General features: G+C 34.1%; 8 protein-coding genes and 1 long non-coding RNA gene across 15 annotated transcripts; 5 read left to right on the plus strand and 4 right to left on the minus strand.

Annotated features, from left to right (window-relative positions):
• Positions 1 to 13,301: 13,301 nt before the first annotated feature.
• Positions 13,302 to 17,242, plus strand: LOC106367016 (phospholipase D gamma 1). 2 transcript variants are annotated; one of them, XM_013806699.3, is made up of 9 exons: positions 13,309 to 14,482; positions 14,626 to 14,742; positions 14,834 to 15,028; positions 15,115 to 15,432; positions 15,525 to 15,672; positions 15,752 to 15,900; positions 15,978 to 16,172; positions 16,503 to 16,700; positions 16,769 to 17,242. In XM_013806699.3, exons 1-9 carry the CDS (start codon positions 13,517 to 13,519, stop codon positions 17,060 to 17,062), a joined length of 2,580 nt encoding a protein of 859 aa, XP_013662153.2. In that variant the 5' UTR covers positions 13,309 to 13,516; the 3' UTR covers positions 17,063 to 17,242. The 2 variants fall into 2 exon arrangements, with proteins under 2 accessions (XP_022545622.2, XP_013662153.2); XM_022689901.2 differs by lacking the exons at positions 16,503 to 16,700; positions 16,769 to 17,242 and having other exon boundaries at positions 13,302 to 14,482; positions 15,752 to 15,868; positions 15,978 to 16,039.
• Positions 17,243 to 18,703: 1,461 nt separating this feature from the next.
• Positions 18,704 to 19,704, plus strand: LOC125578338. Its single transcript, XR_007316415.1, has 2 exons — positions 18,704 to 19,252; positions 19,317 to 19,704. It is a non-coding gene; the product is annotated as an uncharacterized LOC125578338 (long non-coding RNA).
• Positions 19,705 to 23,189: 3,485 nt separating this feature from the next.
• On the plus strand, positions 23,190 to 26,401 carry LOC106367015 (hydroxymethylglutaryl-CoA synthase-like). The gene is made up of 12 exons (XM_048740820.1): positions 23,190 to 23,401; positions 23,903 to 24,009; positions 24,096 to 24,228; positions 24,307 to 24,450; positions 24,538 to 24,696; positions 24,955 to 25,028; positions 25,117 to 25,192; positions 25,275 to 25,330; positions 25,412 to 25,499; positions 25,586 to 25,726; positions 25,816 to 25,965; positions 26,045 to 26,401. Exons 1-12 carry the CDS (start codon positions 23,339 to 23,341, stop codon positions 26,237 to 26,239), a joined length of 1,386 nt encoding a protein of 461 aa, XP_048596777.1. The 5' UTR covers positions 23,190 to 23,338; the 3' UTR covers positions 26,240 to 26,401.
• A 548-nt stretch (positions 26,402 to 26,949) lies between these two features.
• LOC106364532 (SPX domain-containing membrane protein At4g11810-like) lies at positions 26,950 to 31,235 on the minus strand. Its single transcript, XM_013804083.3, has 11 exons — positions 30,313 to 31,235; positions 30,054 to 30,109; positions 29,846 to 29,966; positions 29,443 to 29,754; positions 29,253 to 29,357; positions 28,640 to 29,100; positions 28,206 to 28,507; positions 27,950 to 28,125; positions 27,667 to 27,857; positions 27,453 to 27,586; positions 26,950 to 27,375 (listed from the first exon to the last, which is right to left on the minus strand). The coding sequence occupies exons 2-11, from the start codon at positions 30,104 to 30,106 to the stop codon at positions 27,137 to 27,139; spliced, it is 2,094 nt and encodes a 697-aa protein (XP_013659537.1). The 5' UTR covers positions 30,107 to 30,109; positions 30,313 to 31,235; the 3' UTR covers positions 26,950 to 27,136.
• A 4,170-nt stretch (positions 31,236 to 35,405) lies between these two features.
• Positions 35,406 to 41,061, plus strand: LOC106367013. Of its 4 annotated transcripts, none has more exons than XM_048740822.1 (17): positions 35,406 to 35,423; positions 35,674 to 35,829; positions 36,248 to 36,619; positions 36,687 to 36,912; positions 37,014 to 37,262; positions 37,361 to 37,476; positions 37,562 to 37,660; positions 37,772 to 37,859; positions 37,962 to 38,191; positions 38,289 to 38,473; positions 38,584 to 38,783; positions 38,985 to 39,317; positions 39,406 to 39,507; positions 39,642 to 39,939; positions 40,053 to 40,201; positions 40,269 to 40,553; positions 40,717 to 41,061. In XM_048740822.1, exons 3-17 carry the CDS (start codon positions 36,327 to 36,329, stop codon positions 40,903 to 40,905), a joined length of 3,042 nt encoding a protein of 1,013 aa, XP_048596779.1. In that variant the 5' UTR covers positions 35,406 to 35,423; positions 35,674 to 35,829; positions 36,248 to 36,326; the 3' UTR covers positions 40,906 to 41,061. The 4 variants fall into 4 exon arrangements, with proteins under 4 accessions (XP_048596779.1, XP_048596781.1, XP_048596780.1 ...); XM_048740824.1 differs by having other exon boundaries at positions 35,407 to 35,423; positions 36,311 to 36,619; XM_048740823.1 differs by having other exon boundaries at positions 35,411 to 35,829; positions 36,311 to 36,619.
• LOC106367014 (nuclear pore complex protein Nup50) lies at positions 41,031 to 43,679 on the minus strand. Of its 2 annotated transcripts, none has more exons than XM_013806697.3 (9): positions 43,491 to 43,679; positions 43,105 to 43,238; positions 42,928 to 43,015; positions 42,373 to 42,796; positions 42,233 to 42,286; positions 42,022 to 42,119; positions 41,620 to 41,745; positions 41,461 to 41,550; positions 41,031 to 41,382 (listed from the first exon to the last, which is right to left on the minus strand). In XM_013806697.3, the coding sequence occupies exons 1-9, from the start codon at positions 43,536 to 43,538 to the stop codon at positions 41,272 to 41,274; spliced, it is 1,173 nt and encodes a 390-aa protein (XP_013662151.2). In that variant the 5' UTR covers positions 43,539 to 43,679; the 3' UTR covers positions 41,031 to 41,271. The 2 variants fall into 2 exon arrangements, with proteins under 2 accessions (XP_013662151.2, XP_013662152.2); XM_013806698.3 differs by having other exon boundaries at positions 42,233 to 42,277; positions 43,491 to 43,667.
• Positions 43,680 to 59,139: 15,460 nt separating this feature from the next.
• On the minus strand, positions 59,140 to 60,765 carry LOC125578102. The gene has a single exon (XM_048740388.1). The coding sequence runs from the start codon at positions 60,763 to 60,765 to the stop codon at positions 59,140 to 59,142; it is 1,626 nt and encodes a 541-aa protein (XP_048596345.1).
• A 2,552-nt stretch (positions 60,766 to 63,317) lies between these two features.
• Positions 63,318 to 66,296, minus strand: LOC106364530. Of its 2 annotated transcripts, none has more exons than XM_048740826.1 (3): positions 64,953 to 66,285; positions 64,087 to 64,198; positions 63,318 to 63,986 (listed from the first exon to the last, which is right to left on the minus strand). In XM_048740826.1, the coding sequence occupies exons 1-3, from the start codon at positions 65,769 to 65,771 to the stop codon at positions 63,487 to 63,489; spliced, it is 1,431 nt and encodes a 476-aa protein (XP_048596783.1). In that variant the 5' UTR covers positions 65,772 to 66,285; the 3' UTR covers positions 63,318 to 63,486. The 2 variants fall into 2 exon arrangements, with proteins under 2 accessions (XP_048596783.1, XP_048596782.1); XM_048740825.1 differs by having other exon boundaries at positions 63,413 to 63,989; positions 64,953 to 66,296.
• A 1,134-nt stretch (positions 66,297 to 67,430) lies between these two features.
• Positions 67,431 to 68,288, plus strand: LOC125578103 (glutathione S-transferase T2-like). The gene has a single exon (XM_048740389.1). The coding sequence runs from the start codon at positions 67,431 to 67,433 to the stop codon at positions 68,286 to 68,288; it is 858 nt and encodes a 285-aa protein (XP_048596346.1).
• The last annotated feature ends 1,085 nt before the right edge of the window (positions 68,289 to 69,373 follow it).

Below are 69,373 nucleotides of genomic sequence, written 5' to 3' on the forward strand. Positions count from 1 at the left end.
ATTAAGTATATAACTATTCTTTTGAATATTGTTTATGTAAATATTTTTTGTGATGTTTGAATTTGTGATGTTCGTATACTTAACCTAGATGATATTGATGTTTAACAATTTATTGTTTTCTGGAAATAGAAAATAATGATATATCAAAACGTATCTAATACTTGTTAAATGATAGTATAATGTAAATTACATCCATTATTTGAAAATAACCATTTGTTGTTTTTATTTTTTTTTTAAATCAGAAATTATTTTTATTTAAAAACATTATTCATATATAATATAATAGTTTAAGTTTGGAAGATTAATCTATATATATAAATTATGTATATTTTTTAAAAAATAATTTAAGATATTATATATTGAGTAACTAAATAAAAGCTGAATTTCTTATCTTGAAAATCAAATATTTATATTTTTGTCTTCACGTTAGACTCACCAATCCATCATAGTGTGAGGTTGATGTTGATGTTATAATGAGTTTTATAGGGACTTTCTTGATGTAAAACTATACATTTTTATTTTTTTTGTTTAATATGGTATTTCCATTTTAATATAATTTACTACCATTTTAAGATAGATGTACATTTTAAGATAGATGCTTAAATCTTAATGTTCTTTTTCTATTTTTTAAAATGTTTATTTCCATTTCTTATATTTTTTTACGTAATATCTATATTTTATATTTTAAAATAGATATTTAAATCTTAATGTACTTTTTCCATTTTTTCAAATTGTGTATTTACTTATATTATATATTTTACATTTTAAGATAGATGTTTAATGCTTAATGAACTTTTTCCATTTTTTAAAAAAAGTTGTGTATTTACTTAGTATTATATAGATAATTCATATATTATATATTTATATTATTTACTTATTATTTATTGATAATTCATATATTATATATTTAATGCTTAATGTTTATTTCCACTTCATGACTTTTTATTTACTTAATATCTCTATTTTACATTTTAAGATAGATGTTTAAATCTTAATGTACGTTTTCCTTTTTTTTTTAAATTGTATATTTCCATTTGTTATGCTTTCTATTTACGTAATATCTATATTTTAAATTTTAAGATATATTTTTAAATCTTAATGTAATTTTCCATTTTTTAAATTGGGTATTTACTTATATTATATATTTACTTATGATTTATTTTTCTTTATATTGTGTATTTCTATTTCTTATACTTTCTATTTAATAATAATTTTATATTTTAAGATAGATTTACATTTTAAGATAGATATTTAAATACTAATATACTTCTTCCATTTTTTTAAATTGTGTATTTCCTTTTCTTATACTTTCTATTTGGGTAATATCTATATTTTACATTTTAAGATAGATGTTTAAATCTTAATATACTTTTTCCATTGTTTTTAAGTTGTGTATTTCTTTTTCTTATAGTTTATATTTACTTAATATCCATATTTTACATTTTAAGATAGATGTTTAATATTAAATGTACTCTTTCCATTTTTTAAAAATTATGCATTTACTTATTATTGTATATATTATTCGTATATTTATATATTTATAATATTTACTTATTATTTATTTTTCTATATATTGAGTATTTCTCTTTCTTATACTTTATATTTAGTTAATATCGATATTTTATATTTTAAGATAGATGTTTAAATCTTAATGTATTTTTCCATTTTTAATGTAAAACGGCAATGTTTAATACAAGAACTTGGACAAATAGTCAAATAGTTATATTTATGTTTTTTTTTCTTTTTTATATAAAATGGTAATGTTACATTATGAAGATAAACCATTTTTTTTAGTGAAAATGGTAATCTTACATATGTTTAATGTAGTTTTTCTATTTTTTTTATGTTGTATGTTTACATATTATTGTTATTTTTAAATGTAAAATGGTAATCTTACATATGCTTAATGTATTATTTCCATTTTTTATGTTGTATGTTTACATATTATTTATTATTTTCTAAATTATATATGGAGATAAACCGTCTTTTTTTTAGTGAAAAATGGCAATTTTACATATGTTTAATGTAGTTTTTCCATTTTTATGTTGTATGTTTACGTTTTATTTTTTTTAAATAAAAATGTAAAATGATAATCTTACATATGTTTAATGTAGTATTTCCATTTTTTATGTTGTATTTTTACATATATTTATTATTTTCAAAATTATATAGAATGTTTTTTGTTTTTTTTTATAAAACGGTAATGTTACATTATGAAGATAAACCGTCTTTTTTTTTAAGTGAAAAATGATAATCTTACATATTTTTAATGTAGTTTTTCCATTTTTTGTGTTGTATGTTTACATATTATTTATAATTTTCGAAAATTAGTAAAATTAAAATGTAAAACTATATTTTATGCAACTTGTCATCTTTCGGGAGAAGTTTTTTTTGCTGATGTGGATACTCTATGGAGCCGTCTTTTTTTTTAAGTGAAAAATGATAATCTTACTTATTTTTAATGTAGTTTTTCCATTTTTTGTGCTGTATGTTTACATATTATTTATAATTTTCGAAAATTAGTAAAATTAAAATGTAAAACTATATTTTATGAAGATAAGCCGTCTTTTTTTTTTAAGTGAAAAATGATAATCTTACATATTTTTAATGTACTTTTTCCATTTTTTGTGCTGTATGTTTACATATTATTTATAATTTTCAAAAATTAGTAAAATTAAAATGTAAAACTATATTTTATGCAACTTGTCATCTTTCGGGAGAAGTTTTTTTTGCTGATGTGGACGCTCTATGGAGTCTTAAAAGGTCAATTTTATTAGTATCTTTTTTATAAAACGGTAATGTTACATTATGGAGATAAACCGTCTTTTTTTTAAGTGAAAAATGGTAACCTTACATATCTTTAATGTAGTTTTACAATTTTCGAAAATAAGTAATATTAAAATGTAAAACTATATTTTATGCCACGTGTCATCTTTCGGGAGAAATTTTTTCCGCTGATGTGGACGCCCTATGGAGCCTCAAAAGTTCCCTTTTATTAGTAGAGATGCAATAGATTAAATGCAATTGATTGAGAGGAAAATCTAACGATTTCCTTAGTGGCAATTTTGACTCCAATAATTTCCAATAATTTCAGTTGTGCTAAATACGATCCAAACAATTGATCAGTGTCAAATACGACTTCAATTCAATTATAATTCAAAAAAATTATTTGAACTTTTTAAAACGTACATAAATCTACATTGACTCTAACAGAAGTTAGTCAATCGTTAACAAAATAAAACGGCGTCGTTTTGATAAACGAAGAAAAGTGTCAATTTTGAACCCAACACTCTCAGTCATGCCAAATGGGACCCGAACATATGATCAGTGCCAAAAACGACTAAACTCAATTTTAAAGAAAAATTGCCCAAATTTTTTAAAATGTGCCTAAATCTACATTGACTCTAACAGAAGTTAGTCAACCGTTAACAAGATAAGACAACATCGTTTCGATGTATATAACTTTTAAAAAATATTTCATTTCGGGACTCAAACCCGTGCCGGAATATCCTTTTAAAGGGCACACTAACAACTAGACTAAAGTAATTTTTTGAAATATTATTATAAATTAAAATTCTCCATTATATAAACTACTATTCTTCTTCATCTTATCCAATTTAAAACTTTGGTGATTGCTTTATATATTTTAGTTATTGTTTAATATATCTAATATTTTGTACAACATATCTTAGTGAAAGAAAGGTAAAAGGCCTCTTAACATTTTTGAACGAAATATCAAAATATATAATATTAACTTTGAAAAATAAAAAAAATTCAACTTAAGTTTAAAAATTAAAAATAATTTCTATAAGAAAATTTTATAAATAAATTCAAAGTTTTAAGTATATTTAAGATCGTATAATAATAAATATTTTATTTATATTTTAGTAAGATATAAGTTTATTAAAGATATGATAAATAAAAAAACATGTTAATGTATTTATATAAATCAGAAAAAATTGTATCACAACACAGTTTGAGTTCTAGAATGAACATATTTAAAAAATATATATATATATATATATATATATTTATATTTATATCAAAACGATGTCGTCTTATCTTGTTAACGGTTGACTAACTTCTGTTAGAGTCAATGTAGATTATGCACGTTTTAAAAAGTTCAGGTAGTTTTTCTTAAATTATAATTAAGTTGAGGTCGGTTTTGGCAGTGACCATTTGTTTGAATCTTATTTGGCACGACTGAGAGTGTTGGGGTCGAAATTGACATCATTCCTCGTATATCAAAACGACGTCGTTTTATCTTGTTAACGATTGACTAACATATTTTAGAGTCAATGTAGATTTCAGCATATTTTAAGAAGTTTGGGTAGTTTTTTCGAATTATAATTGAGTTGAGGTCGTATTTGGCACTGATCAATTGTTCGGGTTGTATTTAGCACGACCTATATTGTTGGGATCGAAATTGACACTTTTTTTCCGAAAATACAAGATAAGCGATTAAATATCGTCAGTTAGCTCGTCTGTGTGGATGATGTCGGTGTGAGTCGTGTGACACACCATTTAGAGTGTACATTCAAAGTGACGTGGAAGTTAGTTGCAACTTGCAAGCGATTGTAATTGGGCCATAGTATAAATAAGAGAAATGACTATAAAGAAGATTAGGAAAATTGTAATTGCTGGTTTACTCTACTGAGAAAAACAGTTAGGGATTTTGGAAGCTGAGACGCTTGGAGCTTTGTAATTCCTTCGATACTGAATAATACGGAGTGTTATTCTTATCAAATTGGTGCGGTAAGGTGCTGAGATCGAACAATCATAAACTCGAGAGACAAAAATGGCGAGCCAAAAACAAGCGACGATCGCGGACGTTGGATTCATTGTCGAAAACATTGATGACAACGATTACAGCTCAAGTTGAGATGGATAAGCGAACGCAGGCGAGATTCAAGATGATGAAGACAAAAATTGATCACAATTAGCGACGATGATCAGAAAAGGCTTCGCGAAGCAAATCGGTGATTATGAGAACTTAAACCCGAATATTCATGTACGCATTTCTGATCTGGAACCTGGCCGTAGTATTAGGGGGTGGTGAAATGGTGAATCGTAGCTCGATAGCTGGTAGTAGAGATCTCACTTGTTGAAACAAATTGAATTACAGGTGTTTGACGTAACAAATACGTTTGGTTGGATAGTGTTGGGAGAGATATTGAACATGGTGAGTGTTATATATAGAGAGGTGATCTAGGCTGTTGATCAAGAGAATCAATAGTTAAGGTTTTGGTTCTTAAGAAAAACTTGTGATTTCTATTTTTGTTCTTGTAAGGTTACTCATTGATAGTGAATAAAAAGAAAGAGTTTTCATACTAATTTCAATTAAGCACTAAGAAAAGGTTTTAAAACTTAACAATGATGTATCTTGTCCATCTTTTTATGTAAATTATTTTAGCATAATTATCTAGCGTTTAAAAAAAAAAATTTGGTAATGCTTGCAAAATAAACGACATCAGTTGGCTGAAAAGAAGAACCTCGTAATGTCTTTGTGATGAGATTAAGAGACTTGATTATAAACACTTATATTTTTCAATAGAGATGGTTTTGGAACACAAACATCTCATACGTAGATTTTCTTTAGCGTAAAACGATCTCAAGTTCACTACATTCATTAGATAGGAGAACTTTTCTGAGTTGATATGCATTTGGTGTTAATTAAAGATTCACGAAGGCTCTTTCACTTTTACGAGCGAACCAATTTCCAGCTAGTCTATCCATAAACAAACAACAAATTCCAAAGCATTTTTTATTACAAAATAAGACCATCTTGAATGGTTTATTCTATTTTTACTCTAAAATAGAGTAATTCTAAAATATAATTTGAGTTTGTTCTAATGGTATTCCATTTTAGAGTAGAAAATATAGTGATAAAAAAATTATTTTAAATATTTGGAGTAAATCTATTTTTTACTCTATTATAGAGTGAGAAATATAGTACCATTGGAACATTTTTTACTCTAAACTCTATTTTAGAGTGAAAAATAGAGTGGGGTTAGAGATCCCTAAGCATTAAAATCACATTAGCTAAAATGTTAATCGAACAGAGAGAAAATATGATGATAAAAATTCTAATACAAAGATTTAGGCTACCAGGAACGATAGCAAAAAAAAAACTATAAGAGTGACAATAGTGGTGGTAACCAAAATGCTCGGGTTCATCAAATCCATTCACCTAAAGAGATAGTCATAACCACTCCAAAGAAAAGTGTATTCTTAGTTTGTGTTTTTGACAAATTCTCTTTGTTTTGAAGAGACTTTAATTGGTACTAAATCATCTGTTTCTAGATCAACAATAGATGATCCTATAACTGAGACCTATGAATTGCTATTAGAGCATGTTTTGTTTTTGATCCGAACTACTTTGTTGTAACAAAAACTTTATATTTTTCACCTTGTTATCGGCATTCTTCATGAATAACGATTATTAAAAATCTTCGACAGACGGTTATTCTTCCGAATCAAGGATCATCGAGATCTATCCAGCATTTTTTTTCTCTCTCAGTTATTTTTTGTTTAAAAACATAAAGATAACTCAAATTTTATTTCGTACCATCTGCCATTCCTCCATCGTTTTAAACCAAAAAAAAAACAAATTGTTATTTTATGTGTTTTCTTCTTAGTTTCGCGATAGCTCAAAAAGAACAAAAAAGGATATGTCATTTCATATATGTTTTCATTCATCGCAAACGCATCCTTATTTTTTGTATTTTCTTTGCTTGTTACTTAAAAAAAAAAGAAGAAGAAGAAGAAGAAGGCCAATAAGGGTTAAGCTTCAAAGTCTGACATTTAGCTTCGTCAAAAGTGCATGAAACACTGATTTCTCGTGACAATCTCTCCGTGGTCTTACAGCTATCATGAAACAATGCTAGACACGCCAACCATCTTACTTCCTAAAACAGCAACGTTTTGCGACTAAAACCGGAGTGTGCGATTCGTTCTTAAATAAGAGTTTTCATGTCTTGAACCCCTCTTCTAGTTATGTCTTCTTTCTGCTCCTCGCGTTTTGTTGGGCTTTTTACCGTTTTTACTCTCTCTAGCCGACACTAGATGGCCAACACTAAATAAGACTCTCTGTCTTGATATTTTGATATTCAACCGCCAACAAATTGCGCCCGATGATGGTGGTTTATAAGTATTGTTGTTTAACTATTGTTTTGTTTTAAGATGATTTTGTGTTTTTTCAACGGATGATGAAAATTTTAGATTATTTATCTATCGAATAGCATATCAATAATGTAACGGTGCAACATTTATCACTAAACACCGAAGTTTTTCAGTTTATTTATGTATATTTAATAATAGTTTTGTGTTTAAGATATTCCATGGCTGGGTGGAATCCAGAAGAATGAAGAATAAAGTCCATTCCTTACTAGATGGAGCAGGTGTTAACGTTTTGATGAAGAAGAGATGAGAGCAGTGGCGGTCGCTTATTTTAATGATCTCTATCAGTCGTCTGGGAGTGTAGATGTGACAGAACTTCTGCAAGGTATGGCTCCAAGAAAAACTGATCGTATGAATAGAGATCTTAGCAGACCGATCTCGGATACTGAAATTACAAAAGCAGTCAAAGCGTTGAAGAGTGATAGTACCCCTGGAGTGGATGGCATGAGTGGTTATTTCTTTAAGAATTTCTGGAGCATTGTGAGGACTAGAGTCATCCAGGAGGTTCGAGGGTTTTTTGAGTCAGGTCAACTCCCTGTGGACTGGAACTTTACAGAGCTGTGTCTACTACCTAAAGTCCCGAACCCAAACCAGATGAAGGACTTAAGGCCCACCAGTCTGTGCTCAGTGGTTTACAAAATTGTTTCCAAGATTCTTTGTGATCGGCTGAAGGTGGTTTTACCGTGTATTGTCTCACCTACGCAAGGGGCGTTTGTAGAGGGTAGGCTCATCTCAGATAACCTTCTGATTGCCCATGAAATGGTCCATGGATTGAAAACAAATCCTACCTGTAAATCAGAGTTCATTGCCATCAAAACTGACATATCTAAGGCGTATGACAGAGTTGAATGGGACTTCTTGGAAGCTCTTTTTCACAAGATGAGCTTTCACTCGCAATGGATTGTTTGGATTATGGGTTGTGTTAGATCAGTATCATATTCTGTGTTACTCAATGGGCAGTCTTATGGTCACATTACTCCAAGAAGAGGCATTAGACAAGGTGATCCACTTTCGCATTTTCTCTTCATCATGTGTGCAGAAGCGTTAGTTCACAAAATGAACCAAGCAGAGCTAAGCAAGCTCTACTCGCCAAACAAGCTTGGAGATTACTGAATGAACCCACAAGTCTGCTGGCCAGAATATATAAAGGGAGATATTTTGCAAAGTCAGACATATTAGAATGTGGCAAAGGGTACAGACCATCGTATGCTTGGCGTAGCATCATCTTTGGGAGGGACTTGTTGAAACAGGGTTTAATCAAGTCTATTGGAAACGGCAAAACAACATTTGTCTAGTCACAGAACTGGATGATGGAGGACGCACAGCGCAGGCCTATCAACAAACAGCAAGATATTGCAGTCAACCTCAAAGTCTCAGCTCTAATGGATGGGTATGGTCACTAGGATCGCAACATTTTGAGCCATCTATTCCCTGAGAACGAAATGCAGGGCATTCTAAAGATGCAAGTAGGTAATGCTGTTGATCGTGAGATTTGGGCTTTTTCAAAAAAATGGAGCTTATACTGTGAAGAGTGGATATGAGCTCGCTTCTAAAGTGAGGGAAACGATGGCATTACAAGATGCATCAACGCAGCCTGAAGCTCTAGAACTGAAACGAAGCATTTGGAAAGTCCCAACAGTTCCAAAAATATGTAACTTCTTGTGGCGAGCGACCTCGGGAGCCTTAGCAGTTGCAGAAAGATTGCACACTAGAGGTATGCATTTGGATTCTCGGTGTAAGTGTGTTTGAAAGATGGTGAATCCATTGAACACGTCTTGTTCAAGTGTGATGTGGCACAGGAAGCTTGGGCTATAGCTGGTTTCCAACCTCTATCTAACTTCAATTCTATGTCTTTGGTAGAGCTTATGTCTGTGTATTTGCGCATGATGTCTTCTGACTCTATTCCTGAAAGACATAGAAGATCTATCCCATGGATTCTTTGGGCTATATGGAAGAACAGAAATATGTTTCTGAATGCTGATATACAAGAATCACTAATCTTCCACATTCAACAAGCTATTGAAGAAGCCCGTCTTTGGAATGAGGTAAACTTGAGACAGGAACCTGTAGACAATCTTGGTCTGAATGGAGAGAAGAAGAGATGGGAAGCGCCCTTAATTGGTGTGGTCAAGTGTAATTTACACTCGAATTGGCGTAATGATAAGCTTCATTGTGGTGTGGCTTATATTATCAGAGATCACCAAGGTAACGTTCTTCATCATGCTAGAGACGCCATCACCTCTTCACCTAATAAGCTCACGTTGGAGCTCAGATGTCTGATCTGGACACTACGTAGTATGAAAGACTTGGGGTATACAGAAATAGTGAGTGGTTCAGATTTTAAAGATGTTGGTGAGGCTGTTAAGCGACCGAATGATTGGCCTCGGTTTCACATTTTTCTTCGAGAGATACAAGAGTTATGCTTGATGTTTCAATCAGTGGTTTTTGAAACAGAATCTATCTTATCGAATCAGATAGGAAGGGAGATTGCTAGGAGTGTCCTTCGTGATGGCCGGTTCAATTCGTATCTGGCTTTAGGAGGTCCAGCCTGACTACATCAGAGAATCTTGAGAGAAGCCTCTTCAAACTGCTCGTAGACCTTGTATAGGTTGAGTATTTGGACTGTGTTGTTTCTTTTTAGCTTGAGCTATATCTTTTGTATGGACTATTGTTTCATTTTCATTCCAATGAAGTTGTTAAAAAATTTAGTTTTGTGTTTACATACTGCTGGCTATGTACTTTTTCAACACGGTATTTGATATTTTCCAAACCTCTATTCAATTTCAAAGTACATCCGTTTTGATGTAACTTTTAGTTCTTAATAAAGTCATATTTCTTTTATTTCCGTATGATATTTGCTCGGACCACAAGTGATTTAAATTGAATTCATTACTAGATTTTGACTCGCGCTTTCAAAACGCGGGTTTATTATTTTTTTTTTCAATTGACAAATATTTAGTAAATGTCATATTTTCATATATTTGTGTTTTATTTTATAAAAGACTTAAACTTTTTATCTTTATTTATCGTATTTCATTTTAAATGACTATTTATGTTTAAAAATTAAACTTTATTTCTTTAATGAATTAAGTTGGTATAACTTTGATAAATTAATTTTATTATGTGGTTAATATTTTGTAAAAAAAATTAAATACTTTTAATAAAGATTTATACTTTTCAATGAAAAATTCAATTTTTTTATGCTTAAATTATATTAAGAAAATAAAAAAATAATAATTAAGAATAGTTGAAAAAAAAAATATTTGAACTTGGACTCAATGGCCCAAAGGAAAAAAATGTGAGAATTGGATCTGATTTCTTAATCGGCTCAAATGGCCCAAGAGAGATTTGATGTGGGCTGGATCCGAAAAAATGATTCAATATAGATGTGTTATTAATATTACTGGATTGCCTTTAATAATACATGCAATGTTAATAAAGATAAGGACAAGCCAAGGTAAAAAAGACAATAAAATCATGATTTAATAGTATAAATATATACCATCTGTAGAGCTGTTTGAAAACTATGGTTCTTAATTAAATAAAATTATCAACGATGAAACTTTCTTTCCCACTAATAGAAAACCTCAAAATTTGTAATCACTCTCCTTATATGATTGTAACTTAGATAATGGTGTAGTAATTAAAAGACAACTATCATCATAAGCAGCCGAACCAAAGTTGAAGTCTTCTTCGTCGTCACTCACTCGTCAATTAATTAAGTTAAATTATTATTTTTTTAATTAAGAGTAGTGTGAAGTAGTCTTTAATGGCTAACTAGATTTTAACTAAATTATTACAAATGTTTTAAATATATAATTTCTATTTTGGTGTTATATATTGTGTAATTCTATAATATTATTGTTTATATTTTTTATTCGGCATTATTAATATATAGTGATTTGTTTGATACATTTTGCTTTGTTATTAATTTTTATTACTTACTAATATATTTTCGAGTTAGGTACAATAAAATAACAATATGAAATAATTAAATAGAGAACCTCTTTCAAAATATGTTTTTTTAATTTATACATTTTGCATATACTATATTTTTAAATTTTATTTATTTATATTATAGAAAAGAAATATGCTTAAGATAAGAGGGGTAGCACCATCTTATTCTCTTCGCGAGAACTTCCGGATCGAAGAAGCATTCGGAACGGGCTACACGTTCATTTCGTTGGTGGAAACGATCTAATCCATTCAGGTCTTCGGTTAAAAACGAATTGATAATCTATATTTCGTGTTTAAGAAATATACTTTAACATATAGCCATTTTATTATTTTACAGAATTTATAAGTAAAAACATTGTTTTGATAGCCTTATTGTTTTAATAAATTTTATATATAGTCGTATCTATCATATTATTTTACTAAAATTTATTGATATAGTATATTTGGGATGTTATGATATTAAGTTTTATTATTTTTAAATTAAGACTTCAAAATATCAGATTGCTTTAATTTTTACAATATATAGTTAATTTGTTTCGTAGTTCATTTCAAAAAGTTATTTTTTTTAATTATCTATAGTTTTATCTTTTGTAAAATTTGAAATATTATCATTTTGACTTTGAATATGTATTTTCAAAATTTTATAATTTGTCAGAAAACTTTGGAAAATTACAAAATTATTTTTGAGTTTGGAACATTAAATAAATTTTGAATTTTTTTTGGTTACTACATTTATATCTTATTTTTAAAAAATTATTAAAACTTTTGGCAATATTTTAAAACAATTCCCAACATATTTTGTTATTATTAAAATAAAAATAAATTTATAATTAAAATTTGATTTGTCATTAATATTTTAACTGAATTACTAAAATTTCATAGTTTTCTAATATGTTATTTTTTAAATAGTATATGAACTAAAAGTTATTATATACTATTATATTTGGTATAAAAACATATTGTACACCATATATTGTTGAGAGTTACAAAATAAAAAAAAGAAAATATATAATTGTAGATATAAAAGATTTTTTTTGTCAACAGATATAAAAGATTAACCTATGTTAATTCATTTATTTTTAATATTATATAGTTTAATTTTAATCCAGTTTAATGATGAGTGATAATTTATTTAAATAAAAAACATATATAAAATTTTTTAGTTTACCTATTTTAGTATATTTTCATATTTAATTCATATAGTGCTGCTATTTTTTTATATAATACATAATTTAATTACAGAATTTATAAAAATAGTATAAAATTTGTATTTTCTTGTTTTATAATAAAATTTTAGTTAACATTGATTTATATAATAAATTTTTATAAAAACATTTTTATTTTTATGATAAAATTTTGTAAGATTCTTTCTCAACATATTTTGTTATAATTATAATAAAATTCAAATTTATAGTTGGTTTATTATTAGGAAAATTTGGAGAAATACATTTATATGAGATTTAAATTTGAAAACTACACCATTACTTAATTGTTTTTGGTAAAATACAGTTTTGTATATGTAAATTTAGTAAATGATCCTATCTGAATAATTAATATTGTTGTCAAATTTTTTTTATCACCTATAATTTATGTAGTATTTAAATTAACAGGTTCAACAAGAATATTATCTAAAGAATATCTTTAAAAAATATATTTTAAATTTTTATCGAAGAAAAAGAAAAGTGTAGTGTGTACTCTTATCCGTGATTTTTTATTCTTTAGTTTTATAAAGCATTTTCTCTTTTTTTTTAGGCTAGATTTTCCTCTTCCTCTCATTCATCACAGATTTGTCAACTGTTCATTAATGTTCTTAAGTATAATTTGATTTTTTTAACTCATCATAACAAATCTGAGTAGTCATTTAAAACTTAATTGATAGAGACCTGTAGCAAGAATGAATATGTTTGTATAAGATATTCATTGATATATTTATACAGAGACGAATCCAGAATTTTTTTTAGTGGGTGTACAGTGATTAATATCAAAAAAAAAAGTGTAGATATCAAATTGTGAACTATTAATAGAATATTTTTCAAATTATTTTTTATTATTAATGTAAATAATCAAATATGTTATATTAACTATTTTTTTAAGTATGTCTTGTAACGACTTGTTAATAGTAAATACAAATAGAAGCCTAAATTAATAAATTAGAAGCAAAGAACGGGTCATCAACGGCAGCCAAAGAAAGATCTTAAGATTCACAGCTCACTTTTTCCGATTCTTCCGTTTCTAGTCAACGCTCCCCTTCCTTTCCTCTCTCCTTCTTCTCTCCAAAGTTCACAACGTTTTAGATCTCAATCTTGATTACCCGCCAAGTGTTTGATCTTTTTGTGTTCTGGGTTTTCGATCTTACTACTGAAAGTCTCAACCTTTAGTGATGGCGCATCATCCAATTTACACAGAGACTCTCTCAATGGGAGGAGGGTCAAGCCACGGTTTCGGGCAGCAACCCGTGCCCTTTGCCACCAGCAGCGGATCTTTGCGTGTAGAGCTGCTGCACGGTAACTTAGACATTTGGGTTAAAGAAGCCAAACACCTTCCCAACATGGACGGCTTCCACAACCGTCTCGGTGGGATGCTGTCCGGTCTAACCAGGAGGAACACTAGCAAAGATGAGAAGCCCTCCAAGATCACGAGCGACCCTTACGTGACCGTCTCCATCTCAGGCGCTGTCATCGGCAGAACCTTCGTGATCAGCAACAGCGAGAACCCTGTGTGGATGCAGCACTTCGACGTCCCCGTGGCTCACAGCGCTGCTGAAGTTCACTTTGTGGTGAAAGACAGCGACATCATCGGGTCACAGATCATGGGAGCTGTCGGAATCCCAACGGAGCAGCTGTCTTCAGGGAACAGAATCGAAGGGTTTTTTCCGATACTGAACAGTAGTGGGAAGCCTTGCAAACAGGGAGCCGTGTTGAGTTTGTCAGTTCAATACACTCCGATTGAAAGGATGAGGCTTTACCAGATGGGTGTTGGTTTTGGTAACGAGTGTGTTGGAGTTCCCGGTACTTACTTCCCTTTGAGGAAAGGCGGTAGGGTTACTCTGTACCAGGATGCTCATGTTGATGACGGTACGCTTCCGAGTGTGTATCTTGACGGTGGTGTGCAGTATAGACATGGGAAGTGCTGGGAGGATATGGCTGATGCGATTAGGCAGGCGAGGAGGTTGGTTTATATTACTGGTTGGTCGGTTTACCATCCGGTTAGGCTGGTTCGTCGGAATAATGATCCCACTGATGGTACATTAGGGGATTTGCTGAAAGCCAAGTCTCAAGAAGGTGTTAGAGTGTTGGTTTTGGTGTGGGATGATCCTACTTCAAGGAGCCTTCTTGGGTTCAAAACTGTAAGAATCTCCCTGACAACAAGAACATGTTATAGTAACTATATGTTATAGTAACTATAGCATTGTTGACATGTTTTTAGTACTAACTGAAGCAACAATTCATTTATTTATTTAATGAAAGATGGTGTTTTGTTGCTATGTAGCAAGGAGTTATGAACACAAGCGATGAAGAGACTCGCCGGTTCTTCAAGCATTCTTCAGTGCAAGTTCTTCTTTGTCCAAGATCTGGAGGGAAAGGTCACAGCTTCGTAAAGAAATCTGTAAGATTCTCAATAGTTACTGCATACTGCTTAATCTCCCTTTATGTATAAGCTTCATCAGCTGAATCTTGAGTGTTATTTTGATGAACAGGAAGTTGGAACTATCTACACACATCATCAGAAAACTGTGATTGTAGATGCTGATGCAGGTCAGAACCGAAGAAAGATCGTAGCTTTTGTTGGAGGTCTAGACGTGTGCAATGGACGTTTTGATACTCCCAAGCATCCTCTCTTCAGGACACTGAAGACACTCCATAAAGATGACTTCCATAACCCGAACTTTTTGGTAACCATTTCAAGAAACAACATGTTTGGTTGCAATCTTTCTTTTAGATTCAATGTGAACAACTTTGTTTTTTTTTTTGGTAATAGACTACTGCGGATGATGGACCAAGAGAGCCGTGGCATGATCTGCACAGCAAGATCGATGGTCCAGCTGCATATGATGTGCTTGCTAATTTTGAAGAACGCTGGAGAAAGGCTTCAAAATCTCGCGGATTGGGGAAGTTAAGATCGGCTTCTGATGATTCGTTGCTTTCCATAGAGAGGATTCAAGACATCGTAGGACTATCAGAAGCTTCTTCTGTTAATGAGAATGATCCAGAGACTTGGCATGCTCAGGTTTTCCGTTCAATTGATTCAAGTTCAGTCAAAGGGTTTCCAAAGGACCCAAAGGAAGCTACTGGAAGAGTAAGCACAACTCTGAACATTTTGTAACTTGAGTCTTCTTAATCACCAACATGTTTCTACTCTCTACTGATTATATATACTTGTGGTCACAGAATCTACTGTGTGGGAAGAACATACTCATTGACATGAGCATACACGCGGCTTATGTTAAGGCCATAAGATCTGCTCAGCACTTCATCTACATTGAGAACCAATATTTTCTTGGATCATCATTCAACTGGGATTCTAACAAGGACTTGGGTAAGTAACTGTGAGCTTTTAAAGGCAAGTTCAGTTACTCAATAGTTGCTGTAATAACAAAGGAGTTTTGGTATTGCAGGTGCTAACAATCTGATCCCTATTGAAATCGCGCTAAAGATTGCTAACAAAATTAGAGCAAGGGAGAAGTTTGCTGCTTACATTGTCATTCCAATGTGGCCAGAAGGTGCTCCAACGAGTAACCCTATTCAGAGGATTCTATACTGGCAGGTAAAAATACTCTGCCCATTATCTGCTAAATGATCTAATCTCGATTAGTACTGACATCTTTTCATCATATTTTGCAGCACAAAACCATGCAAATGATGTATCAAACCATCCACAAGGCACTTGTGGAAGTTGGTCTTGATGGTCAGTATGAGCCACAAGACTTTCTCAACTTCTTCTGTCTTGGAACCAGAGAGGTTGCTGATGGAACAGTTAGTGTATATAATAGTCCTCGCACTCCACCTAAATCAAACGCAAATGCAAATGCTATACAGGTATGTCTATACTCCCTCCGTTCCAAATTAATTGTCATTCTAGAGTTTAAATTTTGTTTCATTTTAAGTGTCGTTTTATGTTTTTTTATTGCATTTATTTGCTAGCTTTTCTAATTTTATCCATATTCTTTTAGCTCATCAGTTAACATAGACAAATAAACAATGTATTAATTAGTGGTAAAATATGAAATCTAATGATTTTCCTAATATGTGAGAAAAAATCTAAAACGGCAATTAATCTGAAACTGAAGTGAGTATTATTTTAAATGGATGACTCATGTTGAGATATTTGTTCTCGGTTTAATGGACTCCTTTTGTCATTAAATCCAGGTGCAAGCTTTGAAGAGTAGGAGATTTATGATATATGTTCATTCCAAAGGTATGGTAGTGGATGATGAGTTTGTCTTGATCGGTTCCGCGAATATCAACCAGAGATCCTTGGAAGGAACTAGAGACACTGAAATCGCCATGGGAGGTTATCAACCACACCATTCATGGGCTAAGAAAGGTTCTCGTCCTCGTGGTCAGGTAAAAGACCAAACTCAAAAGCTATGTATGTCCTTGAAACGTGTCTTAACCATTTGGTTTTCTTGCAGATCTTTGGATATAGAATGTCGTTGTGGGCAGAACACCTAGGGTTTCTAGAGCAAGGTTTCGAGGAACCGGAGAACATGGAATGCGTGAGACGAGTTAGGCAATTAAGTGAGCTGAATTGGAGACAGTACGCAGCAGAAGAGGTCACGGAGATGCAAGGTCATCTTCTTAAGTATCCAGTTCAAGTGGATAGAACAGGGAAAGTAAGTTCTCTCCCTGGATGTGAGACGTTCCCTGATCTCGGTGGCAAGATCATAGGCTCGTTCCTTGCTCTCCAAGAAAACCTCACTATATGAAAACTGAAGCTTGCCTTGTAGTATCAACATTTGTTTCTTTTTATTTCTTCCACTTCAAGAAACCTCTCTGAGTGGGATCTGAATGAAAGTGTGACTTTAGGGTTTAATTGTGCTTTTAAAAAAAATTACGAGATGTAAAATTCTTCATTACAGTTGATCGTAGTGTGCGTTTTGGATTTCTGTGCTAGTCCATCTAATCTCGTTAGCTTGTTTAACATTTTGGATATACATTTTCGTATTCTCCCTAATAATTTTTAAACTAAACTATTATATTCATTTCATTTTATATGATGTGTTAGTTAAACATGTGGATATACACTAATAATTCAAAAGATCATTAAAATATCATATAAGAACAGGAGGATAAACAATTTGATTCAAATTGTTTATATCTATTTAGTATTATTCATTACTGCTTCAAAAATTAAAATTTTAATTTGTGCAAAATTTTCTAAAACTATATTGAATGGGTAGTGTTTGTATCCCCCCATCTTCTGTAAATATCATCAAGTTCTTTATACAAAAACTACAGATTGTGATGACGTACACAGTATCGAACCTACCTACTTTCATCACGTGTATAAACCACAAGTCTTGTGTACTATCGATCGTTTTATTTAAGTTGGGTCCCACAAAATCGAAATGTAATCCGACGGTCTCTAATTGGTAGATAGTACATTCTTAATAATGTTACAGCAATTTCTGGTAACTAAATCTGACGATAGAGGTATGACAAATCGTAATCGGACGGTGACGGAGATTCCAATGTCAAGGGAGATCGTTACCTTTCAGAAAAGGACATTGTTTCACTTACTTCAAGAAGTCATTGGAATCCCACCATGCTCTGTCTGATCTGGTAAAACACCTAATTATCAATTAAAAAAAACAAACTTGTCTGTTTCTTTTTAAAATTTAAGTAGTATTGTTAATGGTATATCATTCTCCATGAAAAGCTACGGTGTTCACGCATGTGGAAATCTGGTGTGATGCAGATTCGAATTCGGATCTTTTAGAGATTCACGGAACATCTTGACCATCCGACCACAGACGCATGGTTAACTTTAAGTTTAAAGTAATGTTTTTTATTGAAACAAATTAAGTATTGTTGTTAAAGTTGACAAAAATATAAAATTGTTAAAAAATAGAAATTTATACCTAAACACATTTTATCATGTCAATTACACTAACAAAGTGTATTCAAGTCAAAATTTAAGATGATTTGCTGTTATTCCAATATGAACTTTAAAATACCATTTAACTTCAGTGTTGATTGAACATACTAGAAATGATGTTTTTCATTGAGGTTGAACCAACTCTCACGCGGACTGCTCTACATTCAGGCAAGCCACAAAGTATTTGTAAATCCAATATTATTGATTTTTTTTAATTGTAGATTTTCAAGTGTTTTTGGTGTTTCTAGAATGTTTTGGTGGATATTCATTGCTAAAAATAATCAAATCATATAATTTCATATGAGATTCCAAAGCATTTTTAAACTCATACTAAAATTTCAATTTTATCTAAAATCATCTTAAAACTCATTAAAAATCAATCACTTTGAATTCTTCAAATTCAAATTCATCTTAAAACCCATTAAAATACAAATTATACTTGTAAGATACTTTTTAAGATTGATTAGCCTATATTCCTTCTAACTAAGTGACAAAATATTACAAAGTAAATAAATAATAAATAATAACATGTGCTATAAATAGTTACCACTTATTCCATTTTTTTGCTTCACTGATAAAGATGAATTACATCTCTCGTAGAAGGCCTATCGAGTAAATAGAACTCGGCCTAATTGATTTGAAGAGGGCATATGTATAGGTCGACTTGGGAAAAAAAAAAGCAAGAAGGAGGAGACCTTAGACCAAGAAAAGACATTCACAAACACTGCTTTCCGGCGCAAGAACTAGATTTTCACCTTTTCTTGTTCTTGTCGAATTCATTAAGTTTTTTATGATTCCAATGTCTTTTCTTGTAATTGATTTATTGTATTTTTACCTTTTTTAACAATCATTTTCATTATATTTGTGTTCATTTAGATTGTATTTAAGAGTCTATATTGCATTTTCATATGAATTTATGTTATTTCAGGTTTTTGAGAGACCATATGCAGTTTGAAGCGGTTCTGTCGATTTTGGAGAGGATTAAGCCATAAAAGTTCAACAAACAGCTTGGCTGAAGGTCTTAAAGATATATTTCGAAGCTTATATTTAGCCACAATATATAAAATTGACTCATCTTTCAGATGGAAGTGGTCTCAATCAATTGAAGCTATATTCTAAGAGATGTGGCCAAATTACTGAATTTATGCTGCAAAGAATGAATGACCGCAGACAGAAATCACAGACCGAACCCATCCATGAAATCAAGGCAGGACGACTTTTGGAGAAGTATCTCACCGCAGACGAAGCCCGTTTGTGGTCTACATCAATAGTAGTTTTTTTATCTATTTTCTTTTGGGTTGACTCAAGCTTGTTGGGTTGACCGGATTCATTTTAAGGCCTATAGAAGAGCATTTTAGGGGGAAATAAACCCTAAGTTACCTGAGCATAGTTGCTCCTTAGTTTTGTCTTAATATTAAACCTTAGACTTGTGAATCTTGCTTTTGTTTAAGAATTTATTTTGTTTATCTTGTTTACATCTCTCTGAACTCTTTATTATGCATTTATTTATCATGAGTTTGTGTGATTTAATGAATGTTAGTGAGTATAATTTTTAGAGTTTTTGAGTTTGGTATATTATAGTGAAAGATGGATGATTTGAGATGCCTAGATCTAGATTAAGATTGTTTGTTGCTTGTTACATGTTCTTAATGCTAGATCAACCTTAGTTGATTTAGAGCTTAAATAATTTCATGCTAGAAAAGTGTTTGATGAATATTTGAAGTAACTTAGATGTTTACTCAATGGTAATTGATGCTTAGTGTTAGTAGATTTGTGATTTTATTCATTCTTGAATGTATTAGGCTAACAAAAGTTGATGTTTGATGCATGACTAACATATGAATTATTGTCACAAAAGTGAATTAGTCTATTTGAATGTGATATATACCTATAAAACTTGCTAGTTGATTATGTCTGGCATCCTAAGTCTTAAATTTATCATCTCTAGTCAATTTCAATTACTTACCAAAACCTTGCATTTCTTGTATTTTTATAAGTTTGACTTTTGATTGACTTTTTATTTTGGTAATGTCGATCAAAACTTTTTTCTATTTTGCTTAGATTAGTTTGTGTATTATTAATGTCAATAGGTCTTTATTTTTCTGTGGATTCGATCTTATAGTACCATTATAAGTTTATAACATACAATTTGATTGTGGTATTGCTTGCATAACATGTTAATTAGTACGTGTGTAAACGCTTAATCAGTTTGTTTAAGTTCTTTGTAACATACATTTTTTTCCGGGAAGTGTAACAAAAAAATTACATTTAACTCTTCATTTTGTTTAAGTTCTGTGTCGGTAAAAGAATAAAATAAATCTATCTATCTCTTTCAATGTTTAATTTGAAGTTTATTATGAGAAAATCATACGCAAATATATGGAATTGGTTGGAATCTCTATATCTTTATATTCTTACAAATTTTAAATTTATTGTTTCCTCTTCTGCAAGCAAATCAATTACCGAAGTAATAGATCAATTAGTTGTAATCAAATCTATTCTTATAATTAGTGTAATTATGATTACAATTTATATATTTAATAGGTACATTAAAGATACGACATTGTAGATATTATGTTTTGATTAATAGAAAATATTGGATTTTGAGTTTGTATTTATTGATTTGTTTTTTTATAAATCTTAGGCAATCAATGGGATGATTGGTTGGTTGATACATCCTATAAGGAAAACGAAAACTATAGGTGGTTTGAATATTGTACATTGATCGATGCATGATGTAAGTTGACTATATAAAACTTGAGCATGATCATTTCAAACTAAAGTATAGGAATGTTATATGCATTTGTTATATTGTAGTTAATATATTTTAAATATTACATATATCAAGTGATTCACGTTTTCGTAAAAATAAAATTCAAGTTTATTATTGAGCTGTATTCGTCCGTAATAAGCTACGTTAAATATGATATATTTTTAGGTTCATTTAATGACATCAAATTTAAATTTGATTAAGGAAAATTTATTAATTTAACTGAAAAGGACAAGCATTAAAATATGTAGGCTCATTTAATGACATTAAGTTTAAATTTGATTAAGGGTAACTTATTAATTTAACTGAAAAATACAAACATTAAAATAGGTAGTTTAATTTAATTTTCAGTGACATGGAAGTATAAATAAATTAAAAAACTTAGGGGTATTTTTTAATGGGTATTTTTCTTTTAATAATATAGATATCTTATGTGCTTCAAGGCTGATCCAGTTACGTTGAACTTGGTCAAACATCCCCTTCAATCCACGTCTATTATATGAATTGAGCGAACCGGTCCTTCATCATAGCAAAATAAAACATTCATCTATTTATAACTTTTTTTATATGACTATTTATAACTTCTAGACATTAATGGTTAATATGTATGTAACAATATATCATTCGATTTCAAATGATTCACAAATATATTTAGTAATTGTATTAAATTTCAGGACATACCCTGATTGGGCTGCACAAATCAAATCAGTTCAACAATACCGTATAAGAATCTCTCGGAAAACCGTAACGCTATTCTATCATACGAAGCAGGCGTACAAAATTGAATTGATCCTACTTTTTCTCCAATATTTACATCCTTATCATTAAAATATTAAATAACCATAACTTAAGTAATCATTGTTTTTCTTAATTTATTAAATTATTTTCTAAATCATATTTAGCTAAATTTTTGTATTAAAGATATTTCATAAAATGATTTAGCTAAATTGTAAGAAAATTCAAGTTTGGAAAAGATTTTTAATCATATTATCTAATATTTTTCAAGTATCATATAGTCTCCACACATTTAGCTTATAAGGCCTAAAATATATGCATTTTGAACATTCCAAAAATATATGTTTAACTATTATGGTTAACATTAATTATTTTTCACCAATAAAAAATATCTATGCTAAGATTAAATATTTTTGCACTATTTGTAAAATAATATGGATTGTTTATAACCAAATATTCAATTTTTAATCTCTCTAAATCTCGCTTAATATATATATCAAATATTTCTAAAATATATTTTTAAACTTTTCAGTTACTATTAATTATTTTCAACAATAATATATATCATTGAATTACTTGTAAAATAATATTTAATGTTACTAACAATATCAATATCAGCTACTATTTTTTTTAATGATGACAAAAAAACAATATTAATTTTTTAATGTATCTAAATCTCGCCATACAACTTATATTTAATCAAAATATTTAAAATATTATTTATTGGAAAAAATATTGTGTTAAAAAAAGAATTATTTAAACATATTAATGGGTCAATATTTGTCGAAAATTTAGTATAACGCACGAGTCAATATTTTTTACAGTATATGTAATATATTTAATTACTATGTTTATAAATATTTTAAAATATAAAGTAAATATTTAAATAATATTAATGTATATAAAAATGGAAATAAGTATCCGCACTGGTGTAACTTTGGCATTGCTATAACTATAAATTAAGGAAAATGGAAAGGGATAAATAATGAAATAAAAAAGAGAAGCACGAGGGAGGGAGGGAGCTAAGTCACGAGGTCTGCGTTGTCCAGATTCCGGAGGAAACACTTCCTGCCCCCAACCTCCATCTCTCAGGCACACATACAAACACACTTTATCTTATTTTCCATTTATTTTTCGACACATAAATCTTTATTTTTTTTATATTTACAGATAAATCTTTATTGTATATTTCAGATATCTATGCTATTATTTATGAAGTGTAATTGTGCCACACGGAGGAAAAATTGTTTTGAATCAATTAATATATAAGGACATATTAGTAATTAATTATCCAGAATTTTAATTTTTGAACACACAAAAAAAAAGACTTTAAAACACAAGTGTACAAGAGTATTGTGTTTGACCGAAACAAAACATACAACTAATTATTAAATATTTTAGGAAAATAAAAAGAGAGAAAATCCACCTAATATATCTCCTGGATTTGTTATTAAAAACAAATTGAGTTTTGTTTCTGTTTTCAACCGATTCATATATTTCTTTTATAGAGCTTCAGAGCTCTCTCTCTCTCTCTCTCTCTCTTCTGCAAGATCGAACCTTTAGAAGAAGAAGAAGAAGTCCTTTCGTTTCCATTCAACAATGGCGAAGAACGTAGGGATATTGGCTATGGACATCTATTTTCCTCCCACATGTGTTCAACAGGTATATTCCCCTCCAAGCTTTTTTTTAATGGACAAGAGCTATTGCATTGATACTCTGTTTCTGTCTGAAAATCTGTTTTTAGCGTCTCGGATAGAGTTGAAGATTTAAGCCGAGTTTGTTCTCTGTCTCTGGGTTTTGTAATGTGGCTGAGTTTGGTATTTAGATGAAGTTTTTTTTTTTTAATTATTTTTCTTTTTTCTTTTTTATTAAAATAGGAGAATTCTGATTAAAAAGTCTCAGACTTGAGATCTCTGCTTCTTGGTCTGAGATTTGGTGATGATACTTGAGATTTATTTTATTAAAAAAGTGTTTAGTTGATTGAAGTTACCCTTTGATCCTGAGATTTTCTAATTTAAGTCTCAGTTGAAAAACTTTTAAAATCGATTTTTACAACTCTGGTTCTGTTCAATCTCTCTCTTTTTTTTGCAATTCTTGAGTTCATGTCTGAAACTATGGTGTTTATGATTGATGAATTAGATCAATGTTTTGTTGTTACATTAGGAAGCTTTGGAAGCTCATGATGGAGCTAGCAAAGGCAAATACACCATTGGACTTGGCCAAGATTGTTTAGCCTTCTGCACTGAGCTTGAAGATGTCATCTCAATGAGGTCGTTATTAATTATTTTTTTGTTTTGTTTGCATTAAGTATATTCTCATGCAATTCTATATGTTGATCTGTGTTCTTGTTTCTTAGTTTCAATGCGGTGACATCTCTTCTAGACAAGTATAAAATTGACCCCAAGCAAATTGGGCGTCTTGAAGTAGGAAGTGAGACTGTCATTGACAAAAGCAAGTCCATCAAAACCTTCTTGATGCAACTCTTTGAGGTATTATCCTTTGCTCAAGCTTCTTTGTGTAAAAAGACAATTAAAATTTTGTTTTGTTTTGTATTTGTGAATGATCAGAAATGTGGAAACACTGATGTGGAAGGTGTTGACTCGACCAATGCTTGTTATGGTGGAACTGCTGCTTTGCTAAACTGTGTCAATTGGGTTGAGAGTAACTCCTGGGATGGTCGCTATGGACTTGTCATCTGCACTGACAGTGCGGTATAACATCTGACACTTAGAAAATATAATCTTTCATGGCTAAGAGTCTTTTGCACAAAGCTTTATACATTTTTTGGATGACTTCAGGTTTATGCAGAAGGACCTGCAAGGCCCACAGGAGGAGCAGCAGCCATTGCTATGTTGATAGGACCTAATGCTCCCATTGTTTTCGAAAGCAAACTGAGAGGAAGCCACATGGCTCATGTCTATGACTTTTACAAGCCAAATCTTGCTAGCGAGTACCCGGTAAATCTTCAGTGCATAACCTCAACTGGTTCAAATTCTTGTTTGCGTGGCCGTGGCCGGCCCTCAGATTTTGGAGGGGGTTGTAGGCGATTTACTAAATATTTCAATAGTAAAATAGTTTTTTTTTACAAATTTGGGGGGTCTATGTCTATGTAACTTTTTCCAAAAAAATTTGGGGACCAGAGGTCAATGTTTCATTCGGCTTTGCCCAGGACCGGTCCTAATTGTTTGGTTAATCGTTTTCTCGTGTTCTTGTAGGTTGTTGATGGTAAGCTTTCACAGACTTGCTACCTTATGGCACTTGACTCCTGCTATAAACATATGTGCAACAAGTAAGTACACTGTGCTTATGAATTGAAATCTCTGTACCTTTCTTTCTTCCTCTTCTGATGTTCTGTGTTGGCTCATTACACTTACTAGGTTTGAGAAACTGGAGGGGAAAGAGTTCTCCATCAATGATGCAGACTACTTTGTATTCCATTCTCCATACAACAAAGTAATCTCTTAACCCTCCGAACAACAGTTTTGTTCTTTGCCTGAACCGTCTCTGACCAGTCATCTCTTCTTTGCTGTTGCAGCTTGTACAGAAAAGCTTTGCTCGTCTCTTGTACAACGACTTCTTGAGAAACGCAAGGTTCTTGCTCTGGATTGAAAGTTTCTTAAACTTGTTTATATTTATTTATTGAGTTAAACATATCTGTTTCCTCTATTTCAGCTCCATTGATGAGGCTGCCAAAGAGAAGTTCACTCCTTATTCGTCTTTGTCACTCGACGAGAGTTACCAAAGCCGTGATCTTGAAAAGGTTTTTCATTTTCATCTTTTGTTTTTTTTTTTTGATACTTGGAAAAAGCAAAACCAGAGTTATTATAGCTTTGTTGTCTTTTGCAGGTGTCACAACAAGTTGCGAAAACGTTTTATGATACTAAAGTGCAACCAACGACTTTAGTACCAAAAGAAGTCGGTAACATGTACACTGCTTCTCTCTACGCAGCTTTTGCTTCTCTCATCCACAACAAACACAGCGATTTGGTAAACTATAAAAATAACAAACAAACTTTTTGTTCTGACCTTCTTGAATACATTATTTACATTTTGGTTTCATTTGTGTTTTTGTATAGGCGGGGAAAAGGGTGGTTATGTTCTCATATGGAAGTGGTTCAACCGCAACAATGTTTTCGTTGCGTCTCTGCGAAAACCAGTCTCCTTTTAGCCTCTCAAACATTGCATCAGTGATGGACATCGGCGGTAAACTGAAGGCTAGACATGAGGTTGAACATCCCTAAGTGAAACCATGTTTCTACTTAATATCATTGTTCTCATCTTGGCTTGGCTTTGTGTTGTTTGCAGTATGCACCTGAGAAGTTTGTGGAGACAATGAAGCTGATGGAACATAGGTACGGAGCAAAGGAGTTTGTGACGAGCAAAGAAGGTATCATAGACCTTTTGGCTCCGGGGACTTATTATCTGAAAGAGGTTGATTCACTGTACCGGAGATTCTATGGCAAGAAAGGAGACGATGGATCCATAGCCAATGGACACTGAAAGGCAAAGAAGCTTAAACTACTCTAGAAGATGGTCTCTACTCATCACTTTTATGTTACTTCCTATATTTAAAACGTTTTTTTATAAAGTTTGTTTTTACTTTGATCTAGGGACAAAGTTTGTATGCTCTGTTTCTTATTTATTTACTATTGATTTGCTCTAGAACGTTTTTATAACACACCACCTAAATGCACTTAAATATTTAAAGCTAAAATAGAGTTTAGATAATTTCACAAATGTAAAAACTTGGCACACGGTTCGGTTAGTTCGGGTAGTTCAGAACTTGGTTAGCTCTGTAACTTCTGTTCGGTCAAAATCTTGCAAAATTGAACAAAAAAAGTTCAGCTTGGTTTTTGGATAGTTAGGTTTCAAAAGTTTCTACCAAAGTTAACTAAAGTTTTCAAATTCGGTTAAATTATAGTTTTATTGGTTAAAAATTCAAAAAAAATCGGACAAGTTTGGTTATTTTAGTTCAGAATTTTGGTATAGTTTGGTTAATTGTTTTTTTTTAGAAAACCTCCTAACCCGTCTACCGATTTTTTTTTTCAAATTGCCGAATGGAACTGAACCTCTTAGTTCTCGGCAGGTGCGGTTGGGTTAATAACCGCAGGCCTACTAACAGCCATATCACATCACAAGTCTAAAAGGACTTACCCACATAAAAGCATAATAGTCAAAAGAAGCAGTATAGAATTGAAGTCACAAACAAATAGTAGACAAAGAAATGTTACTAGATAAGTAAATATGAAACGGTCTGAAGTACAATCTATATGACCAAACACTAAAGTACACAAAGATAAGCATGTCCATAACCACAATACTACAAACCGTGCTTGCAATGCTGCTACAAAGCTCTGAAATCTGGACTTCTATGCAGAAAAAGTTGTGAAAGAAACACTAATACAGGGAGTTGAAAGTAAAACAAGTAGCTACAATAGACCCAACACATATAATAAGAGAAGGAAGCAGAGTAACATTCAAAAGCATACTCTGCCCCAAGAACCCAGCAACGGTGATAGTTGCATCAGCAATCACACGTGCGATGGTGCCTGCCTCCGTCGACAATAAACCTCCATTGTACGTCCCACGTGACAGCCTCGATGACATTACTCTCGATAGTAACGATAAGTTCACACCTACGGACAAAAAAAAAACATTTCAAGAAAGCTGACAGATTCAGTGAAAATATTGAGATCTTGAATCAATCTTTTACCTTCAAGAACTTCAGCAGAAACAAACATGATGAATCCAGAGATAACGTATTGAGGCACGGTGTAAGGGACTACTACATGGAAGCTGAGAAGTATTCCAACACAGACCATAATCTCTGATGCAAGAAGAATTTGCCTGTAATAAGAAAATTCACATTTTTCAAATAAACCAAAAAGAAAAAAGAACAAGAAAATAACGTATGCATGGATCTTTACCGATCTTCAAACATGTTGCTGATATAGCTTCCAACAACGAGGTTAACCGGTAAAACAGTTAGACCAAGACAGAACAAGAAGATTGAAACAGAACTCATGGACCAACCAAAGTAGTATGTGGTAACCACACTTGATTCTGATAAAAGAATCTCCATTGCATACTTGAGCATGAAGTATATCAACAACTGAACCTAAAGGAAATCAAAAAAAAGAAAATTGTCATGTTTCACCACTCTTGTGAAAAAAATATGACAATCTTGAAAAGTTATAGATGTTTCTTTACCTTCACTGAAGGAGTGAGTAGTTTGTATGCAGCTACAAAGGAGTTAGCAGGTTTACGTGAATCTTCAGCAGACTCTTCACTTCCATCGCAGTCATCTTCATCATCATGTTCTGTTTCTTCTTGTGCAAGTAATAGCTGTTTTGTAATCCCCTTCTCCATGTTTCCATCTTGATCAGCTTCATCGAACATTAAAGATTCTTAAAATTAGATAAGAATATGCAAAATATAACAAACCTAATTCTCTTTAGTTCCATACCGGAGTTAGATTCTTGTGAAGTATGAACCTCTTCAGGGTCACGTGCTGGTTCCACGAAAGAAATAGCTAACCAGACCAAGTACATAAGCCAAGCAACAGCCATAACCCAACCGGGTAGTGTATCCTGGTTAAAGGTAAGATTGTAGATCTTGAAATTGGTTTGCAGTAAACCGGCAAGAGCAGGACCACAAGCCATTCCTAAAGCACTTGCACTAACAAAACCGGCTGAAGCCTGCATCCGGATCTTCAAAGGCACACAATCGCTTATGTATCTCCGGTTCACTGCTCTTGCTGAACCAAATCTACAAATGAATATACATAACAATCAAGTTTAGTCTTGTAATAACATAATTATCCAGCGTTTTAAAAAAAAAAACAAGTAAGGTCTCATGAAACCTAATGTATATATAACACAAAGCTAAAAGGGGACTTACCCACAGAATAGCCGGCCAATCAATAGAAGAGCTAATGAATTGAAGTCATAAGCCAAAGCATAAACTAGGTTCCCAACAAAAAGAACAATACTGCTGAAAATAAGTGGTTTGAAGTATGATTTGTTGGACCAGGCGCTGAAGTAAACCGAAGAGAAGAGCTGAGCCACAGCCATTGCACCAATCACAACTCCACAAACCGTTGCGGCAGCTCCAAGGCTCATGGAGTAATCATCTGCTGTAGGAACAATGATATATGTATTGACCATATAGAGAAACGTGTTTGCCAAGTTTAACAAGAGCGACATGAAGTGATATCTCCCTTCTTCTTGATCCGCTTGATCTTCATGAATCAGTAAATCTTCGTCTTGCATGATTAGAGCATGTTGAGCCATGAAATTAAGGAAGTTTGTTGAACGTGTTAGCCTGTCCACTGCATTCTTGATTGAATCCACCACAGGATCCTACAAGAAAGAAACACAAAAGATCGATGAAACATAACCATTTTTTTAAATGACTACGAGGTTCTGGACCCGAAGACTTGTACCATGTTAAATTAAAAACATAACCATTTTAGAAAAACTCGGTATGTATACATATGTCAAACAAAAAGAACCTGAAGAGGAACAACAGGCTGATCATAAATTGATAAGAAGCTTCCTTGATTGTTTTGAAGCTCGTGAAGGTTTCGAGATATGGCTCCAACAACAGCTCCAAGACCCTATAAAGCATTCAATATAGTCAAAAGCTTATATAAGCTTCTATTATAGTGAAAGATTAAGCTGCGTGAGATTGTAAGACCTTACCACATGTTTGAACACTTGCTGGAGTTGAGAGTAAGGATGATCAGCACGAGTCTTGACATAATAGTTTGTGAATCTATAGCCAAATCTTTTATCAAATTTCTTCAGTATCTTACGGATACCAATAGCATTCGTATCGATGAAAACCAGAAGCTGGAGAAGATCTTGTCCCACAGATCTATAAGCCTCTCTTAGATTAGATATCTGAGATATGTCAGGCTCATCTTGGAGTGCATCATGACATTCCCTTAGCTTCTGCAACCTACTTGAAAGCAAACCTTGTTGCTCCAGCATGAAAAGAGAGATTTTCTCTATCTGCATGCATTTTGGAAACATGTTTTTTTATTATAAAGTTTGATGCATATGATTAAACAAGTGAAAATTTGTGAAGAAACAAGAGAAAAACCTGATGATCCAACATCCTTGAGAAATCTTTAAGAACATGGCGACGATCTAGACTTCCTACTTCAATTTGTCGACCATATTGCTTCACTTTCTTCTTCATCAATTTGTAATTGATGTAATATCTATATAGAAATAGAACAAAAAAGGAAGTACATGAATCACATTGCTTTAAACATTATACCAACCAGATCTTGAATATAGAAACATACTCTTGCCATTCTTCAATGCTTCTTTCCTTGAGCTTCTTCCCGAATGCGACCATTTTCTACAACAAAATTAAGATTAATTACATTAGAATTGACTTGTTGTACAAGTATCTACAAAGCATCTTTGCTTACAAATTGTGTATCACCGAATTATGCAGATGCTAGCTAAATTTTCAATAAAAGTTATTTTAAGTTGATCTTCTTAAATTTCTTCCACTAAGCTAACAACTAAACAGTTTAAGATTTAAGATGTATGTACTACCTCTTGTCACCCTCCTCGTTCTTCTCCGTACCGTTTTGATGAATCAAGAAACACAGAGAGAGATTATTGAATTATAAGTTCTTAACTATCAAATTAGAATTTTTAGTGAATATATATATATATATATATACAGCTAACAGAAATTGAACTTTTGCAAAACGGCTATGATATAACTCCAAATATCCAACATCCGATACACGTGATGATGACACATATTTCAAAAAATTATATAACAAAATTGAATGCCCCAGCTTGAAATTTCTTTTTAACATAAGTTAAAAATAATCTCACAAAAAAAATGCAAATTAAAGAAGGCGAAACGCCTGGTTTTCTCTCGCTGTTTTGTATACCATGTCTAAATTCAGGAATTAGTATAAATTTAACAAATTCTAATTCCAAAAATCATAATATTGAAGAAAAACATTTAAACTCCTCCTCTCTCTTTTCTTTATATGAGAGAAAGAAAGATAAACAGAGACAGTAATGTACCTCAAAAGTTTTTGTTTTGAATAAATGTACCTCAAAATTTGAATATGAAAAGCTCAGATGATATAGAGACAGGAACAAAGAGAGAGAACAAATATTCCAGATTTTATATGTTGCTGAAAATCCTACGTAACGCTGAAACTTCGGGACTTTCTCTTTAACCCTATTTTCACCAAGAATCCAAATATGATTTACTGGAGAAAGAAAAAAAAACAATGAGGAAAATATAATAAATAGTGGCTCAGGTGAGCTCTGTGTTTTTATAAAATTGAGGTAGATATTTGGATATAGATTAGAGATTCATGTTTTGGTATTTTTTATTAATGTCCTCTTTGGGACTGGGAAAAAAAAAGATTTTGTTGAGTACAGTATTATTAAGTTTTACAAAGCCTGAAAAAAGTGTAACAAGATAGAGATTCATGTTTTGATTTTTCCCATACACAAGTGCTAACAATTTATGTACAGATCAGTAGATGTCATGTGAATCATGTCAGTAGTTTATTTGTAGAAGTAACACAGTGACAAAACGATACAAACTATGTGAGATGTTATAGCGTTACTATTTATTTTTCGGTTCTGCAAACATCATGTGTTATAGATGTTTGAATATTTGTAAACATCGGTTCGGTTTTGGTTTGATTTTGTTTGTTAGTTAATTTGCAAGCCTGGCTTCATATATGACTTTAAACCTCGTAAGACCTTTGTTCACTTCTTCAGAAGAACATGGATTCAACTGTTAAACATTGTTGTAACTCAAAATGCTAGCATCGTTTTGAAATAAGGTGATTTTGAATATACATATTGGTTGGTGGCTTCAAAATAAAACAAAATAAAATAAAATGAATGAAAAGAAACAAAGGTCTCTTGTGAAGTGAACAAAGGTAATGAAAAGACAATACAAAATGAGAATAACAGAACATCCAAAAGGATAGAAGAGAAAACATGTATGTGGTTGGGGTGAGCTTCAAAGACCATACATGTGGCTTTGAGTTCGTCAATTTTTTGCATTTATTGATTTTGAGTTCGTCAATTTTTTGCATTTATTGATTTTGAGTTCGTCAAATTTTTGCGTTTATTCACACCGTCACATGTTGACAAAAAAAAATTCACACCGTCACATTAAACGCTAAATTAATTTAGGATTGCGTATTCAGTTTGAGTCTTTTAGATCATTTGGATGAATTTGATTTTTAATGACTTACTAGATTTTGATCCGTGCAACCGCACGGGTGTTTGTTTTCACTTTTCTATACATAAATTATTGTTTTAGAATATAAGTGGTATATATTTTTAATGTTAATCATATACTTAAATATTTATATAACTATTTCAAATACAATAATTTTATAATTTACATGTTATAATTAATTAATTGCTTAAACCTTATGTATTTGCCACTTCTTATTATATATTTATCTTATTGTATTTGCATTTAGTTATTAAGCAAATTAATATATTCATGAGAAAAATATATTAAAAAAATATTTTATATTTAATTTATGCTAAATTCTGACCCGTATTTCAAAACTGGATTTCTTTTTACCAATATTTTTATACTTATTCATTTTAGATCATTTATTACTGTATATATAGAAGTGTAAGATATGTTAATTTTTAGACATGTATTATATAGTTTGTTAATTTTAAGTCGTTCTACGATCATATTATATTTTAAATAAATAGTTTATATTTATGAAAATAAAATTTATAAATTTATCAATTGAATATGATTTTATAATATTTATTTTAGTATAATAATTATATTTTAACATGATTATGACTATAAAAGTAAATAAAATAGGATATAATTTATTTATTTTCATTTTTAAACAATAACTTAAAATACATTAAGTTATTATTTAAATATTACACAGATTTATTAGAATTTTTAAAATATAATATATAAATATATATTATATTTAAAATGAAAATATATTATGATTAAAGTAGTTACAAAGATTTTATATTATTAACTTTAAAGAAATACATGTTAATTTTTATACATGTATTATATAGTTTGATAATGTTAACCCATGTTACCAACATATTTGATTTTATTTTTGAACATAAATATTTTATAATTACGAAAATAAAATATATAAATATATAAATTTAATACAATTTTATTATATTTAGATCAATATAATAATTTTAATTTAATATGATTGATTATGATTATATAATAACTAAAATATTATTATAGATTTTTTTATTTTTCATTTTATATAACTGAATATATTAATGTATAATAATATTTTAAACTAATTTTGAAATTAGTGAAAATATTTAAATATAATTTCAAAAATGAAGATCTTGTAAAAATCTTTTAAAACAGATTTGTTAGAATTTTAAAATAAATATATTTATATTCAAAATGAAAAGATATCAAAAGATACTATGATTAAAATATTTTAAAAATTATATTTATTATTAGTCTGAATTAAAATATAGTATGAATTTCTATGAATAGGTCCATTAGGTCCATTTTAAAAAAAATCACACATGAATCAAGGTTGTGACTTCTGTTTTAATATATAAGATTAGATGATTAAGTGATTTAGGAAATTTGCTACTATGATTATAAATAGAACATTTTATTCCTGAGATTTAGAATTTTATATTTTTTACTAAAAGGTTCCACCAAAGTATCTTCAAATCATTAGGTTTTCAAATAATTCTAAAATAACAATGTTAATAACAGTAAATCATTTTAATGTGTTTCACTTCAAATTTTAGATTGTATACTTCCCTTAGAGCATTTTCAACCCATCTATTTTAGAGCATTTCCAACTCATCTCTATAATAGAGATCTCTAAAATAGAAGAAAAAATAGAGCTAGTGTTTTTGATTCAATGTGTTCCTTTATAATAGAAGAATTCTATATTTGTCTCTATAAATAGAAGAATGCTATTTTTTTCTCTCTTTATAGAGGCAAATATAGAATTCTTCTATTATAAAGGAACACATTGGAGCAAAAACACTAGCTCTATTTTTTCCTCTATTTTAGATATCTCTATTATAAAGATGGGTTGGAGATGATCTTAGTTACTTACACACTTTTGTATAAATGGGAAAATTACATTTTTACCACTTTCATGGTATCACTTTTCATTTTTACCACCAGAAAAGACACATTTTCAAAAATATTTTCTTCATTAAATGGCAAAAGATTCTTATGTCCTTGTTATTATATATATAATAAATCATTATTTAAATAAAAAATTAAAAAGTAAAAAAATTAAACAATTAAAAAAATTAAAAAAATTTAAAAATTAAAAATTAAAAAAATAAAGAAAAAGTAAATTTTTTTATGTTTTCGAATTATACTTTTTCAAATTCGAACTTCTTTATAAATTTCATTTTTTGAAATTTTTTATTTTCGAGTTTTTTTATTATTTTTTTCCAAATTTCTTTTTGAAAAACGAAAATTATGTTTGAAACAATTTTTTAAAAAATTTTATATATTTTTAAGCATTTATTTATATATTTATTAGAATCCTAAATTTTACATTCCAAAAACCTACTCCACCTCTCAACTCTAAACCTAAGTCTAGATTAGTTAACCCTAAATGTATAATTGTCTTTTACTCTTCATTAAAAATGAGAGTAAAAGTGATTAGTATAAACATGAAAAGTGGTATTATGAATGTGCTATTTGTGGCAATTTCCCTATAAATTTTGACCTATTTTAACATTATTATTTATACATAAATTAAGTTAGCTAACCATAAATATTCAACATATCATTTTTCAAATTCCAATAAAAAATCACAATAGATAAATTTCCTTATTTAATTCGCTTATGTTTTTAGCTTTCCTTAAATTATACCCCTTCCATTTCACTTTAGTTGCTGTTTTAGGTTTATGCACACAGATTAAGAAAACATTTAATTTTGCATATTTTCAAAATAAAAACCATATTTCAACCAATAAAAAAATAAAATAGATAATATTGTTAATGAATTTTTGCATTGAAAACATAAAACGACACTTAAAATATGAAAGAAAATTTTAACTCCAAAACGACAACTAATATAAAACTGAGGGAGTATTCACCTTCCTTTAATTACTTACACACTTTTGTATAAAATTTAACCTATTTTGACATTTTTATTTATACATTATTAAGTTAGTTAACCATAAAGATTCAATAACCCCTTTTCAAATTTCAAATAACAAAAAATTAGAGAAATTTCTTTGAAGAATTACTTGTTTGTGCAACCTTCTAATATTTAAATAACAAACTGTTAGAGAAATTGCTTTGAAGATCTACATTACTTCGACTAGGGGTTATTGAAGTGAACAAAAATTTCAAAGCAATATTTGTACATGGTTAGCAAAAAGAATCAAAATATTTATCTATTTATTAAAGTGAAAAATTTCTATATAATTCGACATTGAATCCGGTTAACAAATTTGAAAGCAGTAGATGGCAAACGGTCGTCTAGAAATGACTAAAAGATTCTCTAAAACAAAATTTAAATGGAAGATTGATACAATGTTGAACAATATTAGCCACAAAATTAGAAAGAAACAAAAACACGAGAGTTATATGGAAATCTAAAGGCGGTTAAGACTAAGAAAATTTCAGAGAAAAGATTCGGAGAATGCGAAGGAAAAATAAGGTAGCAGGAAATGGAATGATTCGTTGATTCCCTCTCCAAAATCCTTTTTGTATGATTTATTTTATTTATTAAAGTGAAAAAAGCTGAGACGAAAGTGGCGATCATTGGATAACCGCCTCTTCTCTCTCTCTCTCTCTCTCTTCTGAGAAAAAGAAAAAGAAAGGGAAAACAAATTCTGCAGAGTATAAAAGCCACGTGATTCGTTCTACGTTTGACTCATCATCACAGATCATTCCTTTCTTTTAATTAGGGGTTATTTGGGGTAAGCAGCAGCTCTAAGAAGCACCACCACCACCGCATTTGATTTTGACCTGAATCTAATCTAATCGGATCATTCGCTTATTTGATTCTTTTCCCGAAACGAAACGAAACGAAACGACACCCAGATTCACCTTTTGATTCGCAGGTATGGTTGGTTTCTCTCCATTCTAGCTTTAAAGACTTTGGTGAATGGATTTTTTGAAATCTATTGCAAATGTTTCTTCTGTTGATTTATTGAATTTAAAGATCATCTAATCTAATCTAATGATGTTTGTTAATGTTATTATTTATTTATTTATGTTTTTGCCATTTTGGCCATAAGAGTCACAGGTTGCTTATTCTAGTAAGTTTGTTCTTTGGCTTACTTACTTATCATATATGTGAGTTTGCTTCATACTATTAATACGATAAAACTGAGGAAATTAAACAGCTTCAGGTTGATTACATCTCTGGCTTAACATTTATTTTTTTATTGCTTTATGATGATGTTAGCTTAGTTTGATGGGTGGATTTACAGATGCGCTTCTAGTATCAGTGAACAATTTTTTTTTTTGTTTCATTAGGCTACGCTGAACTAGATACCGGAAGCCCAAAGTTGTTTGTTCACTGTCTGTCGAAATTTGTAGGAAGGAACCATATGCTATGGGGTCTGACAAGCATTCTGCTCGTTTGTTGAACACCCTCAAAATGGAGAGGGTCAGGACGATTCTAACCCACACTTACCCTTACCCGCATGAGCATTCACGTCATGCTATCATTGCTGTCTTTCTCGGTTGTTTATTCTTTATTTCCTCGGATAACATGCACACCCTCATTGAAAAGTTTTCAGTCAAGTGGTGGTTAATGTATGCCTGCTTGCTCGGATTCTTCTACTTCTTTTCTTCTCCTTTTATTGGCAAGACTATCAGACCAAACTATTCAAACTTCAGTCGATGGTCAGCATCTCTTCTTTTCATTAATATCAGTCTTTATAAAGTTCTTCATTCTTTTTTCTTCTTTTAGGTACATTGCCTGGATTTTAGTTGCAGCTTTGTATCATCTTCCTAATTTTCAGTCAATGGGCTTGGATTTGAGGATGAATTTGTCCTTATTTTTGACGATTTATATATCATCAATAGTCTTCCTTGTTGTCTTCCACATCATTTTTCTTGCCCTCTGGTATGTTGGTCTTGTTTCTCGCGTGGCTGGTAGACGCCCAGAGATCTTAACCATTCTTCAAAACTGCACCGTAAGTAGTCCACCATGGGGGAGTCTTACACAATAAGCCCACTTATTTGCCTAGCTTAAATACATAAAAGTTTGCTATCTTCATTTCTTTCATCTGTGCAGGTTCTTAGCATGGCTTGCTGTATCTTTTACAGCCATTGTGGTAACCGAGCTATTCTTAGGGACAAATCTCCTGGAAGACAGCATTCTAGCTTGTTTTCTTTCTGGAAAAGAGAACATCGGAACAATACCTGGATTGCACAATTCATTCGTATGAATGAGCTGAAAGACCAAGTGTGCTCCTCATGGTTTGCGCCAGTTGGATCCGCTAGTGATTATCCACTGTTGTCCAAATGGTTCATTTACGGAGAGGTATCTCTTTTTGAAACTCTTCAGTGAGCTGTGATTATGTTTTATTTGTCCACCCTTTGATTTTTTTAAAAGTCTTGTTCCTACCTTGTTATTTTCAGATTGCGTGTAATGGATCATGTCCTGATTCATCTAGCGAAATTTCTCCCATATACTCGTTGTGGGCCACATTTATTGGTCTTTACATTGCCAATTATGTAGTGGAGAGATCAACAGGGTAAGTTGCATCTCTCTATATGAACAGATTTGGTCTTACATTCAAATGGCATCTTTAATCTAAAACTTTTGTCACGCTGTTTCAGGTGGGCTCTGACACACCCTCTTTCAGTCGAGAAATGTGAGAAGTTGAAGAAGGAACAAATGAAACCAAATTTCTTAGATATGGTTCCTTGGTATTCAGGGTACGTCAATGCCAAACGAGCATTTCCCTTTTCTGCTTACCATTGTTGTTATTTAAACGGTGAAAGCAAGACAATTGACCAGGTGCTGACTTCTTTAATTATATATTTCAGAACATCGGCTGATTTGTTTAAAACAGTGTTTGACCTCCTCGTATCAGTGACGGTATTTGTTGGCCGCTTTGACATGCGGATGCTGCAGGTATAGTTTTTGTTCGTTTATGATATGATCATCTTTCTGCAGCCAGACATATGGTACTTGCATTTTATGTTTTTGCTTATTTCCTTTTTGAAAAATCTTTAGGCTGCGATGACCAAATCTTGTGATGAAACCAAGAGGGAAGAACTTTTATATGACCACCTTGCTAACAAGGAAGACTTTTGGTTTGATTTCATGGCGGATACTGGTGATGGTGGGAATTCATCATATGCTGTTGCCAAACTTCTTGCTCAGCCTAACCTCGAAGTTGTAGTGGATGATGAATATCGACCTTTACCTCGGGGTAATGTACTGCTTATTGGAGGAGATCTTGCGTAAGTGCTTTACATATTATCTGTAATCTTTACATTTTCTCTAGTTCTTGTCAGTTCTGATTGTAACCGTGGATGTCTTTCAATGATATGCCCCCAGATACCCCAACCCATCAGCGTTTACATATGAGAAGCGTCTCTTTTGTCCTTTTGAGTATGCGCTCCAGCCTCCCCATTGGTATAAAAATGACTCTATTGCTGTTGACAAACCTGAATTACCTGAGGGAGTGAAAGAACTAAAGGATTATGATGGTCCTCAATGTTTTCTCATCCCTGGAAACCACGGTGAGTTCTAGGTCTCACCATCATTTTACCTTTGAAATAAGTTGTTTCACAGACTTTTGTTTCTTCTGCCACTGCCTCTGACCATAAAGTTGTTGTTTATTGTATCACAGACTGGTTTGACGGACTCAATACATTCATGAGGTATATCTGCCATAAGAGTTGGTTAGGTGGCTGGTTTATGCCCCAGAAGAAAAGTTATTTTGCCCTGCAGCTACCTGAGGGATGGTGGGTGTTTGGTTTGGATCTTGCTCTTCATGGTGATATTGATGTCGACCAGTTTAAATTTTTCTCTGAATTGGCCAAGGAGAAGGTAATTTGCATATCATATTTCCCTACGCTTTATAGATTTGTTGACACTATGTTATTATTTTCGTGCCTACTCTAGTTCTACTCTTTAGTTTCTAAAGTAATCTTTAAAAGTGGTTTATGCTTATATACTAGTGGCGTAGTGTTTTCATATTACACAATTTTCATTATGTTTCTTAAGTAGAATAAATATTTTCTCATTCAGGTTAAGGAGGATGATGCAGTGATCATTATAACGCATGAACCCAGCTGGCTTCTTGATTGGTATTGGAGCAGCGATACAGGGAAGAACGTGAGGCATCTGATCTGCGACGTTTTGAAACACAGGTGTAAACTTAGAATGGCAGGGGACTTGCATCACTATATGCGACATTCATGTGCTCAGTCAGATGGACCTGCCCACGTCCAACATCTTCTTGTAAATGGCTGTGGAGGAGCTTTTCTGCATCCCACCCATGTGTTCAGCAAATTTTCAAAGTTCTATGGGTCTTCGTATGTAAGCAAGGCTGCCTACCCTTCTTTTCATGATTCGAGCAAGGTAATCTTTTCTTTCTCCAGGCTCTTTCACTAACTTGCCTTCCCGTCTATGCATTCTGATGTTATATGGTGTTTTCTGCTGTTGGCAGATTGCTTTGGGAAATATTTTGAAGTTCCGGAAAAAGAACTGGCAGTTTGATATCATTGGTGGCATTATATACTTTATCTTGGTCTTTTCATTGTTCCCTCAGGTGCGTTTTAAGCTTTGATTGTCTTATTTAAACAGTGCACTACATCCAGTTATAGAAGCTGAGCTGGTGTTTTATATGGTATAGCTGTTTTTTATTGCTATCCTCATTTCTTCTCGTTTATCATTTTGTTTCAGTGTAAGCTAGCCCACATCTTACGAGGCGATTCGTTTTCTGGTCACCTGGAGAGTTTCTTAGGCACAGTTTGGAGCGCATTTGTATACGTGATGGAACAGTCTTACGTGTCTTTTACGGGTGTACTGGTTTTGCTGATCTCTGCAATCATATTCGTCCCTTCAAAATTATCTCGGAAGCGAAGGGTGATGATTGGAGTTCTTCATGTTGCTGCTCACCTGATGGCAGCTCTGATTCTCATGTTGATGTTGGAACTAGGCATAGAAATCTGTGTTCAGCACAACCTCCTTGCGAATTCTGGTCAGTTTCCATATAATTACAATGTCAAACGAGGCCAATGGATAATAAGTGACTCAGTGAATTTGTCTGTGATTCAGCCGTTGATTTATTTTTTGACACTTTTGTTCCCACAGGGTATCATACATTGTATCAGTGGTACAAATCAGTAGAAAGCGAGCATTTCCCGGACCCTACTGGCCTTCGAGTCCGTATCGAACAATGGACGTTTGGCCTTTATCCCGCATGCATCAAGTATCTTATGTCAGCATTTGATGTTCCTGAGGTAATTACTGTGCCGTGTTTTTGTGTCTATTTCGATAAAACGACTGACCTGAGTGGGTTAACATCAGGTGATGGCGGTTACCCGGAACAACATTTGTAAAGAAGGAATGGAATCTCTCTCTAGAAGCGGAGCTGTTATTTATTATGCTTCTGTCTTCCTTTACTTCTGGGTCTTTTCAACACCTGTGGTGTCTTTGGTGTTTGGAAGCTACTTGTATATCTGCATCAACTGGCTCCACATTCACTTCGATGAAGCTTTCTCTTCACTCCGCATTGCTAATTACAAATCTTTCACTCGTTTCCACATCAAAAAGAATAAAGATATTGAAGTATTCACTCTAGCCGTTGATAAGGTAAGAAAAGAATACTCTACAGTTGCTAGAAAACTGGTAGTGCTGATACTAAAATGTTTATCATGAACCAATCTTTATGGATCTTGTCATTGTTTGTTGTTGATTGAGCAGTAGTTAAATAAATCTTTATGGAACTTTAATTGTGTATATGATATGAGTTCAGGTGCCTAAAGACTGGAAGCTGGACAAAGATTGGGATGCAGAGCCGAAACAGAGTGGGGTGATGAGCCATAAGAGAAAGTTTCCAAGCAAATGGTGTGCATCATCGGCGCAACAAGACCCTGTTGCTGCCGTGAAAGTTGTGGATCATTTCGTTATTTATAGATCACAGAATCAAAACGGAGAGTGTTAGGTATGGATCAATACTCCACTGATCCTTGACTATTGTTTCCCTACCATTTTGTATAAATTTAGTATTGTAATGTATGTAGTAGTCGCTCTGCTTCTTGTTTGCGTTGCATAGTAAAATCAGTTGGCTAATATATAAAAAGGAATATGATTTATTGTTTTTGAGTTTTTAAGTTACAAAGACTACTGGCACAACAATCTCTATTACGCTACAGAATAAGTTTGGCACTCCTCTCTCTCAATCATACAACAATGAGTATGACTTTAATTAAGCCTTTCAAGAGCCTTCCTAATATTACAGAACAATGGAGACAAAAAAAAAGAGTGGATGGCTCAATAAGAGATAACAAGGTCCTGTGTTTGGGCATTTTTATGAAGAAGGTGCGTATTCTTGGATGGCTGTTGCTAACTTATCCCTAGCCTCTGCTGTCTTTGTCCTTATCAGAAAGGTTCTAGGTGTTACATTCTCGTTGGAATCCTCCTGTTGCAGGTAGATAAAGTCAACGAAACTACAAAACCACCATGAAAGCACTAAAGAAAAAGCTTCTAATTTGTTTACCGATGAATGGAATATTGCAACAAGTGCGTTCTTCTGTGTGCTAGTCTTGATTCCAGTGTATAGTAGAGCATTCAGAAGCAGTTTCCCAACCTGGCAAAATGAAAAGGTTTAGAATCTGTAAAGTTGTATGTGAAGTGTTTGTGTGTAACAGAATCATACATCGTTTCTGACAAGAATTGTGGGCTTAGATTCTTTTGTCCCCTTGTCGACGCCTTCTTTGCATTTTATGCAGAGATTCCCCGTTCCTTTATCTTTCCATGCACCTTTATCTGTTGGGTCATTAGACTACATAATACACAAAGTTACAACAAGTTACTACCGTCATCAGCAAGACTAGAACATCAATGTAGGTAAAATAGAAAACTACTTCACAAACACTATAACACCTAATAAGACTTCGAGTAAGAATAGTAATTAGGAAAAAAAAAAGCATTTCCATCTCTAACAACCTTAATGGTTTCATTCGTGTTGACTATATACATTTATGAACAACAGCAAAGTAGTTGGAACAGTATATTGAGAAAGGGGAAAGATAACATCCAAGTTTCAGATAACACATACCTTGACATAGAGTTTGCATTTAACTTCATGAACCACAGTAACTCCCTTCTCTTCGGTTTTTTTGACAGATGGGCTGCTCGGTTGAGGTGGTTCATCTTCTGCAGAGTCAAAAGAATCCAATCTTTACACGCCCATTACGCCTTTGGTTTTTGTAACAATAGATATTTAAATATTGGTTTTAAATCAGTATTGCAGTGGTCAAAAAACTTACCAGCCTCTGCATCATCTGGAGAATCTCGCTTTGCAGGTATGGACACTGGAGTAACTAAAGAAAGTAGAGGTTAGGTCACTGATATCAAAGTAATGACAAGTCCCCAAAAAAAATGCATTTTGGTAATGGGAAGTAGATACCTCCAGATGAAAAAGGGTTTTGGTTATTAGAAAATGAGAAAGAAGGTTGGGTATTAGAGATCCCTCCTGCTTGACTGCTGGAAAATAGGCTAGGTGGGCTGCTCTTGGCTAAACCAAACTGGCCACTGCTAAAAGATCCAGTTTGGCTATTGGATGCTAAACCAAATGGAGTGCTGGAGAATACTCCAGGCTGGGTTGAAAACGAACCAGACTGATGACTAGTGGAAAAACTGGAAGATTGATTGGTTGAGAAGAGCCCAGGTTGATTGTTTGAAGTAAACAAGCTGGTATTTGAAACTGGTTTAACGTCGCTATTCTTGACTTCAGCCATTGGTTTCTTCTCCGGTCCACGAGATTCAGGGGATGCATTCTCACCCTTTCCTTTATTTTCTTTTAGCCAGTTGACAACATCTTTGAACTTTTCCTGTAAGAGAGAGATGGGCATGGAGTAGAAACATGAAGAAGTAAATACCACAAAGAAAAAAGCAAGTAACTCAAAGAGTTAGCCAATGTATCCTAATGGACATGGAAACAGAAAGACATAGCAGAATTTACCAGAATGCTGGAAGCATGGGTAATGTAGTCATTCATCCCATCTTCCCAAAGTTCATCAGGATGATTCTTCAGCTGTATTTGCACCCAACTGTTTTCACAACGAAGCAAACAAATTAGATAAGCATGCTTCAAAAAAGTAGAGAAAGTAAAGAGTATCTCAAGCACACAACTATTCACCTTACAAATTGGTTATTAAGAGCTCTCACATGCTTCCTAGCTAACTCAGCCCTCTGTTTATCCAATGATGCAGCCGGCGATAACGAACTCTGGGTACCAAACAAGGATCCTTCCACTGGTTTTGCATTCTTAAACTGCAGATTCTCTTTCAAAATTAGCTCTCAAGTAAAGCAAAACAAAGCAGGTCTCCAGTGATGAGGGAAACTCAAAACTAAAAGTAGAATGACTCCCCCACGACTAAAAGGTGACGACTTTATTCATCATCAATCCAAAATAGAACTAATAATCAAGGAAAGTTTCGATTTTTCATATCCTAAACCCAGAAACAGGGGAATCCACTCAATACTGGAGGATCTTAACGAGATTCAATCGAGGAAAAAACTCACGGGCGATTGGTTGGTTTCGGAAACAGCGGCGCGTTTGAGTCCCCTCATGATTGATTGATTGATTGATTGATTCAGTCAGTCGCGGCGGCGAAATTAGAATCGGAGAAACCCAAAAGGAGGAGGCAGCTGCTGCTTTAAGGACGAACTTTAATTTAGGGTTTATTATTCTGCCTTTCTTCAAAAAATAGTAAACAAAACAATTGTAAAAAAAAAAACTTTATAGTAAAAGAGAATAAGAGAAAGATTCTCTTTTTATTATATGCTTCGTTTAAAAAAATAATAATTACATAGTGGGAAAATCTACCACTAAAAAACATTAAAAGGATGATTTCATGCCATATTTGCTAAGAATTTTTTACTCTCTAGGACACATTATCACTTTACAATTACACATTGAGACACTTGTTGCTGGAAGTACACTTTCTCTATGTGCATTGTCCTACATATCTTCAACTTCACTTTCTGATTCTAACTAACCGACTCTAACTTTTCTAACTCTAACATAGTCACATAACTATTTTCTAAAATAATTCAAAATCCATTTATTTTGAATTTCGAAAAGTGTGTAGATCTCTTTTACAATCAAATTGACTTTTTCATTTACTTTCCTCAATTCTTTACTTTCCCCAATGCTCTAAACCTAATTTTACCAAATTCTCTCATTCTTCATCAATTGTCGAAGACCACCATTAAGCTTTTTGCTGCTTGTCTGATTTTGTTATTTCTCTCTACTTCTTCGTCTTTCTTCAAATATCTCCATTTTCATCTGCTTTTCATCGACCCTTTTCATCTCTGTAACGAATCATGACGAAAGCAGAGTCAAGGTTTTGTACCTTGGATCTGTAAATTCCAGGTCTTCATGGGATCGATTTCAAGCAAAACCACAGAGAACGGCTGGAATCTGAGAGGTTCGTGGAGCTGATGATGTCGTCGGGTTTGATCTGCTACTACTGGTGAGCTGGGTTAAGCTCGAGAGCCAGAGCAACAATGGCAAAATTTCAGTTTTTTGCAAATGTGATCCCCACATTTTGGTTATTCATGTTTTCACCCAAATTTTTTATTTAATTTGTTTAATATATCATAAAATTTGAGTTAAAGGCGATATAAAAACAAGGGGAATGAAGAGTAATAACATAAAAAATTTAACTAAACATTTTTTTTGTTTCTTTGTCGGATCTCTACATTTTTTTACATATTCTAAACTAGTTAAATTAATAGTCAAACAAACAAACTGAACGAATTTGTATATTGGTCCCACAAACTAAACCGAAAAAGACAACTAGACAACTTTGCCCTCTGACAACAAGGGCTATTTTCGTCTGAAATAAAGACACGTAAGAACAATTGTGTCTCTCCAGCAACATGTGCCTTATGTTAAGAAAGTGTCTCATAAGGTAATGCACTCATTTGCTAAACTATATAAGGACTCTAATCCAACGAGGATTTGTCCGATCGGAAACACTTATAAAGACATGCAACATGTTAGACGGTGGAAGTGGGTGGTTCTATGCGACTTATCAATCAAATCGTGATGTGGACTTTTTTTTCTCTTTAACCTCGAAATATAGAGGACTCATGGACGAATTCAGACTCTGATCGTAACGCCCTGACTGACCACAACTAATAGGTCACCCACACCCGCTTTCTCGGCTCGTGGGTTACATCTCGTTCCAGCGGTCGGTCCGTAATTTTCTAAGGCTCTAAATCATTGTTTACTGATCTTGCAATCACCACATGACCTTTCCCCGTGCTTTGGTCTCACTCGCACGCTATCGCGAATCACTTCCCGATAGGTCACCCATCCTTCCACTACTCCAGTTCAAGCACGCTTAACTCTGAAGTTCTTTCAGGATGTGCTCTGAAAAAGGTAAGTCAACTTTGTTGACATAGGTAACCAAATCAATTCTCTTAAACCTTTTCACATATCACAACTCGGGATGTTACACTAATCTTTAAAAACAAGTGTAGTTCATGGATATACTTTTTCGGATATGCAAATACGCCACTTCGTAAGTAAACTTCTCTAACTCGAAATCCACTTGTTCATTCGAATCTGGCTTGACTGTTGATCTTAAAATGCAAAACAGGACGGGGAAGACAAAGTCCAGTACGGTAAAATCGGTCATCTGGCCAGTATGGTGAAAAAATATGAACCTCATATAAAATGTTCAGAACGTCCTGAAGTTCATGCTGGTCTGATTCTTTGGACTGGTCCGTGGACTGGGGCACATCATACTCTCCCTCTTCAAAATGATTTGTCCTCAAATCCATTGTACCTATATCAAAAGGAAAGAAATCAGATACAAAAGAATTAAAATTCAAGGGAAATTCAGTGAATAAAAAATTGGACAGAAACTTTCTTGGAGTTTTGAAGTCGTTTTCATCAAGTAATTCCAAGTCCTTTGGCGTCCATCATTGCTTGCTCTCCTTGAGAAATGATCATTGATTATCCTGTTCATTCAAAACAACTAGAGAAACCACATCAAATCTGATAAATAAATAATCAAAGGGTTTCTCTATCCTTAAGACATCAAAAACATGATCCAAACTCTTAGGATAATCATCAAGCACATGGGCAAGCATCAAGCAAGTAAACTGATCACCAAAAATTGGTTTATCAATTTTAAAATTTGGCCAAGCTGTGAAACGGTTAGGGAAAGAAAGAGACAATGCCAAATCTGAAAAAAATTCTCATCATGAACGAAATCAAATTGATTCTTTAGCCTAAGTTATTTTGGTTCATGCATTTTTCTACACCAAATCTCTTTCAAAGCACAGCTTAAGTAAAACAATTCATGAAAAGGTTTAAGCAAAATGTTTTTCAACCAAGTAAAGATGTCTTTTCTTTTGGGAATTCTCGGATTCAAAACGTTTTCATGATGAACAGAGACAATCAACCCATGATCCTTACAGTGCTTATGGTTTGTACAGGAGGTTGACTGAGGAAACACCTTTTGTTCATGGAGGATCGGTTTTGGCTCAGGCCGCTTCTTTCTTGGGCCTGAATCTCCTTTAGAAGTCTGGTACTCGCGGATAGACGGGTTGGAGAACCTTCAGTTCGAAAAATTCATAACTCCTTCCTCCATGAAGCTTTTCAAGTGATTCCAAGCCTCAGTGAATCATTTGTGAGTTGGCTTTCCAGGGAAATTGGATTCATGACAAAAGACCTTCTGAATGTTGAGATATCCGTTTTGTACTGAACCCATGTCGCTGGCATCTTCAAGGTAGCCGGTTTGGACAACAAAGCTTCTCCAAATCTCAGGCTGTTGGGCACAGTCAATGCTTTCATTTTTCAGAGGCTGAACCTGTCTTTCCTGGATACTCAAAATAAACACTAAAAGACCATGATCAAATGTGCAAGACAAATACTTGTTCAAATCAAAAATCAAGATATCTTTTACAAGAACAAGTAGCACACATTTTAACTTGTCAAGATGCACATCAAAGTAGACATTACAGACCAGAATTGTATCAAGATATGCAACAATAGTATTCATTTTCAAGTCGTGCATATCCTGCTCAACATCTGAACACACAAGCTTAAGTTCAGATTGAAAATCAACTATCAAAGACTTAAGATGCTTTTCAAAGAAAGTGTTGTAAATTCTCAAAGAGACAGATGCCATGTTTTATTAGTTTCAGAACTCAAGAGATCAGGCTGCAAAACAGAATCACAAAAATCAGTTTCAGTTTCAAGTGATTTCTGTTCTAACATCTTTTTAATCAAGAAATCGTCCAAGGCACAAGAGGATGCAATCAAATTATCAATGATCATTGCATGTTTAGAAGAACTCAGATCAAAGCCATTCTTTTTGAAAACAAACTAATCAAAAGATTTTCTAGCACAAAAATCAGTTTGTTTCAAATCAAGCTCAAGAGATTTTTCAAAACGATCAAAGCCTTTGCTATGCTTTAAGAACTGATCAAAACTCAAAATAAATTCAGACTTGATGCCATTGCCTTTTTGAAAACATTTTTGATCAAGAAGTTTCTCAGGTTTAAACAATTTAAAAGAATTAATCATGTTTTCAAAAACTGATTTTGAAACACAAAAATCTTTCATCTTGTCAAAACCAAAATAAATCAAATCATGAGAGCTGATCTTTACAAACATATTAAACAGAGAATTAATCAAATCAGATTGCTCACAGTGCTCTTGAAGATCAGGAGTCAAAGGGGCAGGAGTTGTGCCGGGATCAAAACATAGATGGCTCTCCATAACGATGGAGGTGATGCTTGTTGCTTCTTCATCAAAGACTGGGTCAGGTTCGTCCTCCTCATCAAAGATAGGACCTAGATCCTCATCCATGGGGTTTCTAGTGTCAAGACGGGTCCTTGATGTGGATAGTCCAGTGGCTCTTCCTCAAAAACCTGTTGAGACAAAACAAGACTACTCGGATGCTACGGTTGCAAAACGGTTAGTTCTACAATAGTCTGTTCATTCATAAACTCAGATTCAAAAGAAGGAAAATCACAGTTTTTCTCACAAATCATCAAGCTTTCAATTGGTTCTTCATCATATTCATCAAAGGTAGGTAAAGAATCTGAAAAAAATTTCAACTCCTCAACATGGGTTTCAGATTTACCTTTGGATTTTTTGTTGATGAAAAAGGATGGCTCAGCTACAAGTGCACTTGTAGATGTGCTCTTCTTATGGCTCTTGCTGATGTCTTTTAGGGCTTTCATCATTCTCTTCTCAAAGTTGTCACAGATTTCTTGGACATCAAACTGAAGTAATCGCCTTTTTGGATCAGCCACATCTCTGGTCGTTTTGATATGATCCTTTCACCTTATGTCTAGCCGTTCCTGCACACTAACAAACTCATCAAAATTATTTAAAGAATATTTAAATGGAAATTGAGAGACAGTTTGTTGTGGGGATTTCTCTTTGCTACTTTCCTTTGAAGACCAAACATCTTAACCTGAAAATCTCAACACTAAAGTTAGGAAATAAAACTTCACACTCTCAAGTGTTTAATCTCACCCACTCAAGTGTTTCTCTTAGATTTTATGGTAATCACACAAGCTTCTTCTCTATGTTCTAAGAAAACAGATCAAAGAATCCCAGTGGACAAATTTCAAGCAAACAAGGGAATTTTTTGTTTTTCTTTTTATAAGATACATAGAAAAGAGAGAACTTTGGTTTTGAAATCCGTTTTAACAACCTCAAAAGCTGGATTTCTCCTCAGCCAGCAGGCTTTCTCTTCCACCACCAATCCACAAATCAAACTCTTTGAAATCTCTTTTTTTTTTAAATCGTAGACTTTTTTTTTACCTTTTCTAGTGGATGGTAATGAGGGGTCCGGATTTAAGATAGAAAGAAGAAGAAGAAATGTTTATGAAATGGGAGATGAGAAGATGGATAGACAATACCAAAAGAGTGGCTCTGATACCACTTGATACGCCCTAAGGAACGAACACTCGACCGGTAAGGAAAGATATGGACTCGATCCGTGAGGAAGGAGAACTGATGGAATGAATGGTGATACAAAGGGTTGCGGATGGCCCAATGATACTACCAGGGTGCTTGATTGTCGCCTGATATGACTCACAGGTCCGACAAGGAAGCAAACTCAATCTGTTGCCGGATATGACACACCGGTCCAACACGAAAGAGACGTTTGTTTGGAGCTAGCCACACTAAAAAAACTAAGAAAAGTTCTAATCGAAGAACAAAGAGTAAAGACTCAAAAAGTTGAAAGAAAATGGAATGATTTTATTATGAGAAGTGTTTGCATATTTATACTAGAAAAAGACATAAGAAGTATTAATGATAGATCTAGATCTATATCTGAATCTGAAAATTAAAGACAATGTATTTAGATCTCAGATCTGATCAAAGAGACTCTTCGGCTAACGTCTAGGTTCAATGAATCTTCAGCATTTCCTGCGGACAGGGTCAGTACGCGGCCAATACAGTCCAAACTAGCCAGAAATGAAGTGGCACGAACTAACTCGAAATCCACTAGTTCAAATTCGAATATGGCTTGACCGTTGATCTTAAAATGCAAAACAGGATGGGAAAGACAAAGTCCAGTACGGTAAAATCGGTTATCTGGCCAGTATGGTGAAAAATATGAACCTCAGATAAAATATTCAGAACGTCCCGAACTTCATGCTTGTCTGATTCCTTGGATTGGTCCGTAGACTGGGGCACATCAGGTTGTTTCCTAGCACTGTGTGCTAAGCTATCCGCCCGTTGGTTCTCTGTTCGAGGTACATGAACGATGTCTGAGTTGAAGAAACTTCCTTTTAAAAACTTGATATCTTTCATATAACTTTCAAATGCTAGCCATTCTTCTGGTTCCAAAATCATCTTCATCAATTGAGAACATTCCGTGGCAAAACGTAACATGAAACTGTCTTAAATTCTTCATACATTCCATTGCCCAAATCAAAGCCTCCACCTCCGAATGAAGAGGTGAAAGATATGTCCTTACATTTTTTACCCCTAATAAACCATCAAAACCCTGTAGAATACTATACCAGCCTTGTCCTGAAAATAATTTCTTATCTTATGACTGGTTACTCAACATAATATGTTTTGACATACCATCTTATGTACCTATCGGTCTCCAATAAAGAGTAAGTGTTATAAAAAAGATTAAATTTATAGTTATTAATAAAAATGAAATTTCATTTATCGCTTTTATTTTCTAAAAAATGTATATATATATATATATATAATTTATTTATTTAAAGAAATAATGAACTCTTACAATTGACGGAAAATGTAGAGCAAGAATGCAATTTACTATTTTGGTCAAAGAAAAATAAAGAGGATGATTAGTTGGACTATAGCTTTAAATTTTTTTTCTGTATAAATTTGGTTATATAATTTTTGTTTTATATGTATTTGTTGTAGTTGTATATTTTTCCTACAACATATAAAATATTGCTTTAAAAATATGAGTTTTACTGCCTTTTTTATTGTATCTTTAGAAATTGATTTAAAGAATGATTGATATTTTTAGATAGATAAAAGTTAAATATAAAGTTGGTATCTACTGTCCAACCAGTCACCTCCAGTGCTTTTATTAGTTGAGAAATAATTTTGGGGAAAATAGAATATTTTTATTAAAAAATACATTTTTTTCAGAAAAGTATGAAAAATACAATTTTGATAGACATAGTAAAATAATATTTTTAGTTGAAAACAAACAGAATAATTTTTATGAGAAAAATGAGAAATGTTATTTTACAACCAAATGTAGCCTATGTTTTTAACATAAAATATTATTAGTAACTGAAAATAAAATAAAGAATATCATTTTTGGTGGGAAGGTGGATAACCATTTTATTATGAGTTTTTCTTTGGTTTATCCTAGAACATGTAGGTTCAGCAACCGATTGTATTTAGTTATTTAGATTTAATATCTTTTAAAAAAGAAAAAATAATAATAAAAATTTGTAAAGTTATACTATATTTTTAAACAGTAAAAAATAGTAGTAATTACCAAAAAAAAATTTAAATATTATGTACGCCATCATAAAATAGTAAACACTAAATCCTAAACCTTTGGAGAAACCCTGAACCCTTAATCTTAAGCCCTAAACCAAAACCTAAACCCTGGATAAATTATAAACCCTGGGATTTAGGATTTGCCAAAAGATTAAGGGTTTATCTAAGGGTTTAGTATTTATGATTTACAGTTTAGGGTTTAGTATTTTACTGACGGCGTTAACAATATTTTTTAAAAAAAAATTGATAATTACTACTATTTTTTATTTATTTTAAAAACATAATACAACTAAATATTATTGGTTGGTGAACCTATAGATTTATTTTAGGAGGTGAGCCTAAGGAAAACTCTTTTATTATATAACACATTAACACAGAATTATATTTTCGCTGGAAAATATACTTTCACGACATACAAATAAATTTTGATAGATATTTTCAATAGTGCTTTGGTAGAAAACATTAGAGAACGAGCTACATATGCACATTTGGAAAAAATATTATAGAATTATTTTTCTGACAGAAAAAAACATGTTTTGACAAGAAATTATGTAACTATATTTAATGGAAAAAAATGTTAGGAAACTGTAGAATCTTATTTTGGAAAATAGATGATGGAACCAGAAGAATACGAAAACATAGTTTATATATTTTTATATCAACAAACTTGTAATATGGTCTTTATGGATTTAATATATTTTGTCAAAGAATTTGTAAACACATCAAATTTTTGAAAGCACATCATAAATGCTTCCATATTTTAGCTGAATGGCATAATCCTATCAATCTATTCATTGTACTCAAATAAGGAGAGTGATATATGTGAGAGCTATAGACATCACTGGACTCGTCTCACAGTATACACATGTTCCGAATTTTCGCAATAAACATCATCTCCTTCAAAAACATACGTTCCCTTCATCAAGTCCCTTCTAATATCACTAAGCAGCAAGTTGAGCCTATGATCATCAAGTCGCAAACTGAACTCATGATTCTTTTTTTAACAAAACATAAAAGACAGAATGCCAGATAACAAAACCGGATGCACATAGTAACATAAACCTGAACAATGGTCAATGGGTGGTGTAAGAATACAAGTACTAAGTGCCCATTTCTTTGTCATTCCAACTTGATTATTAAACATTTTAAATATGCTTTACTCATTTTTTTGTTATCAATTGGTTTTTGAATAAAATAATGGAGTTGGGACTTTCCAGTTTTTTTTAAAAGTTAACTGCTGATCTGCACCATAAGTTGTAGAGTGAATGTATTGTTCAAACTCTTTAACTTTAAAAATGTTGTGGAATTTATTTCGACATTTGAAAAGTAAGCAGATTGAGAGATCATATTAAAAGTTAGAAAAACAAAAACAACACATGACTCTGGATTTAACACTCACTCTAGAGGCTAGAAATTAGAAAACGAACATGAACTACAAGCATTTTATACGAATCATTCTTCTTATGCCAAACTACAAATAGTTTTATTTCTAATACACTGTGAAATCTATACGCTTTTCATACGAGTCATTCCCCTTATGCCAAACTACATCCCCTATATATTAAAGGAGAAGCACTTTTAAAACTTTCCTTAAAGGTTATTGACAAGGTGTGTGACGTGGCTTCATGAGAAGCTTTTATTTTGCAAAACGCTGAGGTGTCATGCAGAGAAAGTTTCTCATGAAAATTATGAATTTAATACAAATAAATACATTCCTTATAAAGAACTCATTACATATATTTTTCTTAGTTTTCTGGACAAACACGTTTAAGTGATAAACTATCAACTTCGAATGCAACCTTCACTTCGAATGTTGGTGTTGGATATTTGATCGACCATTATGTTAGCTAATATGCTATTTATGCTCTATAGGTTTCTTCTTGGATAGGATAGTGATGACCGCACCGGCGATGTTGAACTCGGTGGTGACTGTAGAGTACGGACGGTGCTTCCGTGAGGGCTTTGAGTAGAACTGAATTGCTGATCGGAGGAGCAGCTGTGGTTTCATATCAAATGCGACGTGGGTGAGAAATCAAATCTCATTGTTCGAGAGTTCATAGATGCACAAGCAGTAAAGGGATCCACAAAGATGGGATAGAGTCCGTTTTGAGGAGGAAGACGGCTTTCTTTAGATCGTCAAAGAGTTTTTCCGCTATCGGAGCAAACTCACGACAGATAAGAGTCGGTTTATGAAGATTAGCTGAATGAACCGGTTTTGGTACAATTAAACGGTTCATTATATTATTTGAACACTCAAAAACTGCAAGCTATCTATAAAATATGAACACATTGGCGTTTTAGCTCTTTCACAGTCACTAACCGGCTTTAAAATGGTTCTTCATATAATCCTATTTATGTCAGGTGAATAAACAATGATTATATACGGGGACTTTGGGGTGGTGTAGCATACATAAAAGAAAGCCGCAACAACAGGATCAATGAACTTGCTGATGACCCACGTGCATGGAACGGGGTGCAGCCAGCTTCTTTATTACTTCACTTTATCAAGTTTCTGAATTTTGAGAGCCAAAATAGGTTTAGGCTCCTGGAAGACAGTAAAACAACAGATGATTTTAGAATCAGAAAGGAGTGAGTTACAGTGGATGGTGTTCTTTGGCATTGTATGATTATTTAGTGAGTAAAAGAATGTAATGTTTGTAGCATTCCAATGATGTGAGTCGATAACACTGTATCTTAACAAACCATAGAATCATACTTTTCACCTTTCAAGCAAGGCTTCTCAATTCCGAACTTAACTTTTTTCTCCGATTCAACAAAGTGAAGGTTACAAACAACGTAACCAAGAAGCTCCACTTTGAGGTTTTTGGAGATAATTTCTTATCTTGGTATTTAAAACGATAAAAAACACCACCTCTTGGTCCAAAGTTGAACCTGACAGTGCATGGACGTGTGTCAATAATACAATTACATACTCATAATCGAAACCACCTACCCTGACTACAAAAGGGTGTTAGAATAATTATATCTACGAGATTTTATTTTTTGGGGGTCAGCGGTCGTATATTTGGGTTATAGTTGTATAGTCAGGATACAATTTTCTTAAATCACTTATATATATTAATTGAAGAGCATTACACCCTTTTGTAGCCACGTACCTTCAGCAATATATTATACTTTTCATTAAACTAATCATAAAATTAAATAAAAATGTACGATTACTATTTTTCTTTCTTTCCTTAAATAAAAACTACAAAATTACCAAATATGACTGATATATTTTATATATGACACTTAATAATTTTAATAATAAAAATTTGATAACAATTTGTGTCTCTTTCATCATTTTTGTTTATTTTTATATTATTAAAATAAATTAAAAAATCAAATTATCTATAAAATTAAAATTTAGATTTTTTGTATATGTTATATTTAGATTTTTTTTTAAATGACTATAAATTACTTAAATTGTTTAAAAAAAAATTATGATCAATGGTTTAACATTTTTATTATAACAAGATATACATGATCTTAAAATCATATCTGTAAGAAGTCTCATTTATTAGATATTTAAAATAATATATATAACTATATACCATATAAGAATACATAAGTATTTTAATTTCAAAATTTGCAATGATTTTCAAGAACATTTATAAATTATCCCCTATATATTAATCCTAGAACATTAGTTAAATGACAACCTTGAGTAGCATGCTTACGTATCAAGCTTAGAGAGCTCTTCGCCCTTTTATTTTAATCGACCGATTTTACTAGCTAGGATAGCAAGGACGGAACATTTAATGGACGACTAAAAACTATAATATATAAAACCTTATTCCAATATGTAAATAACTAACCTTATAAATCTTTCCTTACATGTTTCACGACTTTTAATGTATTAAAAAATCATACCTGGTTGAATGAGATTACATAAATTTAAATTTATTACACTGTATTTATGACATATAATAAATACGTAAATCCTTATTAATTATCATATATTTTTTTTTTGGTAGGAATATGGGAGTTAACTCCCAAGATTTATTCAAAAAACATAAAACCAGTCTACAATAGAGCTAGTCGTGGTCGAGAAGATCCAGCGACATCCTCTTGCAAAACAGCAGCAACCTCCAACGGTGCCTCATCAAAACTATGTAAACCAAATGGAAGAGAAAATGCAAGGTTGGCTAACCCGTCAGCTAAGCGGTTTGCTTCCCTATACACATGAACAATCTGGACTAACCAGTCCTGTTTGAGAAAGCCATGGCACATTCGTACCAGGAAAGACAAAGGATGAGTGTCCCCAATCCCTGTCGTAAGAAACTCCACCACCTCCTTGGAATCAACTTCTAGTTCCAGCTTTCTGACTCCTTTCTCCCAAGCGATAACGAGCCCATAATAAACTCCCCACAATTCTGCCAATGGAGCTCCGCATCTTCCTATATTAATGGCAAAACCACCACACCACTCCCCTTCAGTATTTCGTAACACTCCACCTGCAGTTGCAGGTCCCGGGTTCCCGTGCGACGCCCCGTCGGTATTCATCTTCATCCACCCGACTTGTGGGGGCGTCCATCTCACCAATATTTCGACCTTTTGCCCCGCGTTTCTAGTTCCTCTCTCTACTTCATTCGCTAGCAGCACTTCCTTAGCCAAGTTCCTCAAGAAACCTACTCTGTCCCTCCATACTTTCTGTTTCTCACCAAATATATTACCACATCTCCACTTCCATCCCCACCACACCGCCAGAGCAAACATCGAAGACCACCTGATCCCACTCTTTATTTCATTATCACTCAGATTTTTGTATAACCACTCCAGTAGCGGCATCGAAAAGAACACAACTCTCTTCTCAGCTGGCACAAAACGCTCCCATATTCCTCTCATTGCTTGACAATCTCTAATCACATGAAGAATCGTCTCTATTCCTCCTTTACAAACTTGACACACATCAGTTCCACTGAGATGCCGTCTATAACGTTCAGCATTCGTCATAATAGCTTGATTTCCAACTAACCAGAGAAAGGTCTTCACTCTTTCAGGGGCCACCACATGCCACATTCTTCTAAATAGGTTCCCCATAAATGGTCTTGGGCTTTCATCCCTCGTGATTAGTTCATAAGCGGTCTTTACGGTAAATTTTCCATTCTTAGTCTGACCCCAAGCTAAGCGATCTTCTCCTTCACTAACCATGTCCACCACTACAGCCGCCAGCTCTAATCGACTCTCTTCTGTTACAAAGGGAGCAATTCGGGTTTGATCCCAACCACCACCTGCTATCCACATGTCTCTAGCAGTGACATTTGTACTTTCCTCTGGTAGCTCCTCGATTATAACTGATGTTAGCGATCGGTTTGAAAGCCATCTATCTGTCCAGAACCGAATCTCTCTCCCATTTCCAATAACCCAGCTATGTCCTCTAGAAACCACTTCCCTTAACCCCAGCGCCACACTCCTCCAGGTAGACGATCCATTACTCTTCACTTTCATCCAAGATAAGTCATGAATATTACCCACTGCATACTTACGTCTTAGTACCCGAACCCACAAACTCTCAGTGTCTTGCAGTAGTCGCCATCCCACTTTCGCAATTAAAGCTTTGTTCATATCTCTCGACCTTCGAATTCCAAGACCCCCTTCATCTTTTGGTTTACACAACTTATCCCATGAAACCAAGTGTTGTCCACTCCCCCACACAAAGTCTCTGGATAAGCTATCCAGTTTATCAAGAATGCACACTGGTAAGATTATTGTACTCATCGAATGCACCGGTATTGATGACAGCACCGACTTTGTCATAGTTATCCTTCCCGCAAGACTTAGTGTTTGTTTCTTCCACCCCGATAATCGTGAAGCAACTTTCTCCAGGACCTCCCCGAACGTATCCTTGTTTATCCTCTTCTGTAGTATAGGCATCCCCAAGTATTTGCCCAACTCCCTTGTTGATGCAATTCCACTCTCGCGGCTTATTCTCTCACCTCGTTCTCTAGTAACATTGCTTGAGAAGAAAATTTTAGACTTTGGGAGGCTTACTTTCTGCCCCGAAGCTTTACAAAAGGCCTCCAACACCTTCCTTATTACTCGTACTTGCGTCACTGATGCCTCGGCAAATAGAATCAAGTCATCAGCAAAACAGATGTGTGATAACTCCGGACCACCTCTCGATAGTCTAATGGGCTTCCATCTCTTCCCTTCTACTGCTTCATCAATCAAGTGACACAGCCTTTCCATGCAGAGCACAAACAGATATGGTGACAAGGGATCTCCTTGTCTGAGCCCTCTCTCTGGTTTGAACGGTTCTGTTTTCTCACCATTCCACAAAATACTCATCGAGGGACCTGAAACACAATCCATAATCCTACCAACCCAAATCTCTGATAGTCCCGCAGCTCTCAACGTATCCTCCAAGAAATCCCATCGCAACCTATCATAGGCCTTTTCCAGGTCAAGTTTCAAAAGCATCCATCCCTTTCGACCCTTCTTTCTTCTCATCGAATGAACTGCCTCCTGCACTACCACAATATTGTCTGCACTGAGTCTTCCCGGGATGAAGCTAGACTGAGCAGGACCAATTAATTTCGTCATAACCCCCTTTAATCTTCCCACCATGGCCTTTGTAATGATCTTAAACAACACCTTACAAAGACTTATCGGACGAAACTGTGTAATACTCTCTGGTTTAGTCACTTTCGGTATTAACACCACAAGAGCATCGTTTGTGTCCTCCGGTAGCTTCCCATTCTCGAAAAAATTAGTAGCAAAACTCACCACAGAACCCCCTACTGTTTCCCAACATCTCTGGTAGAAAACCGGTTGAAATCCATCAGGTCCTGGTGCTTTGAAGCTACCCATATCTCTCACTGCTTTCTCCACTTCATCTGCTGAAAAGGTCTTGTTCAGATTCTCATAGTCATGGCTTGTGAGACTCGCAAATCGCCTCACCAATAAGCCCTGAGTTTCAGTATCCACGTCCTCTAGAGAGTATAACTTTTTGAAGTAGTTCACTGCTAGTTCCTCAAGCTCCTGAGCCTCTGATACCCATTGGTTATCATTATTTCTCAGCATCTCGACTCTGTTTCGCCTTCTTCGTATAATTGTGGACATGTGAAAGAAATTTGTATTCCTATCTCCATGGACAACCCACTTCTCCCGCGATTTTTGAAACCAAAGAACTTCTTCTTGTTCAAGGACAATCTCAAATTCCTTAAGAAGCTCCCCCTCTGCTACCAGCAACGCATCAGATTGATTCTCTTCAATCTTTTTCCGTATCTCTTCTATATCCCGAACTAGTTTTTCCTTTCTCCTCTGCACATTACCAAAGACTTCCTTATTCCATCTCCGAAGAGCCACTCCCAGTCTAGCTAGAGCCTCTCTTGTATCAATGTCCCTATCCCATGAGGATGCTAATAGCTCTTTGAACTCGCTATGCTGAAGCCAGGCCGCCTCAAAGCGAAAAGGCCGGCGACAGGCATTTCCTTTCACCTCGGGCGTCAGTTGCACATATAGTGGTGCATGGTCTGACGCCAAGAAGGGGAGGTGTGAAACTCTTGCATCTTGCCACTTCAATCTCGCTTGAGCACAACATAATACTCGATCCAACCTCTTTGCTACAAAATTACTCGCCGTTTTACCTCGCTTCCATGTGAATTGATTCCCACAAAAACCCATGTCAATGAGTGACATGTTGTTAATCCATTCACCAAAAGTTAGAGAGTCTTCCGACAACCTCCCATTCCCACCACTCCTTTCATCTAATCGCACAATTGTATTAAAATCCCCACCCACGAACACCGGACCAACAGCATTGCTTATCACCTCTCCCAACGCCTCCCAAAGTCCACTTCTACGGCTAGGCGAAGGAGCCGCATATACAACAATCAAGTTGATCACTTCCTCCCCCCTTCCTATCTTTGCGTGAATAAACTGATCCGAAAACTTCACTACTTCAAGCTCTCCTAGCTCCTCCCTCCATAATAGCCACAAGCCTCCACTTTGGCCACAAGCATCCACCCTGAACGAATTACCAAAACCCAAACCTTGGCATATTCGACTTGCAGCTTCTCCACCAGCATGAGTTTCGAACACAGCAAGGATATCTGTCTTGAACTTCTTCATTAAATAACGGATCGATCTACGAAATTGAGGTTTATTTGCCCCCCGGCAATTCCATAGGATGCACTTCATCAGAACTTTGTAATCAGAGAATAAAATTACCGGGGCAAACTGTTATGCCTCCACTTCCTCCAACACTTCTCTCTCCTGCTCCCCCTGGGAGTCCATATCATTGAGTGACGGTATCTCCGTTGTCGCAGATTGAGCCTGTAGCTTCCTCTGCCCACCGCCTCGCTCCGTATCTTTCTCATCTCTAGTGAGTTCTCCAACTCCAGCGAAGACACCTCCAGGCCGACCAACACTCACGTTTTCAACCCTCAATCGCTTTCCACTCACCGATAAACCAGTCTCGCCTCTAGTTGGGCCAAAAACCAGGCCACGAGTAGGCCCAACATTCCTTGATTTTGGCTTAAGTAGACTTGGGCCACGTATCTTGCCAGATGCCTTATCTTTAACTCCACATCTAGGTAACGTCTGATTCCCGCTTACTCCTTTTGCTGCAAACGACAAATTCTTCCCAAGTACTCCACTCGATATTGCTGAGCTTAGGTTAGCAGAATTCTCATTTTCTTTATTCTCATCATCCCTTTCAACATCATCAGTTGGATTCTCCGTCACACCCTCTTCACTTAGGCCTCCAAATCTATTCAACACTGTTACTTTCTCAACCACATTCTCGTTTCTTACTTCCCTTGGTCTACTCCCCACCATTATCTTACTTCCCATCACATCTCGTTCCCCAATTCTCTGCACAGAACTTCCTACTGCAATTTGTTGCTCTGTCTTTTTTCTTGATGATCTCACTTTAGTGAATTCAGTTTCCATCCTCATATCTTCCGTAGTTTCAGGCAGTGAAGTGTCTGGGTTAGACACAGTGGCCAAGACTCTCGCTGCAGTCTTTTTTGGGCATGCGTGCGCTAAGTGTCCATACATGCCGCATGTCGAACAGATGGTCGAGATGCCTTCATACGAGACCCAATACCTCTCACCATTGATCATCACTGTCCCTTTTAACGGCTTATTCAGATTCACTTCCACATATATTCTCGCAAATCTAGCTCTCTCAAACTTCAAAGTTGTCAAGTCAACTTTTATCGGTCGCCCTAGACCTTTTGCAATCCCCATCAAAATCGCCTTGTGGTAGAAGTTAACTGGTATATGCGACAACCGAACCCACACCGGTGTCGTAACTATCTCATCTCTTAGTGGATCAAAATCTGGAGTCCATGCTTGTACCATAAGGCAACTACCAAACGCTCTCCATGGCCCCCCCGATAAAGCGTTCATGTATTCCTCATCTGATTCAAAGCGCACCATGAAAAAGTTCCTTGGTAGGTCCATGACGAACATCGACCCATTAGGTTTCCACAGTTCCTTCAACTTATGAGTCAGGCTCATCAAAGGAACATTCCTCCCCAAAACCTTCACGATCATACATCTCTTCCACAGTGTATTCATCGCCGTCAGCACCTCTTCCCCTATTGTTATCACCGGCTCCCCATCATCTCCATTCGGAAATTCCAATCTCAGTCTCGACTCCACGAACTTCTCATCCACCACATCCTCCGGCACAGGCATCCCCCCTACGTTACTCCCTACAACCTTCCTCACCCAAGAGCCTGGAGCATCAGGAGGGTCCCCCGGTGGCCTTCCTTTCTCTCCGGTATCCTCCATGGTAGTGTCTTGTTCATCCTCACCCAAAACCCTAAAATCGCCCAAAACCCTAGCCCTAGCCGTCATGTGTACCAATATTTTTTTTCTGTCAAATCAGCATCCGTATGAAATGTTATTAATTATCATATATTACTTGGGCGAGAAGTTGGTAGAGCTTAATATAGTCACATTAGATCTTATAAATTAATTATTATTTGCAATTGCGTTCCTTTAAACTAAAACCCCTACGTTTTCTAAAGATTTTTATGGTTATTTTGTACGCTGATCAATCTAACAATTTTTTAAAACTTATCTTTTTGTGGATTGATTCTTTCAGACCATCGTTTTTCTTAAATGGGCCTAGAACAATTTGTAATGATTAACTAAATATGTCACATACATAGTATAATGTGTTTCAGTTTTGAAATTGTTACATACTCAAAATTAGGAGTGTCAAAATGGGTCATGACCCATGGGTTGATCCAACCCAAATTGACCCATTAACCCAAATGAACTGTTTATTTTTGATCCAATGGGTTAATGGGTTAAAAGGTTAACGGGTTAACAAGTTAATGGATTAACAAGTTAATAGGTTAACAAGTTAATGGGTTAACAAGTTAATGGGTTTATGGGTTGGGTCAACTCTGACTCATTTTGTTTTCAATTAAAAAAAATATGAGTAAACTCAATTCTAAGGTTTGATAAAATTGAAAAATCATGAGTTTCTCTAAAGTCCAATCATTTATTCGGTGGTAAAATGCGTTTCCCGCCAAAACGTGTTTTCCCGCCAAAACTACAAAACAAGTTTTCCCGCCAAAACTGTAAAACTCGTTTTCCCGCAAAAACGCAATTTCCCGCCAAAACTGAAAAACCAATTTTCCCGCAAAAACGCGTTTTCCCACCAAAACCGCAAAAAACGTGTTTTCCCGTCAAAACCGCAAAAACACATTTCCGCCAAAACCGTAAAAACGCATTTTCCCGCCAAACCGGCAAATACACATTTTCCCGCCAAAACCGCAAAAACGCAATTTCCCGCCAAAATCGCAAAAAACGCATTTTTCCGCCAAAACCGCAAAAACGCATTTTCCCGCCAAAACCGCAAAAACGCATTTTCCCGCCAAAACCGCAAAAACGCAATTTCCCGCCAAAACCGCAAAAAACGCAATTTCTCGCCAAAACCGCAAAAATGCATTTTCCCGCCAAAACCGCAAAAACGCATTTTCCCGCCAAAACCGCAAAAACACATTTTCCCGCCAAAACCGCAAAAACGCATTTTCCCGCCAAAACCGCAAAAACGAATTTTTCCGCCAAAACCGCAAAAACGCATTTCCCGCCAAAACCGCAAAAACGCATTTTCCTGCCAAAACTGCAAAAACGCATTTTCTCGCCAAAACCGCAAAAACGTGTTTTCCCGCCAAAACCGCAAAATGCATTTTCCCGCCAAAACCGCAAAAACGCAATTTCCCGCTAAAACTGTAAAAATCAGTTTTCCCGCAAAACCGTGTTTCCCACAAAACCGTGTTTCCCGCCAAAACCGAAAAACTCGTTTTCCCGTAAAAACGCGTTTCCCGCCAAAACCGCAAAAACGCGTTTTTCCGCCATAACCACTTAACACGTTTTCACGCCAAAACTGGGAAAAATCATTTTCTCGCAAAAATGCTATTTTCCGCCTAAACCACAAAACACATTTTATCATTTTGATCAACTTGGTCTTAACTTAAAAATAATTTATTATAAAGATATTGGGTCGATGGGTCAACCATTAACCCATCTAACCTATTTAATTTAATGGGTCATGGGTCAATCCAACCTATTTAATAAATGGGTTGGGTTGACCCATGACCTATTAACAGTAAACCCATTTGGGTTTTGGGTTGGATTGACCCATTTGACCCATTTTGACACCCCTACTCAAAATCAATATGAACCACCATCACTTTCGTTAATACTTTGTTAAAAATTCGAATCCGAAAAAGTGTTACTGAACCTGAACCAAAAATTGGTTAGATATTCAAACGGATTCAAAAGTCTAATATCTAGAGAACCGAGACCAAATCCAACCCAAACCAAACATTTTCAGGTATTTGAATATATATGAATTAGGTTTATATACTTAAATCTATTAATTATTTTTATATTTAATTTTTAAAAATATCCAAAATATATTAGATATTTTTAAGCTGTTCAAAATACTTAGAAATATATACAGATGCTTAAAAATATATGTCTAAAATAGCAAAATGTTATTAAAAAATACCAAAAATACTTAAAATATCTATTGATTTTCTATCCAAATATTTAAGCTAAACCAATTTTATGTTAAGTTTAAGTAGTTTTTTCATACATTATTAAAATTTGTATGTTATATATTATTTTCTTTTCATATTATGAAAAATTTAAAGTATATAAATATTAAATTTTTAAAAATAATTAAAACTGATTATCCAAATCTGAACCGAGCTCGCAAGAATCCAAACTGAACCCAAAATGAAATTTATAAATACACGAAAACAGCTAAAATATGTATCCCCAAAAACATGAAACCAGAGTAAACTCAAACCGAACCTGAATGGTACCCGAATGCTCATCTCTAATCAAATGTAAAAAAAAATTATCGATAAAATATATGTATTATTTATAATAATAAATTATATTACATTAAAAAAAAACTCATTCCGCGCTAGAGATTATCATCTAGTATTTTTTTATTCCAAGATAACATATATCTAATACATTATGACATCTAATCTTTTAAAAAGTTAAAATCTTAATTTCCCCCCCCCCCCCAAAAAAAAACTTTAGTCATCATCACAAAACTAAGTCGAAGATGAATTCATCCACCAAGAAAGTGAAGAAACCATTAGCCAACTCTTCAACCACATTCTCTTTCTCATCTCCATTAATGCAACCCCATTTCATTTCCTTCACATAAACCTTTCTCTTCTCCCTCACTTCCCAACTCATAAACATCTCTTCTTGTCTATCCATTACCCAATCTTCTACTTTCTTCACCATTAATGTCTCTTCTTTTGCCCCAATGTTATCTTCTTGAAGATAATCTAACAATAGATTATCTGCTACATTAAAAGCTAGTATGTTGTTTGTTTCGCCGATTCTTGACTTCACAAGAGCAAACAAGCGGTTTGCTCGGTTTTCTGATTCGTCTTCTTCGGTTTCTACCACGTGATATGAATACTCTTCTTCTTCTCGCTCGACATACTTCTCTATGCGTTTCTCCAATTCTAGTGGCTCAAGCCGTACCAAACCATTTACTCTCCTGCTTTTTCTTGCATTTTTCTCATATGTATCTGCTGATGTGAGCTTGTAAAGTCAGTTACAAAATTATATTTCTCTTGTAATATATAAAGATTTGTTAAATATGGATGAATAGTCTTTTGACAACGTTACCATTTTGGTGGGAGATAAGACCAGTTATTTCATCATCTTCATCATCATCTTCAAAAGGGCATTCCAAGATTGATACTGGACTGAGTTGTTCTTTTTCTTCATTCACAAATTCCTAAAGAAATTTCAAATTTAATATACTCTGGCTCGCATGTAATCACACAACACTACAAAAATTAACTAAACAAAGTATTGTCTCAACAAAATAATAATAATAATAATAATAATAATAATAATAATAATAATAATAATAATAATAATAATAATAATAATAATAATAATAATAATAATAATAATAATGATATATGAGAGAAATCATAGTGGAAAAAAATAAGTTGACAAGAGTCAACCCATCCCATGACCACATCATGTTTCTCTCTATCTATCTGTCAATGCCCCCGATCGATAAAATTAATTATGATCGTATCCTAACTTCTTTTGATTGAGATTTTATGTTTGGTATTTAAAAATCATTTTATAAAGTATCAAATCCAATAATTAAAGATTTCATGTATTAGCTGGTAAATTTCATGAACATGGGTGATAAACTGATAATTAAAATCTTCATACTTAAATATGGCAAGTACTACAATATAAATGTATGAAGATATGCGTATCTTATGAAGTTTGTACCATGAAACAAAAAAAAAAAACTCTCGCGGGATCATGTGCCGTATAATCCGCATTAGAAGCTACGTATGAAGAATCTCAGCCCTCGACATCATCGCTAATCTAAATCCTACACCACACGTGACTCGCACGCGTTCCCCGACAAGTTTCAAATATCTGAACTATTTTATTTATTTTAAGTGCATTCACACTGTACAGTTGTACAGTGAAGAAGGAAAACGATCTTTTAACGAACTAACCTTTCTGTTGCACAGGCTGTCGCAGTTAACAGATGATCCGTCACAGTCACGTGCGTTTAAACTCTCTCCGATCTCATCACCGTCTTCTACGGCGTCGTTTTCGTTTGACGTGGAAGAGAACAACGAAGAAGATGACTGTACAATCTCCGACGACGACGAGTTCGTGAAAAACTCGCTACCGGAACTCGACGAGTCACCACCGGTGATAATGTTCACGGTGGTGGTGATCGCCGAAGCTTCAGAGACTGAGAATGTCGCTTCGTCGGCGACGGTGGAGATTTGAGAAAACAGATCGGACGGTTGTCCTAAACTCTCTTCGTCCGGGAAAAACGCGGCGGATCGCCACCATTGGATCTCTCCATCTCCGATGTCAATGACGGTAACTTCACGGCGAGATTGCCTTACCGGTTTGCTCCAGAAGCATCGTTTAGAGAAGCTTCCAGAGAAACCGCCTTGTTGTTTCTCATCTCCCTTTCCTAACGTAGCCGTTGCATGGAACGGTATAAGTTTAACGGCGTTAAGAAACGCCGTAGAAGCTTTATGGACGGCGTTACTGATTGCCGTTCCGCAAGTCGTACGGCTTCTTTTAGTGAGACGCGGCTTCTGGATCAATCCTGACCGTTTCATCTCGGCGTCAAGGAGACGACGAACGGTGGAAGATGAAGAGGAAGGAGGAGGTTGACGACGTGGGAATGATTTGAAGCCGTTGGATGAACAAGAGCTGAGATCATCGAGTAAGTAGTCTCTTAACATCAACGGCTTTAAACGTCTCTTGCTTGTTGAGAGACGTTGATCGGAGGAACAGGTGATCGACGCCATTGCTAGTCGTGAGTTTAAGTGATGAGTTTAACTAAGATTTATAAGTGAAGAATAAGAAAGAAGCTTCTATGTGAGGTGTGTAATCATCAAACCGAGGTTTTTCATTTTTTTATAATTAATATTTTGAAAATTTGAAGTTACGTTTGTTGAATTATTTATTGGTTTAGATTTGAAATCAGAATCTACTAAATAAGTAGATTAATATCTAATTGAATGATTAATAAGTAAAGTTTAGAAGTGAATAGAGAGAGAGACCAGAAGTTGACCTTGTAAGAGCAACATTATCAAGACATTTGAACACTTCTTATGGGCGATTCTTACCCAATATTGGCCCAAAAATAAATATAAAGTCCGTTTAAATGAAGGAGGCGATTTTTAGGTAAGAAGTTTTTTGACTTCGTTCTTCTGTCACGTGTCATTCTGTTATACGTGACGTGAAGCGGTAGAGGGTCGCGTCGTTTTGCTCTGGATCTATTCTCTCCGTCTCCCTCTTCTCTCTCTCTCTCTCTCTCAATCCGTAGACGGCGATTCACATCGATCGATCGTGGAATCTCGCCATCGAATCTGCAGGTTCGTATTACTCTCTCTCTTTGTCTCCCTCTTCTCTGTCTCTCTCTCTCTCGTATCGATTATGTGTTTCTAATATTTTGCATGCTTTGGGTTTGATCAAGGTCCGCGGAGTTTGGGTTTCATCGTCTCTTCCTTCGGTCGCTTTTGACGGGTACTTCCGCCGTCGTCGACTCTCTTCTTTCTCCGGTTAGAAACCATCTCCGCCGCCGTCACCAACAGGTTTGTCTTCTTTCTCCGTCCTGCGTTAGCTATATAGAGGAATCATTTAAACAAATAGATTGGTGATTCGCCTTTTGGTTGTATATGATTGTTTAGTGATCTGTTGGTTCGTGTTTCTGATGGACTTTTGTTTACCGATGAATATGATTGTATAGTGATCTGTGTTTTTGATTGTAAAGCAGAGGTTTTTTAGTGAATTTTTCGTATACTTGATTGATTAGGGAACTTTAGTTAAAAAAAAATGCTTGATTGATTAGTGAACTTTAGTTAATAAAAAATGCTTCATCGATTAGTGAACTGAATTTTGAGTTATATACTTGATTGATTAGTGAACTGAATTTTGATTGTATAGTTGATGGAGAGCCACGTTATATGTTGTGATCTATACTGAATTTTGATTCTATACTAGTTGTTTTAGATACATTGGCTTCATCATTGACATGTGTTGTTTTAGTTGGTGTGTAAATTGAAGTAAGTAGGTTTCGACATTTAATGAAAACGTTGTACTGACTTTTTTACTTAGTTTGGTTTCGAAGGAGTGTTACTTGGGAAAGTTTTGTAGTTAGTTTGCTTGGTTTTGTAGTTAGTTTCGGAGGAGTAATAAATATTGATTAGTTATGTGTAACGAGTATAAGTAACTAATGTGTATCATATTTACTTACTTGTTTGCTTTGATTCTTTATTTTCCGAGTAATAAATATTGATTAGACCCTGGTAGTTGATTGTTAGAGAAACATTTAAGCTCTCTGATGGTTGTTCTCTCAAATTTCTTTAAATAGCAGCAACAAGTTTAATTCTTGTTGTGGTTATCCCTTACTCACTTCTTTCTCTCACGTATCTTTCTTTTCTATTCCTGTCCTTCTAATCGAAATGGATCCAAGGAATCCATTGAATCCCTATAGTGAGTCCCCTAGTTATAGTTATCTTCTCCACAGCCAAAATTATCAGTATGGAAGTTATCCTTCTACTCAGTATCCATCGGAGATCCCTCCTTATAGTTCACAACAACCTGAAGGTCCACCTGAACGTGAAGACCCAGCAGTTGCCTCTAAGGAGAGAAGGCAATGGACTCCAGCTGATGACGAGGTCGTCATAAGTGCTTGGCTCAACACATCTAAGGATGCAGTGGTTGGGAATGAACAAAAATCAGGGACGTTCTGGAAACGTGTTGCTGAGTACTACGAATCTACTCCACATGCTAAAGAGAGTGGTGAACCAAGAGAGTGGCTCCATATTAAGCAGAGGTGGCAGAAGATTAATGACCTAACCAACAAATTTTGCGGTGCTTACTCGGCAGCGGAGAGACAGATAACTTCTGGTCAGAGCGAGACTGACGTCCTCAAGATGGCTTATGATATCTACTACGCTGATCACAAGAGGAAATTCAATCTTGAGTATGCGTGGTGCGTGTTGAGGTTTGAGCAGAAATGGCTCAGTCTTAACACTCCTAAACCCACTAAACCCACTGGGAGTGGAAAGCGAAAAGCTGGAGAGGAATGTTCAAGCACCACTGTTGGTGATGAAGAGGTCCGGCCTGAAGGTGTCAAAGCGGCTAAAGCAAGAAGGAAGGTGGGTCAAGGAAAGTCTCTTGCTGATGTTACTACTGTGATGGAGATGAAAGAGAGATTGTCAAAGCTTGCCATTTTAGACACACTGTTAGCCAAGACAGGACCACTAAGCGAGGCTGAAGAGATTGTCAAGAACAAGCTGCTCGCTCAGTATTTCTGACTATCTGTTGCTGAGATATCTGTTTGTATTTCCTGAACTAGTTACTATGTTTGTATTTCATGAAATGTGTTGCTGAATTCGTTGTTTCATAATTGGTACCTTAATGTATTTCTGTTTGGTAGCATTTTCCTTAATGTATGTGTTTGTGACTTCCCATGTGTAGTAAATGTATTTACCTAAATGTTTTTCTGCTTGGTAGTTCTTAAAAAAATTTATTTTCGACATTTGATATACTTGTCTATCATCTTAAGGCTACTATTGACTGACTTTCAGTTTTTTTTTTGCAGGTTTAATTCGTAAAAATGGGCCGTTATAGTTACAGCCAGCCTTCAGATTCATCACACTATGGTGGGGATCAAGCTGATAGTGGGTACAGCGAGACAGAAGAGCTTATTGGTCGTGACCAAGCTGAGTTGGAGTTGAAGTATCCTGAGCCGTCTCAGTACCCTATGCAGTATCCTCCACAACCTGAGGTGGAGTTTGGATTCCCCCAGGTTTGCTATTGTGGTGATGCACCAATTCTAGTTACATCAAAAAACGATCCGGGGAGGAGGGTATACACCTGCAAGAATGTGGATGATGGCGATTGCCATGTCTGGAAGTTTTGGGACGTCGCGGTGATGGAGGAGATGAGGGCGAGGGATAAACACATTCTGCAGTTGGAGGAAAAGGTAGATAACCTTACCTTAATGAGTAACTTTGAGTCTGAGGAAAAGGTGGTTAGGCTAGAGAACTTAGTTTCTGACTTGGCAAAGAAGTCGTTTACTTTAAAAATTGAGTTTGAAGTTTGTGTTGGTGTCATGCTCTTTGTATTAGTGGTACTTGGTCTGGTGATCGGAGGGAAGTGATGTTGGTGTCATGCTCTTTGTATTAGTGGTACTTGGTCTGGTGATCGGAGGGAAGTTTGTGTTGGTGTCATGCTGTTAACCCTTATGAGACTATGTACTAATGTGTTGTATTGTTATGAACTTTATGAATTACAAATGTGTTGTATTGTAATGAATTAAATGTAAGGGTTGGTGCACTTTTTTGTTAGTCAATTGTTTATTCCTCCATAGTTAATTGTTTATGCCTCCACTCCATGT

This window comes from Brassica napus, chromosome A9, assembly GCF_020379485.1.
Source record: "Brassica napus cultivar Da-Ae chromosome A9, Da-Ae, whole genome shotgun sequence".
Taxonomy (NCBI): Eukaryota; Viridiplantae; Streptophyta; class Magnoliopsida; order Brassicales; family Brassicaceae; genus Brassica; species Brassica napus.

Bases quoted from the DNA above. Each gene is read 5' to 3' on its own strand.
- LOC106364530 (XM_048740825.1), bottom strand. From the start codon at position 65,771: ATGGCGTCGATCACCTGTTCCTCCGATCAACGTCTCTCAACAAGCAAG. The intron at 64,199-64,952 runs GTTAGTTCGTTA...AAATTTCTTTAG, and splicing joins ACAGCCTGTGCAACAGAAAG to GAATTTGTGAATGAAGAAAA. The intron at 63,990-64,086 runs GTAACGTTGTCA...AGCTCACATCAG, and splicing joins TCTTATCTCCCACCAAAATG to CAGATACATATGAGAAAAAT.
- LOC125578102 (XM_048740388.1), bottom strand. From the start codon at position 60,765: ATGACGGCTAGGGCTAGGGTTTTGGGCGATTTTAGGGTTTTGGGTGAG.
- LOC106367016 (XM_013806699.3), top strand. From the start codon at position 13,517: ATGGCGCATCATCCAATTTACACAGAGACTCTCTCAATGGGAGGAGGG. The intron at 15,901-15,977 runs GTAAAAATACTC...CATATTTTGCAG, and splicing joins AGAGGATTCTATACTGGCAG to CACAAAACCATGCAAATGAT. The intron at 16,701-16,768 runs GTAAAAGACCAA...GTTTTCTTGCAG, and splicing joins GTTCTCGTCCTCGTGGTCAG to ATCTTTGGATATAGAATGTC.
- LOC106367013 (XM_048740822.1), top strand. From the start codon at position 36,327: ATGGGGTCTGACAAGCATTCTGCTCGTTTGTTGAACACCCTCAAAATG. The intron at 37,477-37,561 runs GTAAGTTGCATC...ACGCTGTTTCAG, and splicing joins GTAGTGGAGAGATCAACAGG to GTGGGCTCTGACACACCCTC. The intron at 38,192-38,288 runs GTAAGTGCTTTA...ATATGCCCCCAG, and splicing joins CTTATTGGAGGAGATCTTGC to ATACCCCAACCCATCAGCGT.
- LOC125578103 (XM_048740389.1), top strand. From the start codon at position 67,431: ATGGATCCAAGGAATCCATTGAATCCCTATAGTGAGTCCCCTAGTTAT.
- LOC106367015 (XM_048740820.1), top strand. From the start codon at position 23,339: ATGGCGAAGAACGTAGGGATATTGGCTATGGACATCTATTTTCCTCCC. The intron at 25,029-25,116 runs GTAAGTACACTG...TACACTTACTAG, and splicing joins TATAAACATATGTGCAACAA to GTTTGAGAAACTGGAGGGGA. The intron at 25,193-25,274 runs GTAATCTCTTAA...TTGCTGTTGCAG, and splicing joins TCCATTCTCCATACAACAAA to CTTGTACAGAAAAGCTTTGC.
- LOC106367014 (XM_013806697.3), bottom strand. From the start codon at position 43,538: ATGAGGGGACTCAAACGCGCCGCTGTTTCCGAAACCAACCAATCGCCC. The intron at 43,016-43,104 runs GTGAATAGTTGT...TTGTGAAAACAG, and splicing joins CTTAATAACCAATTTGTAAG to TTGGGTGCAAATACAGCTGA. The intron at 41,746-42,021 runs GTATGTGTTATC...TGTATTATGTAG, and splicing joins AATGCAAACTCTATGTCAAG to TCTAATGACCCAACAGATAA.
- LOC106364532 (XM_013804083.3), bottom strand. From the start codon at position 30,106: ATGGTCGCATTCGGGAAGAAGCTCAAGGAAAGAAGCATTGAAGAATGG. The intron at 27,858-27,949 runs GTAAAGAAACAT...GATTTCCTTTAG, and splicing joins TACTCACTCCTTCAGTGAAG to GTTCAGTTGTTGATATACTT. The intron at 27,376-27,452 runs GTAAAAGATTGA...TTTTGTCCGTAG, and splicing joins TTCTGCTGAAGTTCTTGAAG to GTGTGAACTTATCGTTACTA.